Below are 72089 nucleotides of genomic sequence, written 5' to 3'. Positions count from 1 at the left end.
AATTTGGTCTGTGTAGTAAGAGCCCTGTGTAGTAGTGGCTACCTTCTTAAAATATTCCACATTTCTTCAGCGTCCCAAAAAACTACGGTTTTAATCTATCCCACTAATTTTCACTTTGAAAATCTTCACCGTCACTTTGGAAGCTCGCATCCAGGCCATTGATTGTTTCTTGGTTTCAGCATAAACATGGTGAACCCAGGTAACGCCCATGGTCACAAATCGTGACAAAAAATTATCCTGATCTCATTAAAAATTTAGAAATTCACCCTCTTAAAATGTCGAATCGTTGTTTCTTCTTTTCGTCGGGAAACATTCTGGCTCGCACTGTTCACATTAAAATTAATGTTAATACTTGGAAACGTGGCCTGTAGATATAATTTTTTTGTGATAACTTAGTGATTACATGAGCAAGCATAAAACATTTATTTTATATTTTTATGTGCACAGGAAATACCCAATTATCATTACTTTTGGATCAACCTATACATTTAATATGAAAGATTTTAGCTTTTTTTTTTGTTTTTTTGGTTTTCTGCTTTAATTACTTCGCAAATTTGGAGGGAAGTTCATTTAGAAACTGTAAATAGACCTCCTCATTGTATTGCACAATAAGGACGTCACTTCGAAAATCTACTATGAATACAAAATGTATGGGAAATAAATTGTATGGGAGCGTTTAATGTAACATTTTTGGTTATTTCTCGTTTTATTTTTAAAAATTTATTATGGCCATTTTACTCATTAGGTTAAGTACTTTCGATATCAGTTTAAAGTTTTTTGATATCTGCAATAGTTACGGAATAATCGCTTGTGCACACTTAACGATTACACCCTGTATAAGATTACAGACTTCTAGTTCTCAATATTATGTAAGTAGGTATAATCTATGTGACTATAAACTAGGTACCTATATCTGTGCTAAATGTATAGGTAGGTACGTGCAAAAAATAGTTTTTGCAAGTGTTAAATTATAAAATATTAAAGCTTATTGTAATAGTTTATTTATTCATAAAAAACCATAATTAAAAAAACACACTTTCATCAGTGTTCACGAATAAAAATAACAGCAGATATATATTTAACTAGCTTACCTACAGCCCGCGGCTTCGCCCGCTTTGTCTAAAACCTGATAAATTATATACTAAAACCTTCCTCTTGAATCACTTTATCTATGAAAAAAAACCGCATCAAAATACGTTGCGTAGTTTTAAAGATTTAAGCATACAAAATTACAAAGGGACATAGGGACAGAGAAAGCAACTTTGTTTTATACTATGTAGTGATAACTGCTGTGGATAACTGCTTATGATAGTTTCTCTTGGTCTTTATTTTATTTTGCTGAAGCAATCATTCATTATTGGCCAGACGGAAAATCGAGACAAAGAACCATTCTACGAGATATGAAACAGATACTTGTAAAACACTTTATCCAGACATTATCTGTAGGAAATTTTATGAATCATCCAACACAAAATGTAATATTTACTCAAATTAGAGAAGAATAAAAATATGGCTAAGAAAAATGCAATTCCATCAAAATTTACGATAATAATTCGTATGAAATCACAAATACATCTAGATATTTACCTTCTCGATTTCGTAACTGTTTTAGATTTAGAAAATACTAAATATTTTCATTCACTTTTTGAAAAAATGTGAATGGCGCTTACGATTTTTAGTTTCGAGCACGTTGATTCCATACTAAAAGCGGACCCCCTCACGGGCTATGAAATCTGAATTTTCGCTGACCGCCTAACTCCTCTTAAGTAAAAATAAAAGAAAAGAGAAGAAAAACTTATACATAATTATGTGGGTAACGTAAAATAATGCAAATTCAATGCCGAAAAATGATAATCATTAATTGATAAGAATTTTTAAATAATTGAAAGACGCTAATAATATTAATATTCTCTTCTTTTTTATCATATAATTCGGGTCGTCAATTAGCCGAAACATCGTCTCCATCTCACTTGTATTAATTGATCAAAGATAGCGCTAAATTGTGGACACAACTAATAACTTCATCCATGATTCCATGAGACATGAGTCATGTAAGTTGTAGATCAATGGAGTCTTTCCATAGTTCCTAGACTAATAAGGTCTAATAAGTGATGTCTATTTTTAGAAGTGGATTTATTAGAGATTGACTAGACTTCTGCCATTTTAAAATAATTCGATCTTTTACCTCATGCGATGAGAATTATTTTTTCACTTTAGTTTTATGACAACTCCGCTCCTATTGATCTTAGCGTGATGATAGGCCTATATAGCCTATAGCCTTCGTCGATAAATGGGCTATCTAACACCGTAAGAATTTATCAAATTGGACCAGTAGTTCCTGAGATTATCGCGTTCAAACAAACAAACAAACTCTTCAGCTTTATAATATTAGTACCTATAGTATAGAAGTTAATAAATGACACCCCAATTCCTTAAACCCTAAAAATTCAGCTATTTATCTACATCTTTGCTAAAATTCATCTCAGATATTTAATGCAAAAGAGAAGATAATTTACAAACAAACATACACGCACACATTGATTTATAATTAATAGGCAGAGTTATTGATCCACTATCGTAAACAGCTGGCCAACATCAATATTTCTGCATAACATTATCAAACATCCGTTTAGAAATAAGCGAGATATTATAGGTACATAATATTAATTACCATTTACCGTACACATATGATTGAGGTAAATAAACTCGATATTAGTCTATATGTACTCTATACTAAAGCTGAAGAGTTTGTTTGTTTGTTTGAACGCGCTAATCTCAGCAACTACTGGTCCGATTTGAAAAATTCTTTCGATGTTAGATAGCCCATTTATCGAGGAAGACTATAGGCTATATTAATTCATCACGCTAAGACCAACAGGAGCGGAGTAATGCGGGTATAACCGCAGGGCACAGCTGGTTATAAAATAATATTAATTAGTAATTACCATTTACAGATGATTGAGGTAAATAAACTCGATATTAGTCGTTATTTACGATTTTATTCAATACTAGTTGCACGCTTCGGTTCCTCACGAGCAGATACATTTTTTTTTATTAAAAATGTAATTTTATATTGAATTCTCCTAATCTAGTTTGTCTTAACATATCCAACAAAAAAACTTAAGACGACTTTCTTATTGGAAATTTCAAAATAATATTATATTAGGTATGATCTTTCTTCTAAGAACTATATATCTAACTATTTCTATTTCTTTTCTTTCAAGTATTTATTACATCACTACATAGTATAAAACAAAGTCGCTTTCTCTGTCCCTATGTATGCTTAAATCTTTAAAACTACTCAACGGATTTTGATGCGGTTATTTTAATAGATAGAGTGATTCAAGAGGAAGGTTTTAGTATATAATTTATTATGTTTTAGACAAAGCGGGCGAAGCCGCGGGCGGATAGCTAGCTGACAATAAAATTCGCGAATCAAACAATCAACAATATGTGAATCTTAGAATGTGAATCCTCCTAACGCAGCAGTCTTTCATTGTTTTTAGAATATAAAATTAACCACATTCACTTGTTTCGTAATATAGGAAAACCACAAAATATACCTATGTCTATCGCCTCTGTATATGTTCGTAATAAGCACACTATTATAATATTTTTATATTGCTGACTCTAAAATTGTATTTATTTGTTGAAATTGATATTTTTGGTTTTATGGCATTCAAATGCTTTATAAATTTATAAAGAATAGAAAAAATTCGATCGAGTCCCGCCTCGTGATCGAATTTTTTCTATTCTTTATAAATTTATATTTGTATTTATTTTGAATATATATATTGTTCTCGCAGACTCAACTATTGTATTTATTTGTAAATATATTGTTCACATGTTTTTATTTATGGTATCATAACGAGCGGTTCTATTGTAGCTAATTGAAATGGCCTATATTAAATGATTCTGTTATTAGTCTGTTAAAGGCAAACGGATTAATTTTGCTAACGATACTCTTTGATGTTAATCTTTCTAAGAACTCGGAATTGTTAGAGATGTTTATTTTTCATTGAAATCTTAATTATAATTTCGTTCGTGATTAGAATTGTATTATATATTTAGGAATTAGTTACTAGCTGACCGAATCATTGTTCTTCCTTACCGTTAATATTTAGAACTATTTAAAAAATATATGTTTGCCGATTCTCAGAACTATCCGATCACCGATGCTTACAAAAATTTCATAAAAATCCATTTCGGAGTAGTTGGTAACGAACACACAGCACAATAAAATTTATATAAATAGTAGAGATTATGTTTGGAATATATTGTTATGAATTATTAATATTATTTGTCATTCTATTATTTTAACCTACATCTTAGGTCTATCTTTGGCGATTGGCCAATAGCTGCAGTAGTGTTAGAAAAAAAAACTAAGAAGTCCCATTTTTTATCCTAAACATAATATTATAATATTTAGAATTTTATTTTAGACTGAAATGGAACAATTTTTCTATATTATTAATACTTTGTTTCAGATCTTTATGAACAAGAGATACCACGTTAAGAGATAAGCAAAGAATGGTTGGAAATGAATCGTACAAACCCAACGGCGAGGCGCACATCGAAAACGGCAACGATCTAAAACATGATATAGACAAAATTAATTCATTGAAATCAAAAGAGAACAACGAAATCGTAGCCCATTACCTTAATGAAGGTTCACCTCCCGTGGAAAGGGTGAAGTTCGAAGGTTTAGATGATGATAGTATTTATTCACACGAGACTGATGAAAATAAACTGCCGCCAATTCCTGATGGTGGCTGGGGATGGGTCGTGGTATTCGCCGCTTTCCTTGTCTCAGCCTGTGCTGACGGCCTTGCGTATTCCTTTGGTATTCTACACGAGGAATTCACCAACTACTTCGAAGCATCCCAGTCGAAAACCTCATTGATAGGAAGCTTATTTATTTCTATTCCACTTATTTCTGGACCTATTATGAGTGCGTTAGTTGATAGATATGGATGCAGAACGATGACTATGATAGCTGGAGTATTATCAACGATCGGATTCCTACTTGCTGCTATTAGTGATTCAATTGTTATGTTGTGCTTTACATTAGGAACATTGAGCGGTCTTGCCATGGGTATTTTGTATGTCACTTCCGTCGTCTCTGTCGCTTTTTGGTTCGACAAAAGACGGACTCTTGCCGTATCGTTGGCCTCGTGTGGTATCGGTTTTGGTACCCTTATATACTCGCCCCTAACTAATTTCTTCATTGAGTTATATGATTGGAGAAATACTCTAGTACTTTTAGCTGGAACTATATTGAATATGTGCGTTTGTGGCGCTCTAATGAGAGATCCAGATTGGTTAATAATAAAAGAAGCGCGTGAGAGGAAACAAGCTAAGTCACAAAGATCGAGAAGAACTTCAAGTGCTGGGTCTATTTCGTCAAAATCATTAGGAGGAGAATCTGCTTTTTTGAGTGCTGATGAATTGAATGATTTATTGAAAAGTGGTCAAAGCCCGGAATATATTTTAGCAACGCTTACTACTACTTTAGCTGAAGCAGAACAATTGGAAGCTACAACACAAATGAATGCGGAACAATCTCGCAAACGAACGCATTCTGCTATACAACTACCTACATTCATACAAAGGCATGACGAGGTAAACTTTTATTTTCCTACGATTTAATTTCAAATTTTTTACATGTTATTATTATTATTTAATTTCTAACTAGTCAGTGAGTGTTAATAGCTTAATTTAATATTTAAAATTATTTCACAGGTACCAACAGAGGTTATAGAGAAGCTGATGAGCAATAAACGTCTTTACAACATAATTCTACAAAACTATCCGCACTTAATCACCCGTCGCCGTTCTGAAGTAAATCTCCACGTTGATAATGTTGATACATCAAATTTACCTGAACCAGCCACTATGAAAGTCACTGTAATAGCTAAGAGACCGAAACAGCCAGAAGATGCTAGTAAAACTAAGAAATCAACTGACGTCACCGATAGCGCTGATAAGGCTAAACCTCAAGAAGATTCTCATACGCTTAAGCATAATTCTAGATCTGAAACGAAAATGTCATCTACCCATCATGGGAAAGATCATAGTCATTTAAAACCAGAAATTAAACATGCACATCATAAGGAGCAACTGAGACAAGTACCGACTACAGCAAGTTGGTTGTCCAGGCAGATCTATACTGACCATCACTACTTACGAGATATGCCCCTAATGAAAAGTACAATTATGCATCGAGGTGCCATGATGAATATACCTAGGTACAAGCTTAGGGCGTCGTCATTGCCTGATATATATAAAAATTCATCGTGGTCCATATATTCTTATTATTCGGATGATGAAAGGGTAAATATTCAACATTAGTTATCAATGCCAATATATTCAAGATTTTTTTTTTCTATCGAACGAAAATTAAACATGTTTTTTCTTTCAGAAATGGTACGACAGAGTGCTGGATACCATCAAATCGACGTTTGACATGAGAATGTTCGTGGAGTTCCATTTCATAATGTTCAACATTGGCTCTCTCATTTTGTTCGTCTGGGCGATTATTCCTTACTTCTTCTTGAAGTCCTATATGACGACAGTGGACATGGAAGGTGGAGCTATGATGATAAGCATTATTGGGATAGCCAGCGGTGTTGGAATCGTAAGTTTATTAATTACTAGCCGCTCCGCGCGGTTTCACCCCCGTGGCTCCACCCCTGTTGGTCGTAGCGTGATGATATATAGCCTATAACCTTCCTCGATAAATGGGCTATCTAACACCGAAAGAATTTTTCAAATTGGACCAGTAGTTCCCGAGATTAGCGCGTTCAAACAAACAAACAAACAAACAAACTTCAGCTTTATAATATTAGTAATTAGTATAGATTTCCCAACAAAAATTCTGGATTCGTGCAAATTGTCAGAACTAAAGCTAACAGCTTTTAGCATTCAAACAAAAAAGAAATATCAAAATCGGTTCATCCAGTGGAAAGATCTTCCACCTTTTTTGAAGTCGGAGTGAAACTTATTATATTATTTATCTCTTATGATATGTATCCATTTGTTACGATCTATATTATGTGTAATCTCACCGTCTTCGAGAACTACTTAATTTGTTTTTCCATGATGATAACAGCATCTTATAAGATTAAGTTGTATGTGAAAATAAGTACGAAACTTATCTTATCAACATATATTTAGATGAAGGTTTGAAGGCATTGTTTGTGCAGAACTATTGTTATTGTTGTAATAGAACCTTGTATAATTGTATGATTCATATTAATTATATAACATGCATAAATATAAGAAATGTGTGATTATTTTTTAAATTGTTTTCAATAGAAAAGTAGAAAAGAAAAGTAATATTCAATTAGCTAGAGCGCACCGGTTCACTCGTGTGGTATCTGGGTAAAAAAGATATTATTTGCTCATCTACAGGGTGTCCCACTGTTGGTATACTAAGCTCAAAGGAAGTTATAGTTTTGCATATGCTGAGTACGTAAAAAATACTTATAAAATTCCAGACGCATTTTTTTTTCAAATAGATGAATTCTTAAAATTCTATGTGTATACCCATAACAAACAACCCGTCAACTTTGCCACCAGCACGTGAGCTATCGTTTAAGATTATGTTTTCATAGACAAAATGCTCACAATAGAGAAGCGGTATAATATGCCGGCTGCGCAAAGCTAGAGCAGAAAACATGTATTTTCAGGAAAAAAATTAGCAAAAAATTTTTGACGTAATTTTGTCCTTCGCGCTTAGTACCTATACCAATAGTGGGACACCCTGTATACTATAACCTATCTTATATATAAAATTCTCGTGTCACAATGTTAGTCTGCATACTCCTCCGAAACGGGTGGACCGATTCTCATGAAATTTTCTGTGCATATCGGGTAAGTCTGAGAATCGGCCAACATCTATTTTTCATATGTACCACGGGCGAAGCCGGGGCGGACCGCTAGTCTCTATATAAAATTTCTTCTAATCAACTGTTTTTGCGTAAAAGTTTTCCAAACATAATATGTCTACATCCATCCATCACTACATACTTTCACGTTCATAATATTACGTATAGTTATGATACATCTGACGTCATTTTTAATTCAATTATGTAGGTATTATGGACCCAATATACTTATTCAAAATATTTATAACGTCTCATTCAGGTCGGCCTTGGCTGGGCTGGCGACCAACCCTGGATCAACGTCACAAAGACCTACGCCATTTGTCTGATCGTCTGCGGCATCTCCGTGGCTGCTTATCCCCTCTTCATCACGAATTATTGGGGCCTTGTGGTCATCTCCACGATTTTCGGCCTTTCCTACGCAAGCTCGTATTCCTACACTCCTGCTATATTGATGGAACTTATGCCAATAGACTATTTCACTATTGCATATGGTTTTATTTTGTTGAGTCAGGGTGTTGGACATTTGATTGGCCCGCCGCTTGGAGGTAAGATATTTTTGTTATGATTAATTCTATCGGCATATTTTATTATGTAAAGCGTGGTAAAGCGCTATCTATACCTACGAAATTTAGTTCAAATTCTTCCGTTATTATTGTATTTTATGCATATTATACTTGCTATTCTTATTATTTATCGTATCTGAGATATAAACTATCCTATCTTTCAAGTTAGATAGATGTTTTTAATAAAATCAATTCAGTAGCTAAAGATTCCACAGTCACTTTCCACAGATCAACAACATGACATTTTTATCAAGATAGTGCATTTTCCTCTTATTCTTGATATGATAAAATTTGGTTTTATCATCAGATGCATCTTGCTTTATCTAGTAACAAGTTTAATATTTAGTTTTTATAGCATTCAATTCATCATCATCATCAGCCCATTATATTCCCACTGCATGGACGCGGGCCTCCCACAAAGGACTTAGGCATCCAGCAATCAATTTCTTTATACCTATTTAAATAACTTTCATAGATTCTATTTTATTTATATTCTTTAAACTATCTTTCCACCCGTGGCTTCACCCGCTTTGTCTAAAACCTAATAAATTACAGACTGAAACCCTCCTCTTGAACCACTCTATCTCTTATAAAAAACCGCATCAACATCCGTTGCGTGGTTTTAAAGATTTTAGCATACATAGGGACATAGGGACATAGGGACAGAGAAAGCGACTCTCATTAGCAAATTGCTTTATCCAGGGCTCCTCTATGACGTCACTGGAAGCTGGGAGCTAACCTTCTACGCGGGAGGAGTATGGCTTGTCATATCAGGAATCAGTATTGGAATCATCCCCTACACTAAGAACAGGCGGATCTGGGGCTCCGGGGCTCTGTTGAAGGATACGGAGGAAGGAGAGAGTAAACACTCGGTGAAAGTGTAAATAAATGTTTTATGTGGTCTATTTTGTTTTATTTTATACTGTTTACGTTAATGTTATTTATGTAAAAGTGAATATAAAAAAATATTACTTCGTATGAATAAGTCGTAGCAATGAAAAATGAAATGTAGTAAAAGCTATGTGTTAAAAACAGCTTTGATTCTATTAGTGTAATGCCTCCCTCTTTCTCTCACATCTTAAATTTAACTATAGTCTGCACTCGTACCTAAATAGAATTTACATGATTTTTACATCGAGTCGTCATGTCGTTTGTATTTTAGTGTTTCCTTCATCATCATGATACGTAAAATATCGCATTTGATGTTACAATGCAAATTTATTTTTGTTCGTAAAATATATAGGATGTAAATAAGTTATTTAAAAACTCACACCTCTTTGAATCAACAGTTTCCTCATACCTGACGCATTATAATTATATCTACGTATATAGGCATATTATTTATTAAATCTGAATCCCTAAATAAAGAAATTACATAGGTACTCCACAGTTTTCCAAATTTCGACAATAATTCGCCAGTTTCAATTAACCTTTAATTCACATACAGATAAAATTGGTGACATAAAATTGAATATAGGGCAATGTCTGGCGCCTCCCAGTCACAATAAAACCCAACCTACCAAGATTTATTAGCTCTAATGCCTTAATAGACCGGGAGATACTGACACAAAATTTCGAGTCATTTGTAACAGGATGGCGGTTCTACAGGGGTCTTAGTACGCAATGACAAAAAGAAAAACGATAGTGTGAACGCTGGTACCGGCAAATGGTTCGGCGAAAAAAAAATTTGCAGATTTTCGGCGGTATGGCGACCATTTGGAATCGTCCGAAAAGTATGGCATGGCGATTTTCGTAAATGGCTGCACGGCTATGGTTACCTGTGTAAAAGTTAGCCTGGTACAAATGGTTGAATTGTTTTTTTTAAATCAACACATTCGCGTCGGTATGGCGGGCTGTAAGTCACACCGGAAAAGTATGGCATGACACTACCGCCTACTTCTTTTTTATGGGCTATCGGTAAATTCTAAAAGTTTTGTGTTACAAATCGTTTGACTTCGCTATTTTTCCAATGAGTTCGACTAACGCCCACGCGACTAAGCCGCCGGTACCAGTGTTCACACCATCGTTTTTCTTTTTGTCATTGCGTACTAAGACCCCTGTAGAACCGCCATCCTGTTACAAATGACTCGAAATTTTGTGTCAGTATCTCCCGGTCTATAATAAAACATCTGACGTCATTAGGCGTCACGGCGTGACAATATTTATTTTTGTATTAGAAAATAGACGACGCGACGGTGATAATTTTGTTATAAAATCGTCTGTACCGTAATAATCATAATATAGTAGTCGTGAACTATGAATTTTCTATTTTTCCATAAATTCCACGCAAAGCCGCAGGTGGAAATAAGTCTAATAATACTTAATACGTAATAGTAATGGTAAGAAGGTACCTACAAGGAAATATAAAAATAGTTTGGAAAATCCAAAAGTGCACGCCTCATAATTTTTTTTTAATAATTATTTATTAATTATTATTTTTGTTTATTTAATAACAATTAAACCACATCGAATCAGACCCTGAAAAATGAAAGGGTTCTATTCCTGAGCATACTCAAGCGTAAGAGAACAAAATAACCATGAAAATGACACCCATGACGAAAATATGTAAAATTTTCGTCGGCGCCATCTTGGATTTTAGTTTTGACCTCATATTGGTTAATAGCTACCCCAATAACCATGAAAATGACACCCATGACGAAAATGTGTAAAATTTTCGTCGGCCCATCTTGAATTTTAATTTTGACCTCATATTGTTTAATAGCTACCCCAAAAACCATGAAAATGACACCCATGACGAAAAGATTTCAAATTTTCGTCGGCGCCATCTTGGATTTTAGTTTTGACCTCATATTGGTTAATAGCTACCCCAAAAACCACCCACATTTGCAAATGTGTTTGCTACTTAGGAAAAGTTCAGATTTAAAGATATAAGTAGGTAATGTGACGAATTTAATTTATTTCATTCCGACTGTTTCTCGGAATAACATACATTTACTAAGAATTGCATACAATGCCGGTTTTAATATATTGCCGGTAACATAATATTATGTATGATAATAATTCTTAAAAAAGTATTTTATACATTTCTTAAAAAGCTTCGATATTGTATACAATAATACAATAAATTCATATTCAAATTGTTGTAAAATAGTCACACTTTTTTAAGTTGGTTGAATACACTAAAATACTTATAAGGATCGTACCTACTAATAAAAGTAACAAAATGAATTTTTAAAGTTCCCAGTAATCTTCTGGAATCAATTTCAATAAAAATATAAAAATTCACTTCAAAAAAAAAAAAAAACATCCGAGTTTTTTTTTGTTTATTTAATAACAATTAAACCACATCGAATCAGACCCTGAAAAATGAAAGGGTTCTATTCCTGAGCATACTCAAGCGTAAGTGAAAAAAAAAGACTCGATTAGTAAAGTATTTCGGTCGCTATCGTGTTAACAAGAAAAAGGATCCGCACATACAGACACACGGACGTCCAAGACAGAACTTTTTTAAACTGTTTTTTAACTAGTTTAAATAACAAAAATGACATCAAAAATATCATGAACGTTAAAAATAGTGTTTTTTCTTAATATGTGTGTGTATGTATTATCTTACAAGTGCAATGTATGATACATAAAGACATTTTAAGTTTGAAAAATCAGATGTTTTGCGCGAAGCGACAGTAGTACCCACCTCAACGCTTCGCTTATGAGGCGTGCAATACACATTTAATGCCATAAAAGAGAGTATCTAGAATATTTTTGATTTATTTCAAGCACCGTACCTAAATCAGAACTGCCTATTTTATTGGAAATCAGCAGCACATGCTGCTGATTTCCAATAAAAGTTTTTTTGTAGTTAATTAATAGTTACCTTACGTTAAAATAACATTATTTTAACGTAAGGTAACTAACTGGAAACCCTCATAATTCCAATGATATTTTACAATACTTATTGCAAATTAAAAAAAAATGAATAGAAGATAATTTTTTGCAAATGGTTATTGGTATATCAGATATTATTTGGATGTTCTATGTATTATATGGGAAATTTAACACAGAAAATCGAGAAGTAGATAAAGTCATATCATCTCATACTCATAATATATTGTAATTGATCACTATACAAGTGAAAGTGCTTGAATATAAACTGCTTTCAGTTCACGTGCAACATAATAACATGTGCGAAAGGTGCGAATAGACAACAATTAAAAAAAATGTTTGTTGAGCTTCTGTTCTTGCACTAAGGAATTAAATTTTCCTTCGAAAGGAATTTATAAGGTGTTTACGTGTTAGTTACCTTCGGGTTGTTAATAAATAAAACACAAATAACTTTATACAACTTTATTATGAAGAGACAACAATTGATAAGTCAAGTCAACAATTTTAACACAAAATAAAGTATTTATTATAATAGTAGGTAGGTATTGTGACAGCGGCATTAATCCATACTAATATTATAAATGCGAAAGTAACTCTGTCTGTCTGTCTGTTACTCAATCACGCCTTAACTACTGAACCAATTTGCATGAAATTTGGTATAGAGATATTTTGATACCCGAGAAAGGACATAGGATAGGTTTTATCTCGGAAATCCCACGGGAACGGCAACTACCTATGCGGGTTTTTCTTTGACTGCGCGGGCGATGCCGCGGGTGGAAAGCTTGTATTGATATAAAACAGGCTTAAAAACAGGCCACGAATGTTCTAAGGAAATCAAATTTGAAATAAGGAGGATAATTTTGCTTGAATTCACAAGATGTAAATAATGTTCAAGTACTATTAAATATGTAAATTTGTTGGTAAACCATTTTATAATGCCACTTCCACACTAAATATTAAAAATTAGCAACGGTAAATCCTAACAATTTTTCGTTCTTTAACACCAAAAAGTACTTATAAAGTAATACGATACGATATTATCCTTAACTTAGTGATGAATTTACTAAAATAAAAATCTTTCCCGCCAACACACTTCAAATAATTTTCCCGCGTTTTTTAATTACGAAATAGATATGCTGCATTACCGCATCACAGACACTATGATTTCACGGCTAATTTAAAAAGATTCAAATAAGCAATTAAATTGTATTCGACTCTATATTAAATAAAATATTATTTCTTAGAGTTTTTATTAGAGTCGATAGATACTTGAAATTCATACATGTTTGAATCAAGAACAAATTCAAATATTTTATCTTATGCACAATTTTAAGTCAAAATGTTTTAAAGTAATTTTGTTATCTTCAAATCAAATACATATTAAGATATAATATTTTAACAATGATTGAACTTTATTATTTTTTATCAAGCAACACTGGTCTTGAGAATTTTTCTATGAAACCGAATCTAAAAATATCTAAAGTAGGTAAACTCATTATTTAATGAAAGCAAAACAACAATAAACTTATAAGTATAACAGTCGACGAAATTTAACAAATATTTGCGGATTTAACGAAATAATTACTAATAATTACTAAAGTAACCGTCATGAGAAGCTATAAATTTTGTAAACAAGTGTTCAGGAGTTCACAACATTTGGACCAACAAAAAAAATGAATTTGTTTAAGATTTAATAAATTATTAAGTAACAAATATTAATTAACATAAATATTATTTAAGAATAATTATTCGTCAGATTCAGATGTTTCCAAGCTATATCTCCAGGTATACCAATTAACCTAACCAATTACTTCACAATTTAAAACCTACTTCTAATATTAACCTTAAGTTTCCAAAGATTAGCGCGTTTGAACAAACAACTCTTTCTTTTTACTTATTATATATTTTAGATAAATTGTATTACGCACCTTTTGACGTTTTTTTCGTGGCGAATTTATTTCCTTAGATGTACTGGCTACTGGCTCCATTATACGTAATAACAAATAAAATTAACGCAACAATTAAAGTAACAACAATAAAAAAGTGATAACGAAACAATAACAAAATTAACAATAACAACCAGATCCGCGATATATGCAAAGCAATGAAACAAACTCGTACGCATTCGAAACTCGAATGATGCGTTTATTTCAAAATGGCGTCCCGATAGTTCACAATCCCTGCGACGGACGCGTTCCGGTACCAAGAAACACAAACGATAGCGCTTTGCGTCGTTAAAATATGATCCGACTAAATTAAATAGGTTGTTACTTTCATATAACCCGTCTATATTTCATGTCGATTGAATATGGTCAATTTATTATTATCTCGCAGTATAAAATGTTTACTTAGTAAAAGATGTTTGTTTACATAATTTATAGCTTCTCGTGACGGGTACTTTAGTAAACACATCTTATTAGTTATTACTTAAACATATTATTACATTTTACTGAAAACACCATGAATAAAGAAAAAAAATTATCTTACAGTTAATACAAATGTTATTGGCTTGATAGAATTATTGGCACATCAATGTGGACAAAATCAATTACAAATGTATAGTTATGTCGCAGGCAAATTGTATAATTTCCTCCGTTTACAAACAGCGTCTGTCACTTTACACTTTACAATTTCTTTGTAGTTTTAAAAACAAGAACCTAACCTAACCCACCTCCTCATCCAAACCAAAAATTTCTGATTACGAATTCTCGACATATTACAAAATGCCGCGCGTTTGTAAACGGCGAGATTATACAATTTACCTGCGACATATACAACAGGCAAACAAACTCTCTAATTATAATTAATCTGGATATCTTTACAATGTTATACATATAATATAAACATGAAAATCATTTAGGTACCTATTTATTACGATAATTGCATTCCATTAAATTTAATATCACGGAAATATAATATGAGCTTAGGGTAAAATAAAATGCAATACCATGACTTATACTTAATGATTAGTATAGAAAAAACGCACCGAATTCTCGATCGAAAATTTCGATCTAATTTGATAATACCATTCAATCTGAATATAAACGCGAAGTGGTTTAAAATTATTATTAAGAATCTGTGGTTGAAGTACCTACGTCAAGCTTTGATATGGTTTTCGTTCTAAAACTGTTAAGTAATTGATTATATACCACACTATTCAAAATATTTTAAACACAACCAAATTTTATACTTAATTGTTCCTTAATTCAGTACGAATAAGTAAATAAAAATTAACAAAGAAATATTTTTTATTATCATAAATACGACTTGATTTGCGATTAAAAAAAGCTTATAAACAAATGAGAACAGAACTCAAAAACTTTCGCCTTTATCTTAGATGAAGAAAAATACCCATATTAGAGACATATTTTAATGTAGACAATTTCCACTACAATGTAACATAAAAATAAATATTTATCATTCGACTTGAGACAACAATTAAACACTGAGAAAAATATACAATTATATTTTAATAATTACTAATCTCTAAATTACACATTGAACAGTCATCTAACATTTATATAATACTGATAAATTAATATACAAATTATATAATATTAAATACTCATACTGTTAAAGTTTTACGCATTTTGTAGATTTGAAGAGGTAGATAGAGACCATAGAATTAACTTTTATCATTACATAACTATCTATCATAAGAATTTTATAATTTGCAATAAAAGGGAAGACAAACATACATTTAGGCGGGCTACTCACATACCTGCAGCAGGGGCAATATTGGAATTGCAGTTTACACCCTTAATTGGCTCCTTAATTGTGATGAGTATATAGGCAAGCAGGGGAAATTTAGGAACAGATAAAATTGCTCTGACCGGCGTGCAACCGAGATTGCACCTGCGGCAGGTATGTGAGTAACCCGCTTTATTATATACAAATTGAAAAATAAATACATATTAGGGTAAGAGTAATGTTAAAAAATCGTGCACAAATATAATATTGGATCGTGGAAAATATAATTATTTATATTAAATGTAACATTCTTATATTATTATATAACAAGTTTATAGTAATCTGTTTATCCATAAGAACTTTTTACATAAGCGTCTGCAGACACAACATACAACCAAGACGTTGTGTATATCATAAGACGGCCCAGCGTTGGGAGTGTTTAAGTTTTAACGATAGTGGGCCTAGCTTTTTCATCTGTGCTAAATAAATAAGTGAGAATAGAAACATTTCTTTAAGTTTTAATAACTTATTTCTCAAAGTAGGTGGAGTCTTACGATTTATGCATGATTTTAAAAGTTTGGACTGATTTTCAAAGCTTAACAAGAAATATTAAATTAAAATTTATGAATCGGTGGGGCAACAATAATTATAATTATTGATATTTCAATCTATTTTTTTCTGTTTTTATTGCTTTGAAATACTCATATATTAAATAAGTGCTATAATTAAAAAAAAGTTACATTTATACGAAATAATACTTACTATCACAACGCTTGGGAGATATGTAAAGAATCGCTTTCGAAGTAGGTTAAAACTAAACTAAAACACTAGGCCCACGCGAGGTGCCATAAGCCCCTAACAATAACATTAACTATAAACGACATAGAAAAGACGTAGAAAAGACCTAAGACAGCTATTCTCACTTGAAATCACGTTAGGTTCAACATTTCTACACTCATACACAAAGGTGGTTTTTCATTTTAGGCGGCTGAAATGCCGTATTGTTAAGCTAAGTTTTTCATACCGGTAACAATGACAATTTACCTTTATTTGCAAATTTTTATATTTTATTCATTAGCTCAAGGGTCTTTTTATAATTATGTTCATATTAAATTGATAAGGTTAAAAAACAGATATAAAGTTCTCTTTTTAGAATTGAGTTAACAAGTATTAATTATCTGTTTCTTTAAGCTCAATTTAAACTAGCCATTCACGAAGCGACCAATGTGCGCTGTTAGAATATGTTTATTTTCAGAGAAATGTATTGTAAATAACAGGATATTAATTGTATAATCTGTAGGTATAGATGAAACATTTTTAATTCCGATAATGTGTGAACCTAAATAGTTTCAATAAATTCAGTAGAAAAAATAAATTACTTCATTAGTACTGTAATATAGTGTATGGTCGCAACGTGAATAGCACACATTTTTTTAATAAAGCATTTCCATATTTTAAACTCTAGTTAACAAGAGTATAATAACATGTAACAGAGTTAACAAATATGATATTTACGGATTTAGTTATTAAATTTAGAAATTCACATAAGAATAGATTCATTCATAAGTATGTTTTTCTTAGTCTAAAGCGAAACGTTAGAATTTGTTTTGGACTGTTTACTGTAGGTAATAAAGTTTAAAATCATCTGAAATAGTTTAGGTTATATATTGTTAAAGCACCTGTTATAGTCCTTTCCACCTAAGATGAGTTCTGTGACACATCGATTTTTGACACGTGTAGAGATGTCGGTTACTGAAATCGTATCAATTGTTTCCGATAATCGATAATATTCTATATGGAAATGAAATCGATTTGAATAAAGTTACCAAAATTAGTTTTTTCGGCATTTCGCCAACAATTAACTAAGGAAACTTAGCAAACAACAGCAACAAAAAGTCAACAATAAAAATTAGTAAAAATAACAGAATACCACGTAAAGTATCAATATAAAAATGCAACTTGTATACAAGGCTGACGTACTCGTACAGACGATTGACTCGATTGACAAACGATCACAAGATGGGCGCCGATTAAATGATTTTCCAACTCTATGACTTTTCAACGATCCATTTCATGTACACAAATTGCGTAGGTATTATATTTTTGTGTTATTTTATTTTATTTTTCATTATATTAAACTAAACAATACTGTTTTTGACTTATAAGCTTAAGATTGTTCATTTTTATATTTTTGGTAATAATGCCGCCATAAAATAAAAATATTATGCACTAAAATTATTTTGACTTTTTAAACATAAAATACGTAATTCGGAACACGATGAAGTGTCACAGGAATCATCCTAAATGAAAAGGACTATAATAAGTGTTTGGTAGGTAGCTAACATTTAACATACACCTCATATTATTATTTTTTATTAGCTAAGAACTAAAATTATTAAAGTTATGAATTATGAAACTGAAAGAAATATCCGATTGTCAACGCGAAATAAACTGTAGTCTATTAAATTAATTTAGTTTATGGTTAAGGACCTGTGTAAAATCATATATAAAATACTGTGTGTTTGTACTTTTTATATCTATACTTATAACTACTTATAAGATTATTTGATGGTGGTTTTTTCTTTTGGTACCTAGGTAATTGAATTGACTTCAATTTAAACACGCCCATTCAAGGCGCGACAAAACCTCATAAGTTAATCAAAGCGTGAATAGACATGCCAAGAAACTGGTACAGAGTAGAAAAATAAGTATTGGAAAATATTAATATGTACTTAACATTATTTGAATACTTTTAACATTATAATATAATTTAATATCTTTTTACAAGAAATAAGTTAGGTATAGGTAAACCAGAATCTGATGGCAATTAGGGAAATCAAAATTTTGAGTGTGCAACCCTAGGGAAAATGGACTGAACGATCTTGATACTGCTTATTTTTTAGTTTGTTCTCAACATCATTAGTCACATTACATAAGTGGACAATACTGTACTTATTATTGAGATATCCACTTAATATTATGTAGGTACATAGTTACTTACATGACGTGTATTATACATATTACTTTTATACAGGTAATACATATTATTATTTACACATACCTATATTTGTATGTTCATTATCATTATGCCATGTGAAAATATCGATGTTATATCGATAAAAAACTAGACTGCTTATAATTTTTTATAAAATAAAATAAAAATAATTTAAAACTATGTTTATTTTCGTAAGTATTAACAGATACACACATTATAAAATTGACTTGGACAGCTTGGACTTGACGAATAGCCGTATTGGAAACTCCTGTAATAAGTTTTCATAAAATTATATTCCAATCAACAAACAATATAGTTACCTAAGTTCATATAATATTTTTTTATTGAAAGTATCAAAGCGGGTAAATCCAATTTACCAATAAAATCTTCTAAATTGAAAATTGTGATGTGTTTGACCCTTCTTCATCAAATATTTTTCTATACACATTATAAACAACACCTCTTGCTTGTGATCACAGCGGCTTTTTCGACATTTTCGAAGATTTTTTAGACAAAATCCTAAAAATTATTTAGCAACTGCAAAAAAGACAAATAATTTGACAACCAATTTGATAGTTGTCAAATAAGTTGCCACATGAAAATCTTTTATTTCTTAAATATAAATATGCCATCAGATTCTGGTAGACCTATAAGCTACTTAATTCTGAGATTTAACATTGATTTTATTTGAGTTTAACTCAGAATTGAGTGCAATTTAATAACAAACTTTTAAAATTGACATTGAGCAAGTACAGGGGTGACAAAATTCGTGAGCAAAGTTTTTACACTTACTAGAGAAAACTTAAATTAAATATAGGGCAAACACTTATTAGGATTTTTATTTTTTATATATATTTTTATATAGGTATTAGTCCTTTGCGTAGACTAAATAATTAACTGCTAATTAAGAAACAGTCACATTAAGTATTGTAAAGCTAATACGTATTATAATAATAATTAATTTGCATGTAAATAATGTTTATATTACTAGTTTTTGGCGATTTGATATTTATTTTTATACTCGAATGAGCAATGAAGCTAAGATGTTATGATGTGATGTATCATGCTTCCGATACATTTAATTATTTGAAAATATAATTTTTAAGTTTATTTTTAAATTTAATATCTCACAAAATATTAATTAGGGATTTATACAAATGCCATATTTGAGTACAAGGTTCGATACTGACAGCAAGATTGTTCAACATAAATGAATAGTGATAAACAATATGAATACAGTTTGCTGGCTTTACAAACTACGCTAAAAACAAGTTACAAACATAAAAAAATGTCACAGACATGTTTGTTTCATTGTCGTTGCTGGCTGTAGATACATAATGAAAAGAAAAAAATATAGATAAGTTCTGCACAGTATGAAGACAGTCCTGATAAATTAAAAAAAAAAACAGTTCAAAGAAAAGACACCACCCGACCAAAACCACTAACATCTATCGCTCAACAGTTAGTTCTTAAAGGTGCTAAAGCAACAAACAACGCAGCCAGCAGGGGCCGTATCATGACCATGAGGTCATGACTTCTTATTTCCAGACAGATTACGCAGTGAATTGAACTGACTGGCAAATTCATATTATACCATCATTAACCATGGCATATTGCGATCATAATATGATTTTGCCAGTCAGTTCAATTCACGGCATAAACTGTCTGTAAATAAAAGGCCATAATACGGCCTCAGAGAAGCTTACGAAGCTGGCGCAGCTTGCAGCCCGCCGCTCTAGTACAGGGTGGAGGAGAAATACCAAACACAATTTAAATGTATCGCTGAGCCCTTAGTGACACAGACACTAGAACAGCCAGCAAAGACACTAAAGCCAGCTACTCACGTACTTGCAGCAGGGGCAATATTGGAATTGCACCCTTAATTGGCACCTTAATTGCAATGTGTATAAGTTGGGACAATTTAGAGAACAGCTGAAATTGATTTTCCCAATATTACCCCTGCGGCAGATACGTGAGTAGCCGGCTTGAATCAACAAAAAAATTCTATTTTTTAACTAAGATTTTCAGACAACCAACCAATCAAGACGAAAAGTGGTGATAAAAATCAACTAAAAAAAAACCAACAAACACAAAACACACAAGAGTCAATATAATGCGATATTAGCCACAGCCAGCAAAGACAAATAAAAGAAAAATCGAACATCGAACATCGATTTTTGAAAATAAACCCAGCAAACACAATTAAGCGCGTCATACACGGTGAAGATACTATAATATTTTATGTTAATACTATAATATTTTGTTAAATTTTGTGTCAGTGTTTCGGGTCATTTGTAACAGGATGGCGGTTCTACAGGGGTCTTAGTACGCAATGACAAAAAGAAAAATGATGGTCAGAACGCTGATACCGGATACCTTAAGATACTGTAATATTTTATATTAGAGAATCTTAGCATAAAATATTATAGTATGTTCACCGTGTGTGACGCGCTTTAGAATCAGAATAATTTATCGTTCAGCCCGTAATGGAGCTAGAGCAGCCAACGAAGCCCGTCTCCGTCGCTGAGCAGCGGGTGAAGCAGGTGAAGCTGGCGCAGCTTGCAGCCCGCCGGCCGAGCCGCGCGCCGCTCGGGGCTCCTGCTCTAGGGAGAGGGTATACTGTACCTCTTCGGAGTACGCGAGCGCGGGGTCTAGGAGGAAGTCCGTTACCTGGAACGGATTTTTTATATAAATTTATAAAGTATAGAAAAAAAGACGTGTGGCACTCGGAGACTGCCGCGGTAAAACTATTGCATGCTATGCCTTCAAGCCACACCTCCGCGCCCGTCCCCGTGGGGAGCGTGAGGTTTTTTCGTTACGGAATTTCTAGATTCGGTCCCCGCGCTCAAGGCCCGCGATAGAAGCTATGCAATAGCTTAAAAATTGCTTACCTTGGAAATGTGATCAATTTTGTATGGCGTCTGTTGGAAGTTGCGTATCTCCCGTATTACATGGGCAATCTGTAAGAGATAATATGAAATACAATAAACAATTGTTTCAGTTGTATTAAGCTGACTACTCACGTACCTGCAGTAGGGGCAATATTGGAATTGCACCCTTAATTTGCTCTTTAATTGTGATGTGTATAGGCCAGTAGGGGCAATTTAGAAAAAAAAGTGAAGTCCCGTGTCCCCAAGTGGGGTATGGGGCAGATGCATTATACATGTTTCACTGATCGATTTTCTTTAGGGACAAGTAGGTGATTAGCCTTCTGTGTCCTGCCAGACCGAGACTCTTCGTCTCCACCGGGAATCGAACCCAAGACCCCTCGGTGCTACGCTCACGCGTCAACCACTGTACCAAGGAGGCGGTCGGCAATTAAGAGAACAGCTGAAATTGTTACAACCGCCTTACAACTGAGATTATTCCAATATTGCCCATATTGCATCTCGGTTGCATGGCGAGTTGGCCCAGTCATTTAAGGTTGATGTTCCGACCGTCCCTCCATACATTTTTGATTACCTCTAAACACTTAACACAGACACTATTTCTTTAAAACTAATCATTTTATCACTTCTCTATAATGAAATGTGTGCGCGTTCGACCTTTTTAATCAATAATTTACAATATTTACTTAGAAAAACAACAGTAAAATACCGGAAAAATTTGACACTTCTACAGTAGTGTGCGTGACTTTTGCCAAGCGAAACACGACATAAAGCACGACATCTAGCGCATAGACTATATACTTATTACAGATCTAGCGCGTCAATGTCTAAACGAAAGGCGATGTTTAGACATTGACGCGCTAGATGTCGTGCATTCGCGTTCGTTATCTTATGCATAATGAGCATAATTCTAATAAATCAAAGTTCTGTGTAAAAATTGAGTAATTTCATTTCCAATCGTTCAAAGAAAATAACAATAAAATAAAATAAAACTAATGACCTTAGAAACTATGTTTTTTTTTATTTATTACTCATTATTGTTCGTCCGTCGTAGGTCTGTAAACTGTATTGTACACTGAAGGTAAATGGTACTGTAGGTACTTTAGTTCGGCGTCGTTTCTCGTCGGCTTGATATAAAATTACATTCTTGATTTCATTGACACGCGCTATGATTTGCGCGCGGAATTTCTTGTGTTGTGAATTTATTTTTGTATGCTATGCATTTTAATTGATTCAAATTGCAATGTTTCTCTAGTATGCATTTGAGACTATATTGTAAATTGTAATAATTGATCGTGGGTATAGTAATTAATTATTCTAATAACGCAATTAGTAATATATAGACCGGGAGATACTGACACAAAATTTCGAGTCATTTGTAACAGGATGGCGGTTCTACAGGGGTCTTAGTACGCAATGACAAAAAGAAAAACGATGGCGTGAACGCTGGTACCGGCGGCTTAGTCGCGTGGGCGTTAGTCGAACTCGTCGGAAAATAGCGAAAGTCAAACGATTTGTAACAGTATGGCACTTATTTTTCCTGTAAGTTTGAGGATCAACAAATATAAATACAAAATTTCAAAGATCTAAGTGTTGGAAATCCTCACTTATATAAATTAATAATAAATTAAGTTTTCAAGTGTAACAGCACTTTTTCCCCCTACTAGAAGTATGGCAAATATAATAATGGTCACATTTTATCAAATACTCTCCAAAAATCCAAATGCAATACTGGTACAAAAAGTTTGGCGAAATAAAAATTTTTTGCAGATTTTCGGCGGTATGGCGACCATTTGGAATCGTCCGAAAAGTATGGCATGGCGATTTTCGTAAATGGCTGCACGACGATAGTTACCTGTGCTAAAGTTAGCCTGGTACAAATGGTTGAATGATTGTTTTATTTAAATCAACACATTCGCGTCGGTATGGCGGGCTGTAAGTCACACCGGAAAAGTATGGCATGACACTACCGCCTACTACTTTTTTATGGGCTATCGGTAAATTCTAAAATTTTTGTGTTACAAATCGTTTGACTTTCGCTATTTTTCCGACGAGTTCGACAAACGCCCACGCGACTAAGACACCGGTACCAGCGTTCACACCATCATTTTTCTTTTTGTCATTGCGTACTAAGACCCCTGTAGAACCGCCATCCTTGTTACAAATGACTCGAAATTTTGTGTCAGTATCTCCCGGTCTATGGGATTCAAAACAAAAAATTGGCCCGTGATTTTTATGAAATTTCACCACATTGCAAATCACATCAATCATAGTTCATACACATGTATGACGAAAGTGATTAGTATTGTGGCTAACATTGACTCATCAGTTCATCACTGAAACCAGTGATAAATCAGTACCTATATCATATTGTGTTTGAATATTTTTAAACAATGATATAAGTATACAATTATTATAAATCGGTAAACTATCAAAGTAATCACAAACTTGCAAACATTGGTAAAATGTCCAGTAGTTTATGAGCCTATTCATTACAATCAAACAAACAAACAAAGTTTTCCTCTTTATAATATTAGTGTAGACAAACACTATGAATACGATCACGAATGCAAATTCGGGGATTTTCTAATTATTGCTAATTAATAATAATTGAATTCGTTTTGAAATACTCTATAATTTTTAGTGTATAAATAGACATTTATAATGTGGTGCTCATTTTTTTTGTACTGCTAACGCTATTGTAGGTACCTATTTTCGTTGTTTTATTTCAAGTGAACACGGCCATACAATTTTGTCACGAGCCGCCTATGATTGTAGGTACTTTTGTTAGGCTCCTTCGTCGTCCGCGTCGGCTCGAAAGTTCTTGATTTCATTGTCACGCGCTATGATTTGCGCGCGGATTTTCTTGTGTTGTGAATTTATTTTTGTATTATTATTATTTTTTATTTATTTTTTTATTTTATTGATTCAAATAAAATATTTCACTAGTATGCATTTGAGACTATATTGTATTATGTATAATTTATCGTAGGTATAGTTATTCTTATAACGCAGTTATATTTTCGGTGGGACAATTTGACCCGTGATTTTTCTGAAATATCACCACGTTGCAAATCACATCAATCATACACACGTATGACGAAAGTATAGTGGCTATAATTGACTCATCAGTTCATCACTGAAACCAGTGATAAATCAGTACATATATCATATTTTATTGTGTTTGAATATTTTTTAAACAACGATATATACAATTATTATAATATATAAAGCTACACTACCACTCACTCACTGACTGACATCGGTTTTCTCGGAAACTACGGGGAAAGTGGGGGGGATAACGACGTGATCGTGTAGAGGTGCGCCGAGTGAGCAGAGGAAAAATATAGCGATCTCGATCACCTTCGAAAACCAAGTGGACCCCTGGAGGTGCGCAAAAACGGTGGTACCTGGAGGGGGGGTGTCTGAACAAAAAATGCTCGGAACTGGTGGCGATTACCAGGGGTGGTGGAAAAATGGGGATTTTCGCGAAAACAAGATGGCCGCCGTACTTTGCCAAAATCGCCGTTTATGAATCCTTACGTCTCAAATTTGGCACACGTGCTCTGTTCGAGCCGGCGAATCGATCGGTGCCCCGTTCGAGTGGCTCCGGGCCCCCGTTTCCAACTTCCATACAACGTAAAATCCAACGGCCCGCGGAAACGGTGCGAGTTGGGTGGGGGGTCCCGGAACTAAAAATGATCACCACCCTGGGACGCTACCAGGGAGCCATAGTGGGACGCTCGATTTTGGAATTTTTCCATTTTTGGCGCAAACATAAAAACGTAAATTTAGACGAGGTGGCGCAACGGAGAAATACACCAATGATGCATTCGTACTCGCCCAGCTCCCAGGATATCCAGAAAAATACGAAATCTTAAACTTTCCCTCATCTCTCGAAGACGGTCAACGGCCCGCGCAAACGGTAGCAGCTACATCTGGGGTGCTCGAACTAAACTTGGAGTAGACCTCGAGCAATTACCACAGATAGTGAAAAAAATTCAAAATGGCGGAAAAAATGGCTGCCGCCATACAATTTCTAAAACGGCCATCGCTGGGCCGATCGCGCTGAAACTTGGCACAGGGGCTTTAATCGAGCCGCACATTAAGGTGGGATACTCATAATTGAATTTCCACCGCTGGTTTCCGAGTTTCATACAACGCGAAATTCGACGGCTCTCCGAAACGGCGCAAGATAGGTGGGGGGTGTAGAACTAAAAAATGATCAGGAAGATGGGGCGCTACCAGGGCATTGGAGATATTTCAAATTGGACGCCATTTTTTTTTCAAAAATGGCCAATTTTTCAAAGCAAGATGGTGGCGCCGGTTACTTTACGATGGGTCTAAAAATTGACTTTTGTGCTCTTATCGGCCATATTTACAATACTGCATACTCAGAATCTCTCTCCGACCCCTGGTTTCCATTTTCCATACATCACGAAATTCAACGGCTCTCTGAACCGGTGGCAGGTAGGTCGGGGTCGCCGAAGTAAAAAATGCTTCAAAACCTGGTCCGCTTCCAGGCATATAAAAATTTTTGGTAAAAAGCGAAATTTTTTTTTTTCGAAAATTTTGTATGGAAATTTCCATAGTAGGAAGGGTAATTGAATAGCAACGGCAAAAGACGGCGCCACGGGCTGCTTGCTGCCCGCGCACCGCGCAACCTCGAAGGTCAACAGCCTCCCGGAGTAGAAAATATTTATAAACTTTTGAACTATCGCACGAGCCAAGCGAGCGAAGCGAGCGAATCACGGCAGCGGCTGGCGTAAATATTCAAATAGGTAGCGAGGAGCGAAGCGACGAGCGAGTTAGGTTAACTTTTGAACTACCGCACTAGCCAAGCGAGCGAAGCGAGCAAGTCACGTCAGCGGCCGGCGTAAATATTCAAAGAAGTAGCGAGGAGCGAAGCGACGAGCGAGTTAGGTTAACTTTTGAACTACTGCACTAGCCAAGCGAGCGAAGCGAGCAAGTCACGTCAGCGGCCGGCGTAAATATTTAAAGAAGTAGCGAGGAGCGAAGCGACGAGCCAGTTAGGTTACCTTTTGAACTACCGCACTAGCCAAGCGAGCGAAGCGAGCAAGTCACGTCAGCGGCCGGCGTAAATATTGAAAGAAGTAGCGAGGAGCGAAGCGACGAGCGAGTTAGGTTACTTTTGAACTACCGCACTAGCCAAGCGAGCGAAGCGAGCAAGTCACGTCAGCGGCCGGCGTAAATATTCAAATAGGTAGCGAGGAGCGAAGCGACGAGCGTGTTAAGTAAACTCTTGAACAAAGCGACTTTAGGGCGATTCCCACTCAAACAAAAAAACTACGTAGGTTATTATCTACTACGTTAAAAAAACCAACTTCAAAAACGGAAAAGTAGGTTCTTTTTTTGTAGTGCCGAAAGCATTATGAATTTGATTTTAAACGAAGCTACTAAAAAGACTGAAGTTTTCAATACGTAATAATATACACATCTTCACACATTTATTGAGTGAATGAGCCAATCGATCACGCTTTATAAGCGTAGGACTTACACCAAGAGTAGTGTAGTTTTTGTATCGAAAATAGCCAATTTTTATTATTACACGCTTTATATTAGCTTCACCTGTATGTTTGTTTGTTTGTAACCGACTTCTTTGGGCGCGATTTTGATCCACTTTAAACGGCCAGATTTCGTTCAAACTTTGTAGATTTATTGAGGACCGATGACAATACACTAATTTGATAAAATTTTCTATTTTTTAGTTCGGTTTTCTATTTTTTTAGTTTTTTTAAACTATTATTATTTGTATTGCGTATAATGTAATTGAATTGCAAGTAGGTAGTTCTTGTATCGAAATAATCGTAGTTCTTGTATCAAAAAATAGCGTAGTTTAATCAGTGCTTAGTGCTTGGCACCGACTTCAAACCTATATAGTGAATAGCAGTAATTATTTTTTACGTTCGTTTTTGAAGTCGGTTTTTTTAAAGTAGTTATTTTTATAGTGTAACGATATCTTATTCGATACACCCTTTGACTGTAGTCCTATGGCCTTTCACTTAGATATTTTCAGTGCCGAAAGCATAATGAATTTGATTTTAAACGACGCTACAGATAGTGTATTTAAGTTTAGCAATGGATAAAAATTGTTATTTAAAATTAAACGTTATTCAATGGAATTGTCAAAGCTTACAACCTAAGATTGTTCTATTAGAGAGTTTGCTTACCCAAGAAAACATTCATATTGCAGTATTAAATGATCTTAGCTTGTCCGACCTCAAATGAAGCAAGAAAATTACTTAATTAAAATTGTATCCTTAGGTTTAAGTAGACGGTAGATAATTATTATGCTTTACTGTTAGAATAATCTGTTTTGTTATGCTTTGATTTTATTTTTGAGAGTTACATGATCAAGTATGATCAAACTCTCGTATTAAATAAAGATATAAAAAATAAATAAATAAAAAGACTTGAAGTTTTCAATATGTTTATGTTTCATCTTCACACATTTATTGTCTTTCTCTCTTTATTATGAAAAGTCACCGCTATTGATTAGACACCTCAAATAAATGAAATTCGGGATCACGTTTCAAAAATTTAACCAATATTTGAATAAGTAATTTATAAGCAGTTTCGACTGACTGTAGAATCGCTGTTAGCAGATGTAACAAATGGACAAGAAATTCGAATGCATTTTCAAATGACTGAAGATTTCTGCCCCGGGATGAGCCGCGAGCTGCTTGCAGCTCGCGCACCACGCACCCTCGAAGGTGGTCAGCCCCCCGGAATAGAAAATATTTGAATGGGAAATTTATAAGCACTTCCGATTGACTGTGGAATCGCTGTTAGCAGATAATAACAAATTGACGGGGAATTTTAATGCATTTTCAAATGACTGAAGATTTCCGCCCTGGGATGCTTCCGCACCACGCTCCCTCGAAGGTGGACAGCCTCCCGGAGTGGAAAATACTTGAATGGGGAATTTATAAGCATTACCGACTGACTGTAGAATCGCTGTTAGCAAATGTAACAAATGGACAGAAAATTCGAATGCATTTTCAAATGACTGCCCTATTGCTTCAACCCAGGGGCAAAAGGGGCTCGCGGGCTGCTTGCAGCCCGCGCACAACGCACCAGCTAGTATTATTATAAATCGGTAAACTACCAAAGTACTTCCGAATTTTCAGACAGACAAACAAGTAGTTTGAACACGCAGTTTTCTTATACTAGTAGCAAAAATCAAAACCATAATATTATGTTTCCCTACTATATTTTACTAAAAGTCGAGTGCGTCGAAATCGTAAATAATAATATGTTTTTCACCTTCCTGGTTATTTTCCCATAGTAAATAGTGTTTTAGGTTTGTTGTTGTAGGTAGGAATAATAATAATTATTCTTACATGTTGGTTATGAAATGTATATTGAAATAATTTACTTTTACAAATCATTAGTGATATAAGTTTTGAGTGAAAATGCTTGGATCAGCATAATATTATATGGTACTTCAAATACATGTTTTGATAAAAAAAACAATAGTGTAATAAAATAAAACTGCGTTTTATTGTAATCAATGTTGACAATTTTAAATTCCAAAATTATTGATCAATAAAATAGTTTACACCAACAAATATAACTTTTATTTTTATAACAATCGTTCATAATATAAACCGTAGCAGGTGGCGTTTTGAAGTTCTGTCTACTCATACAGAAAAATGGAAAACTTGTTTTTTTTGTAAACAATTTATTACTCATGTTGTTTGGCAACTCGAAGCGTGGTCGTCCGTCGTAGGTACTTTTGTTCGGCGTCGCGTCGTCGTCCGCGTCGGCTTGATATAAAACATTCTTGATTTCATTGACACGCGCTATGATTTGCGCGCGGAATTTCTTGTGTTGTGAATTTATTTTTGTATGCTATGCATTTTAATTGAATCAAATTGCAATATTTCTCTAGTATGCATTTGAGACTATATTGTAATAATTGATCGTGGGTAGGTATAGTAATTAATTATTCTAATAACGCAATTATATTTTCGGTGGGATTCAAAACAAAAAATTGGCCCGTGATTTTTATGAAATTTCACCACATTGCAAATTATATATTATACAATTACAATTACAATTATTATAAATCGGTAAACTATCAAAGTAATTACAAACTTGCAAAATATGCTTTTCCGAATTTTCAGACAGACACACAATTTTATTAGTTTGTTTTAGCAAAGTAGGTACCTATACCTATACGCTTACGTCGCGCGTCGCGTCGTCGAAAACGGTGCGCCCAGAAACAAACATACCTAATTCAGTTACAATCCTTTTTTTGTTCCGTAATTTATTGTATTTATTCTAATACGATTTTTTTTATTCGTCGGCCAGTTCTACTAGGTATAAAAAGATAAAATTGAAATATAATTATTGTAGCGACAGCCATATTATGTTACTATGTTTTCATAAAGGTGAAAAACATACCTTCCTGGTTATTTTCACATAATCTTATCTTATATATAAAAATGAATCGCAAAATGTGTTGGTAAGCGCATAACTCGAGAACGGCTGAACCGATTTCGATCATTCTTTTTTTATTATATTCCTTGAAGTACGAGGATGGTTCTTATGTAGAGAAAACGTAAACATGTACCACGGGCGAAGCCGGGGCGGACCGCTAGTCTTATATATAAAAATGAATCGCAAAATGTGTTGGTAAGCGCATAACTCGAGAACGGCTGAACCGATTTCGATAATTCTTTTTTTATTATATCCCTTGAAGTACGAGGATGGTTCTTATAGCTAGAGAGCTAGTTAGTTTAGTTTTAGTGCAGTGGCAGTGTAAATGTTGTTGTTGAGGTTATGTAAATTTAACACTTTAGTTAACTACCAAGATATAAAGAAATGAGGATAGGACACAATAACTATTGGTTGAGGTATTTATAAACTCATAATATACTTTTAAAAAAATCACGTTTTAATAAATTTCTAGAATTAAATTAGAACAGCTGATTCAAAATAGCCTAAAAAATCTTAATAATAATAATTACGCTTCACAGCAAGAAGAAATGTACCATATGTACCCGCACAAAGTCGATATTGTGTTGCCTACCGTTCGACTCAATGGCTAGGGTTGTAACTACCTTTAATAATTATTACCAAACTAATAAACCGAGTGATGCGAAATAACCATAATTCTTTTAGAGTTTGATAAAATGATCAGGCAGGTATTTTCTTTAATCCTCTGAATTCTCGGTTACTAAATTGTATCGTTGAAATTATTCTTAATCGCGTAATCATATGGAAAACACTTTTCATTTGTTTTTTTACTTTCACGCCCAACTACTATACAATAATTACGTTGTTTCGGTATTTTGACGAGAAAACGCAGGAAACATCCGTTGTATCATTTTAGATAGATTGTATATTTTGTATCTGTAGAATTGAAATCAAAGCTATGTATATGTTGTCTCCATTCTTTTCTTATCGGATTGTTGATCCCAATGCGAATGCGTCACTTAAATTTTATAAAAGACAATTAAGAACATCAAAAATAAAGTGATACGTAAATATTTCACAGTGCAATATATTATGTAATTAATAATAATTATATATTTATGAAAAAATAATTACATCAGATTTAATAATAGCAATTGTTTTGAATGTACATAATATGAATAAATGATTACATCATAATAGTAATAATCACAATTGTTTTATTTCCCATTTGTTGCAACCCTAGCATATTTTCATGTAGCAGCAGAAGTACCTACACTGGCGGCGCGGCGGCATCGTGCGACATCAAAGGCATTGCCTTACTAGGTAAGTTTATAATGACTCATTTCTTTTATTATATAATTTACGTTTTACTTTTACAGAATCCGATTCAATGGATTATGAAGACGAGTCACACAACGCCATACGATAGTGATGATGAATGAACATTTCAATAAATGCATGCGTGTTTTTTTATGTTGTTTTGTAATTGTTAATTGTTTCTTAAATAAAGAAATAAACTAAATATTTAAATGATGATTTGTTATTTGCAACACAACTTTATATTTGAGATTCTTTACAAATGTATATTTAGTTTTGTATCATCAAATTTATAAATTTTATTCCATAGTTTTCAAAATTAAATGTAAATGACCATAAAAACATTAATAAAGTAAATCATTGATGTAAGGTCAGGGAACGTAATACATATATACATCTGACCATGTAGAAGCTAAGTCTTGTTGACTGCTGAAGTCTGTAAAGTTTTGTTGTCTGCTGAAGTCTGTACGCAATGAAAATGTCTGCCGTTTCGAAAATAAGTTTTTAATACCCTAATAAATAAAATATATGAATGGCAGATCTGGTCAAATACTTTCAAAATTGTATTTTTTTCAGCACTTTCATAAGTGTCTGCCAGAATGTTATCCGCGTGATAATGGTCTGCCATTGTTATTTTCCGATAGTAATAATAATCTATTTTCAAATATCAAAATGGCAGACGTGGTCAAATGGTTTCAAAGTTCGCCAAAAATTTCCACCTGTCTTACCTAAGCGCGCGCCCCGTCCACCACTCTGGGCTTAGTGACTCCTCATCTCATGTATAGTAGGTATAGGGGAATCAACACACAAAAATCCAGATCTGGTCAAATACATACAGGTAGCTTTGCGCTAGCTCTCTAGCTATTACTTCTTATGGAGAGAAAACGTAAACATGTACCACGGGCGAAGCCGGGGCGGACCGCTAGTAAATAATAAAATAATAAATAGTGTATTAGATTTGTTATTGTATCTTGTATACCTACGAATAATTATTCTTACGTCTTGTTGGGAAATGTTCAAATACCTACCTATTGAAATAATTTACTGTTACAAATCATTAGTGTTATTAGTTTTGAGTGAATAGGCATGGATCAGAAATTCAGAATATAATATGCTACTAACTACTCAAATACATACATGTTTACACAACAAACACCACTGACCTCTATAACTATAAGTTATAGAGGTCAGTGACCGTCAGTGACAAACACTATGGATACCTACGCTCGCGAATGCAAATTCGGTGATTTACTAATTATTGATACCTAGTCATTGAATTCGTTTTGAAATAGCCTGTACTTTGTAATTTTTAGTGTTATAGACATTTATAAAATGTGGTGCTCATTTTTTTGTAATAAATCATCCCGAACGCTATTGTATTTTCGTTGTTTTATTTCAAGTGAACACCTATACAATTTTGTCACGAGCCGCCTCTGGCCTCTGGGTGAAATAAACAAGTCAAATGATTTTTGTTCTAATTGTATTTTGGTAGTAGTTTGTTTAGAATTTACATTACCATTGTTTAATTTTTATTTTGTATTTGCAGTAAAATAAAAAGATGAAAAACTTCATTAGGTATATTGTACGACACCTCACTCTGAATCGCGCTAGCGAAATTTTTTCGTTACAGAGCACATATACAACTTTCGGACAATCTTCATTGAGGGGAGTGAATGGACACCTTGGAAAATAGGACTCGGGAGAACTGGGTTTTGTTTGGTTGTTTGTTCTTGGTCGTTTGGTCTCTCGTTCTCAGCGTTCTGCTCGCTGATCAATAAATAATTAATTAATTAATTGATTAATCAAAATTAATTAATTAATTAATTAAATAAATAAATTGATAACTCATAAAGAGTTGTTATAATTTTATTGCGGCCAGATGTGAATAAACACATCCTGCGATCATGCCGCCGCCGAGCGTGCCGCTGCTACCGCAGCGACGCGCGACTCGTCCGCGCGCACTGGGCCGCAGGGTCTATAGTCGATCGGTTGCCGCACTTGAAATGGGCCTGGACGCCATTGCCGCTTCCGGCCAGGCTGCAATCGTGGCCCGCTCAACAGCAACCGGCCGGCTTCCCGCGTTGGTACCGGAACCTCTATCAGGTGCCGGCGATGAATCGTTCCTGGCGAGTCCCCTGACGTTGTCGCCGGCCCAATCCACCGAATCCGTATCGTCGATTACTCGCTCGCTCACACCGAGTCGCCGACAGGCCTCGGTAAGCGCCGCCACACCAAATCCGGGCACTTTGAAGCGCCCCGCACAGGCACCACTGCCGCGCACTCCGCGCTTCCCCGCCCCTTTACCGGGTATTCCGGTGGGACGCTTTCCCTCCCCTCCACATAGAGTAGAAGAGAAAGCCATCACAGCATCCTCGTCTCCGCCCACGCTGAATATGCCGATGATGTCACCGGGTTCTCCTATGGAAACCGGGACCACCGGCACCTCATACGCGAACATAGCCGCGTCTCAAAAATCCCCAGCACCTACACCCTCCACCTCCTCCGCCGCCGTTGCGCCCGCCGCGACCAACTCTACCTCGACTGCGACCGACACTACTGCCTATGCCTCCACCTCTGCTGCTGCCGGCGCCACAAGCGCCGCGCCCCCTACCAAACAGCCCAACCGCTACCCCCCGCTTATCGTGGAGACGCTGCCCGACTGGCCCACCCACTTTAGAGAGTTAAAGAAAGTCCTCGGGCATACCCCAAACGGACGTCCATTTGGCAAGGGCGTCCGCTTCATACCAAAGACGGACCAGGAGTTCCGACTCATCCAGCGCTATCTTACGCAGCTGGAGAGCAATACCGGAATCTCCTGGTTTTGCTACTCGCTGCCCGCTGAAAGAAGCGTTAAAGTAGCGATCCGCGGCCTGCCGGCTAACACAGAACCGGCACTAGTAGAGACAGAGCTGCGAGAGCTCGGGTTCATCCCAGAGCACGTCCGCGCAATACCCGCTCGTCCAGGCAGGCCGGGCTGTTTGATGTTCGCGCAATTGCAGCGGACCCCGGATCTCATCCCAGGCATTTATGAGGTGAGCGAACTGCTCTGTATGCCTGGGATCACTATTGAGGCCTGGCGCGGCAGAAAGGGGCCCGCGCAATGCCATCGCTGCCAGCAATTTAGACACTCCTCCCAAAACTGCCACCGGCCAATAGCCTGTGTGCGGTGCGGTGAGAACCACCCGGCGAAGGAGTGTCAACGTTCGCGCGAGGAACCACCAACGTGCGCCAATTGTGGCGGCGCCCACACGGCTAATAATGCGAACTGTCCCATCTTTCGCAAGGAGACGCGCAACCGCCGAGCAGGCACCGTCGCACGCACTGCCACAAATGCCCGTGCGCCCGCAACAGAAGTCGATGCACCTGGCTCGCTCATGGCTGCCGCCAACCAGCCAGGACCGACGGGCAAACGCCGCCGTAAACGTGGCAAACGCACACAAAAGCGGCCACCAGCTACACAGCCTTCCGCGCCACCCACTGCAGCCCCAGTCACTGCACCGCCTAGTGTACCGCCTGCAGCATCCACCTCTAGGCCACGCTCTGCGCCGCCCGCCGCGCCGCAACCTACCCAGCGTAGCAAAACGTCCAAGCCCACCGTGGTCGCCGCCCCTGTACGGGGGACGAAGGCGAAGCGAGTGATGCCGCTGGACCCCCGATTAACCAAAGTAATCAGCACCCTTAACCAGGTGCTGATAGCCATCCAAGAGCAGCGTGACCCAGTACCGCTGATCTTGGGCTGTATCGCGGAGCTTTGCGCCTCTTATGGCTGAGCTCCGTATCGCTTTTTGGAATGCCGACGGGCTCTCAGCTCAAAAAGCCCGTCTCTTTAAAACATTGCTCTCCCAGCGTCAGGTGGACATCGGCCTGGTTAACGAGACACACCTCAGACCAGCAGACAAGTTGAAGGTTTCCGGATACTATGTCTACCGGGAGGACCACACCTCGCCGATCGGGACTGCTTACAGGGGATTAGCAGTCCTGGTCCGTCGGAACCTCATCCACCAACTGCTGCCAGTACCTCAGTTGCAGTCGTCGTACGCCCTCGGCGTAGAAATCTGCATAGACCGCCAGCCCATCCGTGTGTTCGCCTTTTACAAGCCGCCGCAAAATCGACTGGCAGTGGCTGATGTCCGAACCTTGCTGGACTCGCCACTGCCCACGATCCTCGCTGGCGACTTCAACGCGAAACATACGGCATGGAACTCCAACACCGTGAGCCCGGACGGCAGACGCCTACTGGACGATGCAGATCGCCACGGTTACGAAGTGCTAGGACCAGAGGTCCCAACGCACTACCCGTACTGTGCAGCCCACACTCCGGACGTCATCGACATAGCAGTAGCTCGCGGCCTCGCTGCCGCACCGTCACTTGACGTCCTGGATGACCACCTCATCTCCGACCACCAAGCCGTCCTCCTGACGCTGACAATGACTCCATTGACGACATCGCTGCCTTCTCCAAAGCATCGCCAGGACTGGAGAATCTTCGCCAAACACATGGCCGAACACTCGCCGTCCTTTAGAGTAGAGAGCCCTGCAGACGTCGATCGACTCGCAACGGACCTCAGCGCAGTCATGTCCAATGCGCTTCGAGAGTCCAGACTCGATGCTGCAACTACTCGTAGAAAACCCCAGCTCCCTGCCTACATACTAGCGATGTTAGAGGAGAAGAGGAAGCTGCGTAGACTATGGCAAAACCTGCGATGCCCGGCCATGAAGACGCGGCTGAACGCCCTGGCAGCCAAGATATCAGACGCACTGGAAACGGTAGCAGTCGAATCTTGGCACACCGCCATCGAGCGAGCCGGCGATGACTGGTCCGGCATGCACCGCCTTTGCCGCCAGCTCTCCAGGAAGCCCTCTCCGATTAGACCCCTCATGGCCGGTGACGGAACCCCACGTTACCGCGCCGAGGATCGAGCGGAGATTTTCGCAGACTTCCTGGAGAAGCAGTTTACGCCTAATCCGACTGCGAATGTGCAGCACGTAGAGACCATCAAGCGACATGTGATGGACTACTTAGAATTGCCGATACCGCCGACAGAAGATCCCATCGTGTTCTCCCCTGGTCGAGTCCAAAGGATGATTCGCCGAACTAAACTGCGCAAAGCCCCCGGTCCCGACCGAGTCACCAACGAAGCGCTGCGTCACCTACCCCCGCGAGCCATCGCAACGCTGACGCGGCTCTTCAATGGAATCCTCCGTACCGGGCACTTTCCATCCCCGTGGAAGCTCGGCCGAGTCATCCTGATTCCCAAGCAAGGCAAGAACATCATGCTGCCTGAGAGCTATCGCCCCATCACTCTTCTGTCCTCGACCTCGAAAGTTTTCGAGAAACTACTGTTGCTGCACATTACGCCCCACCTTCAGCCACGCGACGAACAGTTCGGGTTCCGCGCCGAACACTCCACCACTTTACAAGTGACGAGAGTACTGCACCACCTCGCCACCGCCTACAACAAGCGAGAACAATCGGTTGCAGTATTTCTTGATATGGAGAAGGCGTTCGATCGCGTCTGGCACACCGGACTCGTCTACAAGCTGTCCACGTCTACTACTCCGCGTCGAGTAGTTAAGACTGTGGCCACCTTCCTGCAAGACAGGCGTTTTCAAGTGGCGGTTGAAGACGCTTTGTCCACAGAGCGCCCCATCCGAGCCGGTGTGCCCCAGGGAAGCTGCCTGTCGCCCGTCTGCTATAGCAGATACACGGACGACATTCCAGTCGCTGGCGGAGCTATTTTAGCGTTGTATGCCGACGACGCTGCGTTTATCACCACCTCGCTGAACGCCAAGCACGCATCGGTAAAGATGCAGCGAGCACTGGATGCGCTTCCCTCATGGCTGGAGGACTGGAGACTCAAGGTCAACGTGGGTAAAACTCAGGCGATTTCCATCGGGCGGGCGCGCCTTCTGCCGCCCCCGGTGTCTCTCATGGGCGAGAGCGTCGAATGGTCACCGACGGCCAAGTACCTTGGTGTGACCATTGACAAGACGCTCTCGATGCGGCCCCATGTGAAGAACGTAGTTGCCCAGACGCGTGCCGTGCGGAACATACTCCGCCCCATGCTAGCATCTCACCTGCCTCTCCGTACGAAGCTGTGCATCTACAAGGCGTACGTTCGCACGCGACTCACCTATGCGGCCCCAGCGTGGTTCGCGTTAACCAAAGAGACAGACCGCAAGTCGCTGCGAGCGCAGCAGTCGCTAGCGCTCCGCACCATCTCCGGAGCACCACGCTTCGTACGGAATCAGGTCATCTCCAGGGACCTGCGCATGGAGAGCCTGGACGACTTCGTTCGTCGCCTGAGTTCCTCCATGTTCGCGCGCGCCGACGGAGCGCGATCCCAGCATTTGCAGGGCATCGCGCCATACCATCGGCGACCGCCGGACATAAGAGGCCTACCACGTGACCTAATCTCCTAGGACACGACCGCTTCCTCGCCGCTGGCTGATGGGCGCCCCCCGGCACCTTGCCGGCGGGCTCGACCTCGCTAAGCGGCGGGTGGCTTCATCCACGGACATTCCTCCCTGCAGCAGCTAGCAGATCGCCCGCGATACCACGCGGGCTCGATCGCACTGCAGCAGGACACTTCCCGGACACGACACCTCGGACCATTAGGTCCCACCCAGTGCCCCGCCTGTAGTTGCAGGCGGCGTTGCCACCACTGAAAGGGGCCGTCGCCCCGAACAGTTACCCCGAGGCCTGTGAAGGCCTGCGTGGAAGACCCCGAGATAAAAAAAAACTTCATTGAGGCCGGCCGGCAAATCGAGTATGTCGAGAAACTTCACTTATTCGATGGAGGTATTCTACCTTCCTTCCTCCACAGTTGTGGGACCCCGACGTGCATTGAACACGCAGCTTTCTGATACTAGTAGCTAAAATCAAAACCACAGATATGTCTGTGATCAAAACCATAATAATATTTTTACCTATTATTTTACTAAAAGTCGAGTGCTTCGAAATCGTAAATATGTTTTTCACCTTCCTGGTTTTTTTTCCATAGTAAATAGTGTTTTTGATTTGTTGTTGTATGAATAATTATTCTTACTTGTTGGTTATGAAATGTATTTTGAAATAATTTACTTTTACAAATCATTAGTGATATTAGTTTTGAGTGAAAATGCTTGGATCAGCATAATATCATATTTGCTACTTCAAATACATGTTTTGATAAAAAAAAAACAATAGTGTAATGTAGGTAATAAAATAAAACTGCGTTTTATTGTAGGTAATCAATTTTGACATTATTTATTTCCCAAAATTACAATAAAATAGTTTACGCCAACAAATATAACTTTTATTTTTATAACAATCCTACTTCCTACTAATGCGAAAGTTCATACATGTTTCAAAAGAAAAACTTTTACTTTTACTATTATTTCAATTTATCCGGTTTAATTAAGACTTAATATTGATACATATGATCATTATAAATACAAATAGGAATTAACAATATAACGAATACGTGGCACAACTAAAATTTTACCGATACCACCCGTGGTCATTCTCCTTTGTGGGTCATTTGTAACAGGATGGCGGTTCTACAGCGAAAAAAGAAAAATGATGGTCAGAACGCTGATACCGGATACCTTAAGATACTGTAATATAAAATATTACTAGATTAGATAAAATATTATAGGTAGTATCTTCACCGTGTGTGACGCGCTTTACATTCACGCCATCTAGAGTTAAATCTTTATCATTTTTGTATACGTCTGTGTGTGTAAACGACCCTGTATGCAATGACAGATGTTAAAACGCATAATTTTACCGAATTGGGTGGATTTTAAGGCAATGATATAACATATTTCAATAAAATATAATATTCAGTAACCGCCATGACTATTCCTAGGTTTGATGACTATTCCAATTACGCAAAAACTCAAATAAACTAGAAATGTAGAATTCAGCGCCATCTAGCGGGATATTGGCTGGGAACAGATCGTTGCAATCACCTTAAGGTTAAATTAGGTATGAATCTCGGAATTCGAGATACCCAGTTGTCTGTAAATACTTGTATATTGACACCCTAAAAGTTGTCTCAAAACCTACATATTGTAGGGTGTAAGCAACTATTAAATTTCAAGGTCAAAGGTCACAAAAATCGGTTGTATGCGCTTTCTTCGGAAATATCTCATTTCCTATGAGTTTTTTTGCTATTTGCATTTATTATCAATATTGTAGAGTACAAAATTCTGTATTAATTTTGATTTACAGACTTTTTAAAGTGAAGCTTTTATTACATTGTCTCAAACTTTTTGGTCTGTGTAGCGCATGTCGCATGACGGTCGGCTGCCGAGTAGGCATAAAGGAGTGTTCGGAAAGTTTCACTTTTACCGTGGTTTCATAAAACCACACAACATTTTTTTCTTTACAGAATTTTGTATTTACAGACTTTAAGCTGGATATCTCGAATTCCGAGGTGAAATTCCTAAAATGACTGCACTAAGTACCATATTTTAACTTTGTACTCACCATCCGCATCTTAGAGAAGTTAAGCAGACTCTCTGGAGTATAATTTGACGTTCCTTCTTCGATAAAAGATAAGTCCGACAAATACATGCCCAGATATGGAATGCATGGCGGATCACATCTGTAAGAATAAATATTATAATGTTAGCTTTTGTATTAGAATTAAGAATTTAGGAATTAGGGATTTTTTCTAGGACATTATTTACTAGGATAGGAATTACTCATCACACGAATAAATTGTTTTTTAGATGCACGAATGTAACAAGTATGTAGTCAACTATGTAACATGAATTCAAGCAATTTTTTTTTTTGTTTTTTTTTACGAATTTTTAACGCCTCTCCACCTTTCTAGTGGTAAGGGGTCATTTTCAAGATTCATCTTTATTTTGTCTATTATTGATTACGAGTAAGTAGTATAATTTAAATGTAATTCTGAAAAATAATAATAGATTGTGTTATAAAGATCTAAATTTATATTTGTTGCAGGTATTAAGATTGTATTGAGATTAGGTTTGTTTTTATCTGGCATAAAGAAATCACGTAAACATACTCATGATAACATAAAATTATGTTATGATAGGTATTTTTAAAATAGATTTAGATCTTTAATATACTCTCTAGATAACTAGATCCACTTGGAATGAAATAGATATTGATCTATTGATAAAATATTGTCAGAAAAGTGATGAAATTGAATTGTGGAAAAGTTTGAAGATTAATTTGAAATGCGTTTTTCCTAAAAAATAATATTATCTACTAGCGGTCCGCCCCGGCTTCACCCGTGGTACATATTTCGCAATAAAAGGTAGCCTATGTTCTTTCTCAGGGTCTAAAGATTGTCTGTGCCAAATTTCATCAAAATCGGTTGAGAGGTTTAAGCGGGAAAGCGTAACAGACAGACAGACAGAGTTACTTTCGCATTTTTAATATTAGTAGGGAAGTAGGGATTATATTAATTAATGAAACGTACTTATATAACATTTATGTATAAGAAAATGTTAATTACCTGTGTAGAGCGTCCCGTAAATTGCGAAAACGACATTCAGACGAAGTTAAATTCTGCAGTTTCTCCAATGTTTGCTTGCTCTGAAAAACAATTTATTTATTTATAGAAATAAAAATGAAATTTACACCTTATTTCGCAGCAGTAATGTTCAAAGTCTATTTTATTTCTCATTCGAACTCTGCCTTATACTCGCGTAGGCAGAGTCGTGCTTAGGATATTTTTCAAGGGTTAGCTATACCTTATTTTGGCTATGCCTGTTCATTTATTAAAGAAGTCGTGGTTATTATTGAGTTTCTAAAACCAGAATTTTTGTATTTTATAAAAACTTCTCATTTAAATCCTGTATAAAAAAAAACTTAAATATCAAAATTTTAAAGATTTTTTTATAAAATCGAATATTAACTCTACATTTCCAAATTCAAATTCAAATTATATTTATTTGCAAGAATGTAGTTACAAATTTTAGATGTTTTGATTACAATATTATGTGGCTAATACATTCTATCCATTGATTGGGTGTGCAAATATTAAAAAATAAAGTTGATTAGTTTAAAACCACAGGACAGTTCTTTGGCATAAGTATCACTATAAATTATGATGTTACATATATGTAATTTGTAAAATTAAATTGTAAAACTGACATGATTAAAAAGAGCAACAATGGAGTTTCTTGCCGATTCTTCTCCGTAGATACTGCTTTCCGAATCGGTGGTAAATGTTAAAAATATGTACCTATGACGTTTCAAAAGTGCTTCTAGAAGAAGTCTAATTGAATAAATAAATGTTTGAGTTTGAGTTTGAGTTTAATTATTTTACACAAGTCAATTTGCACAATTACGCATTATTAATTTTCATATTCCACTCACCGTCTTGGACACTTTCTCCCAAGTCTTCTTCAACCGGAAGATGGAAGTGTTCGAGATGGCGGCGCAGATCTGCAGCACGCCGTTGAAGTTGTGCAAACAGCGCGCTATGTCGGCCACTGCGATCCACTTCTCGATGGACGACACGCGGCACTTTAGCGCGTGTTCCTGCATCTCGTGGATGTCGCGGGCGCCTGAGTTGATAACAATTCAAACTCAGACAAAAAACTAATTTCAAATAAAAAAAGTAATCGTCGAAATCGAAGAATGTAACTAAAAAAAAAGATCCGAATCGAATCTTTAACCCTGGAAAAACAACTGGGTTGAATTACGCACCACCTCCGTAGTTGAACTAAGAACTTCTTTTTTAAAATCAGTTTAAAAAGCCGAAAATATTTACAGTAATATTCACCACTGCTTAAATCACTAACGGCCATACAGCTGCCGCTCACCATGCAGGATTTTAACTCTTGTACAAGCTACCAGCCCGTAAAAAAATATTATTTAGGTACGATTTGCAACAACGCGTTGTCCAATGTTTAATACTGGACACAAATAATGATTTCATTTTATTTTGAGATCTGGATTCTTAACAATAGTTTGCTTGAAATTTCTTAACATTATTATTGAAAATATGGATCGATCTGTACAGCAATTTACATGAACTTTCGAAAAGCTTTCGACAGCGAGGATCATAAATTACTATTAGATAAAATCGCATTTAAAGGAATGAGACAAAAACTTTTTAGTTGGTTCTCTTTGCATATTTTGAATAGGGTCCAAATAATCAGGTCCAAATAAAGGGTCATAATAATTATGTACATCGATCAGTATCTATAATATCATATAATATTGTCGTTTGGTGTTCCACAAGGATCCATACTAGGTACTCTATCGTTCAATCCATTCGTTAATGTTAATATATTTTTTAAAGTGTTTAATATAGACTTCCAGAACTCAAACTTTATACCTTTAAAGTGACACAATTTAAATATTTTAAGTTTATATGTGGATAATGTCGTTAGTTACGCATTTGTGAAATTTTTGCTTACGGATTTTGTTTATTTTGTATGTAAATTTAATGTTTAATGTTTATAGTTTTTTTAAGGAGAAGGAAACCAAATAATGATAGGAATTATAAAATCTTACCTGGGAAAGGCACCCGTTTCAAGATCTCAGATATAACAAGACTGGAGATGTGGTTGAAGTGCGCCGTCATCATCAGGATGTGGGGAGCTCGTTCTGCTTTATCTGCCTTTGTCCAAGCTTGACCCAGGAATTCCCTAAATTAATGTGCCAAAGGTATAGAAAACAGTGACTATGTATTATTTGGTAAAAACTAACACGTGTTCTTTTTGTAATTTTATTTTGTCTTGAAATATTATTCATTTATCTCTACGTTTTATCTATTTATTCTCTTCTTTTCATATAAGCCTTCTTAAGCAGTTTTGAAAAAGGGACCATCTTGCGTGAGTGCTTTTATAATTCCTGTATTTAGATTAACATTCGCACAGAGAAACAATTCATTTTTAGAACTCAGGAAGTAGACTAGTTCTGGGTAATTTATACTCACTCGCTATGAATGGAGCTAAATATCTGATAATCCAAGTACGTCATCTGTTCAGCTATCTCCAATGCTGATAATGTTTCCAGACTCTCTTTTGTTGGTAACTAGAAAGAACATAGTAAATAGTTTGATATTAGACGTTTTGTGCTAAGGTTTTCCAATAAATTGTTTTTACAATTTATTTTTCAGTTATTACCAAAGCTGTAAAGCGACATAAACAAATTTTCTCGTCTTTATTTCATTTTACTTAATTTAATTTCATTTATCTGGCACCAAATTTGCATCCATAACCCACATACAGACAAGACAAAAACTTTATTTTCCATAAGAAACTTACCCGCGGTGGCGCAAACAACGCTTTCAGATCAACATTTCTATCCGGGGACCGTTCGAGCAAGCGCAGTAACTGAGAAGCTGCTTTATGCTCCGCGGGCAATAATCCCGGACTGCTTTCTATCTCCTTGAGGAAATCCATGGTGAGACCACGTAGACGGTCGTCAGACCAGAAGTCTGATGAGTGTTTGGAAATCCAGTGCCTGTAAAATAATTATTTATTAAGATTAACCAAATAATATTAGACAATTAAAAAAAAAGCTACAAGTGTAGGAACAAACCAACACAACAGCTGTCTACCAATAATTACAAAAATACATAAAACAGATTTTATTTTGCAATTGACGAGTTGATGTGAAATTATTAGAATCGGGCAAAAAAAACGAAAAAAGTAAATCAATTTTTCAAGCAAAAGTCATATAATGATGAATGATAAGGATAATAATTGATGTAAACTTACCGTAACACATTAAGAACTCTCATTGTAGCAGCAGTTGAAATAACTGAATCTCGTCTGGCTTGTGTTGGAGAATTCGCTGGTGGTGACCTCGGGTTCGACGACGCAGACGTAGCCACGGCAAAAGCTACTGCAGCCGTTGATGTACTGCTCCTATATTAGTACGCATGTGTAAATATTGATACAGGATGGAAATTAGCTGCAGTCTATCAAAAATTGGTATTAGAATTTGATGAAATTCCATCAGAAAAAGTAGCTATTGCTGCAATATTTTACGCTTTAGATTTAGATGTAGGTAGATCTTAGGAAGCGTTTAATTATAGGCATAACGTAGCTGATAGTTTTATTCGTTTAAAATTTAACACATCTATTTTTTCATTCTTTCAGTCATTATTTTCAGCCTTTATCCATGTTTTTTTTGAACCGCCAATTTATCAATTTCGATGGGTATTATTCTTATTAAATTTATACGAAGAAACGAGATAGACCACAGCTTTTTTATGAATCATAATTATAGGTTTAATTACGATCTGGAAGTCAAGGAGGAAATTACATGCATGTAAATTAAAATTTTTGTGGTAAGATAAGAAAAGGTGTATGTAAAAGGTAAAATACAAGTTGATACATGCATTCAAAAAGTTTGACTGCTAATTTTCCTAAAATGTGAAGTCTATAATATTATTGATGAATAATTCCTAGAAATTGCGTGCGCGTCGCTCTGCAGATCTAACTGAGCATTATTTAAGCCGCTTTTGCCTAATTAATTTTAAATCTTAAAAAAAAATTATTCTAAGCTTTCTCCAATATTGTGTAGTTATTCATAAAATTAAGATCGTTTTATTTTGTAGTGTATCTGTAAGTGTAATTGTTTGTATCTTCATGGAAAGTTAGTAGGTGATCGAAGTCCATAAGTTTATGTAGTATATCCTGAAAATAAAGCCTGTCGGTTGCGCCAATATAATATGTCAAACTTCAATAAAGTCATTTTATTCTGTAGGTAGTATTATTGTGGGTAGTATATACTGGTAATGTTACACTTTATTGTTGTACAGGTTCAAATTTAACATTTCGGAGGAGTACATGGGTAAACTTGTAATAATCCACCAAAGGTATTTAGGTATTGTAAGGGATAACATTCAATGTGTTGTGATTTGGGTGTATCAATGTATTACCAATTTATTGGATGTAGGTGTGCTGGAGTATATCTAATAATATCAAAAAGGTTAATCGCAAAATTTTCTAGACAAAGCGAATATTAAAAGGTCATCTAGACGCTACAAATCGTTTCTACATTTTACCTCGACCAAACTCACCACAATGGATCTTTTCCAAAGCTGTTCAAATAAATATAAAATCTTCATCATTTAAAATAATCTCACTATTTTAATTCTAATTTATATGCAGTCCTGTTCTATAAGTTCTATGACGTTGATAAAAACCCAACACTCGAGCAAAGAAGATAGTTCAGATTCAGTATTGAAATAGATAATGTTGTTAGATGAATTTATGGATCCGTGCAAAGCGTTTATGAAATTCCAACGAAATCTGATAGAAGATAGTCGAGTCATGCCACAACACCGAAATTGAGATCTTCTCTACAGTTAGTAATAGATGAGATTGTCGATGAAGTTAAAGAATTGGGTGAATTTGGAAATAATGGCAAGAGCAGTCCCACCTTCTATGCGATTGTCTGAATGAAGTTATGACCACGCCAGCTTTCGGTTGACCGGTCTCGCGACGGTAATTCTGTAGTGAATGGATTTATGTATTATGATGCATCGGAATCGTCGATAATTTTGTCTCTGCTGTTAAGTATGGATTGAGAATCTTATTTATTTTCACTTTTCACACAAATTTTGTTTTAACGTAATAAAGATGTTTAAGACGATTAAGAAATTCTCGTTTAAAAGCAAAATAATATTTCAATTACCTGCATCTGTGATGCTTGTGACGTTACAGATGTACGTGGCTCTGAGCCACCATAGTGACGACGTCTCTCGCTGTTGATCGAGGAATTTGTGCAACGTCTTTCGCTGGAAAATGTGGATATACTTCTTTAATAATATTTATTTTGACGAGTAAAGGATTTCACGATATTGTATTTTTTTAACTGTATTTGAATATTAGAGCCAAAAACAACATGACGAAATATACATTTTTTTGTCTGAAATACAAAATATTTAGTGTAAAAGTATGCTTATCATAGTGTGATAAGCTTAATAAAGATGATCATTTTAATTTCATAGAGCTTATAGGAGCTAAATATTTTACACCATTGATTTCAAACCTGAAGAGTGACTTAGGGCGGCCGTACACTGACCGCTCCAAGCAGTTGAGACCGACGGCTTGAAGCCATGACCGCGTGGTGGACTATGGACATTCATTCACTGCCGTACACGGCCTGCTGGAGCCGTCGCGACCGCTTCAAGCCGTCAACTGCGCGGTTTGTAGCTACAGCTCGAGCAGTCAACGACCGACCACTCGAGGAGTCGGTGCACGTCGCTCAGCCGTTAAAACTGCTCGAGCCGTCTGTGTACGGCCGCTCTTAGGGTGGCTTAAGGCGCGACTTAACCCATTGAGCCCCGAACGGCCCGATCGGTCCACGGCACAATAGATTTTCTATTGTGTCTGTGGTTCCGAGGCCTGAGTTATTAAGGCCTGTACGCCCCGCCCCCACTCACCTGACGGAGCGTCGCGCGGCGGTGTCGGAGGCGCGGCGCGGCTCGTGCGGCGTGCGCAGCTCGCGGTGCCCGTCCGAGCGCCGCCGCAGCTCCGCCGCCAGCCCAGCCGCGTGACCGCTCTCCGTGGTGCGCACGCGTTGGATGTGCGCCATACTTACCTGGTCGTGCCGGGTTTTAGAAAAAAAAAAGACGTGTGGCACACGGGAACTGCCGCGGTAAAGCTATTGCATGCTATGCCTTCAAGCCACACCTCCGAGCCCGTCGGAGTGGGGAGCGTGAGGTTTTTTCGTTACGGAATTTCTCGATTTGGTCCCCGTGCTCAAGGCCCGCGATAGAAGCTATGCAATAGCTTAATAAATATTCAGGACAATTTTCACACACGACACGATCTGATCCCATACTAAGCTTTCGCTTGTGTTATGGAAACCAGATGACTGATAGGCATATACAGGGTGTCCCAAAAAGTAGTGATGAACGGAAGCTGGGAGGTAGAGGACCTAGAGGGCTATCCGGATCACCCCCATGTATGTTATGCGATTTTTCGTACTTTCGGAGTTATGACGTTTTTTTCAATTTTTCACCTATCGCCGAGTACGATGATATTTTCACTCATAGTGACATCAATTATTGCGCTAGATGCTTGATTTTTTTTTGTTTGCTAAGCTGAAAGATAGGCCAATTCAGTATGACATTTACTATCGTTAGATCTTCGAATGGAATAAAAAAAAGAATTAAATGCCAAGAAAGATAAAATTACCCAGTATGTTCACCACTTCAAGGCCCCTAAAAAAATAAAATCACATAAAAAACGTGCCCGGGTGACGTATCTATACTTTAAAAAAATCATTGCAAGCGTTCCTACAGCTACATGATATTTCATAGCGTTACATCTGGCCATCGTGAAAGGCCATAAGCAGCCTTTCATGATACTTCTGAATGAATTCATATACCTACTTGAGTTTGGACATTATAAATAAGCATATATGTAGTTTAGTAAAATATGACCATCACGTAATTTAACTCTCTGCTACGCACAACTGTAAGCCAAATGTCACTTATTGAAAATCTGTGCCTGTCGCGAGCGCAGTCGCTCGCGACATCGCAGATTTTCACACAGAGATTTTCACACAGAGATTTTCACACAGAGATTTTCACACAGATATTTTCACACAGAGATTTTCACACAGAGATTTTCACACAGAGATTTTCACACAGATATTTTCACACAGAGATTTTCACACAGAGATTTTCACACAGAGATTTTCACACAGAGATTTTCACACAAAGATTTTCACACAGAGATTTTCACACAGATATTTTCACAGAGATTTTCACACAGATTTTCACACGAGAGATTTTCACACAGAGATTTTCACACAGATATTATCACACAGAGATTTTCACAGAGATTTTCACACAGATTTTCACACAAAGATTTTCACACAGAGATTTTCACACAGATATTTTCACACAGATTTTCACACAGAGATTTTCACACAGAGATTTTCACACAGACTTTCACACAGATTTTCACAGAGATTTCCACACAGAGATTTTCACAGAGATTTTCACAGAGATTTTCACACAGATTTTCACACAGAGATTTTCACACAGATATTTTCACACAGATTTTCACACAGATTTTCACACAGAGATTTTCACACAGAGATTTTCACAGACATTTTCACACGAAGATTGTCACACGGAGATTTTCACACGGAGATTTTCACACGGAGATTTTCACATAGAGATTTTCACACAGAGATTTTCACACGGAGATTTTCAGGCAGGTTTGCTAAGCTGAAAGATAGGCCAATTCAGTATGGTAATATTTACTATCGTTAGATCTTCGAATGGAATAAAAAAAAGAATTAAATGCCAAGAAAGATAAACTTACCCAGTGGTGAACATCACCACTTCAAGGGCCCGTAAAAAAATAAAATCACATAAAAAGTTTTCCGTTTGGCACTTAAAAACTTGCTCTATCTATAAGGTAGCTACCCCGCTATTGCTCAGTGCAAGTGCGACATCATCGTAAAAAGTTGTCTTTTAAATGTCTGAATGCCCTTTTATCATTTTTAATGGTTTCTTTTGCTACTATGAATTTCTGGGTTATTTCGTCCAAATTGTGGCAGTCTCTCGTCTTTGTAGTATCCTCACGGAAAAAAATCAATAGGGTTTATGTCCGGGGACTGTGGAGGCCAGGCTAAAAGGCAAAGATACCCTGAAAGATGGATTGGTCGTTGCAGCCTGCGCATGCGCTGGTGACGCCTGCCTTAAAGCCTGGCCTCCACGGTCCCTCGACCTAAACCCCATTGATTTGTTTCAATAGGGATACTAAAAGACCTCGGCTACTTGAGAGAATACCACAATTTGAACGAAATAACCCGAAAATTCATAGTAGCAGAAGAAACCATTAAAAATGATAAAAGGGCATTCAGACATTTAAAAGACAACTTTTTACGGTGATGTCGCACTTGCACTGAGCAACAGCCGGGTCATTTTAAAAATTTCTGGTAATAATTAAACACCTTGTTATTGGTTTTAATTTGTTTTTATTGATCTTGGCATTTAATTCTTTTTTTTATTCCATTAGAAGATCTAACGATAGTAAATGTTACCATACTGAATTGGCCTATCTTTCAGCTTAGCAAACAAAAAAAATCAAGCATCTAGCGCAATAATTGACGTCACCATGAGTGAAAATATTATCGTACTCGGCGATAGGTGAAAAATTGAAAAAAAAAGTCATAACTCCGAAAATACGAAAAATCGCATGACATACATGGGGGTGATTCGGATAGCCCTCTAGGTCCTCTACCTCCCAGATTCCGTTCATCACTACTTTTTAGGACACCCTGTATACATATAGTATAATTTTAAATAAATACTTATATAAATAATTAATACCCAGGCGTCCAGACCTCTGGCTTGGAAAGCAGGGCCACAACCAACCAAGCCAACCGGTCAGTCAAATATATAAAATGTAAATAAATGAAATAAAAATCGTTTATTTGTTACATAACAAGCCTGTAACACAGCTTTGAACTAGCACAGGCTTTAATTTCCACAAAAAAACACAATGTACAATAAGCTTTGAATACAATAAAAAAAATGTGTGCGTGTACTAGTGTACACACATAAGAAGTGAAACTTCTTTATGACTTTATTTTTCAAAAAATAATTTACTATATTATGCAACTTTACAGAAATACATCGAATCACGCGTGGTAACTGGTAGGGATAAGAAAAAGATGGCGCGTAACGGAAAAATGTCACGCGTAACGAATAAATGTTACACTAAATTTTGTTCCAACCCCGATAAAGAAGTTTCACTTCAAAAAAGATATGAGTTTACATGATAATACGACCCGTTTGAAAGCTTCTGTCGGTAAAGCCGATATCGATAGGTACATAAAGTATGAAGCTTACGACAATAGATGTCAAAGAGTTAAGGGCAAGGTAAAGCGATAGAACTAACGCTTAATATTATACAGGATGTCCCACCGTCGATGTACTAAGCAGAATGGAAGTTGTAGTTTAATATGCGCAGAGTACGTAAAAAATACTAATAAAATTCTAGGCGCATTTATTTTTTGTAAAACCACGTAAAAATCTCTATGTAGGTACACTGCTAACTGGCAACCCGCCCACCTTTGCCGCCCGCTTACGCTAAGCGCGATCGTTTAAATATATTATGTTTTCATAAACACAATTTTACACAGCTTAATAATCAGCAAAGCGGTATATGCCGCTGCTCATAGCTCAATGAAAACACAGAATTTTAATAATATAAATGTAGAATTTAAGCAAAAATTAAAAGAAAGAGCGTGTGTGCCGAGCACACATGTCCCGCACGTGAGCTATCGTTTAAGATTATGTTTTCATAGACAAGCGAAGCGGCTGCGCGAAGCTAGAGAAGAAAACATGGATTTTAAGGAAAAATTTAGCAAATAATTTTTGACGTAATTTTGTTGTTTAAATATTTTTGACGTGATCAGTATAGGCAAAACCACAAGTCCCTTCGCGCTTAGTAAGTATACCGATAGTGAGATGCGTCGCCACGGTCTGCTCGTCAGAAATCGGTGTATACATGTAGATGTTTCATATCAAAAGTCATCGGGTTCTAAGCATAATAGTCCCTCGCTAATATTTCTTTTGGTTGAAGTTCTTTATGTTCTTACAAGTGTGAGTGAAACAATGTGCAGAAATGTGGTTGTTATTATTGTTGGTCTACTATTGGTCACTATTGTGATTCTTCCGTATTCGTTGCACAAAGCCGTAAAAATAATATTTTTACGGCTTTGTGTAATATATAATATTATTATCGTTCATAAGTAAATACTGAAAGTAGCATTCTAGATAAGCATCATTTTATTTTTCATAGTATTTAATATACCTAATTATGTACTAAGTATTTTATAATAAAAATTTATTAATAGTATGATAAAAAAATATCAATAAAAGATCACAACGAGCCATTTGAACCCCTATTTATTACCTCCGAGAACCGCTGCGAAATCTTAAACTTCTCTTCGTGTTTGGGTTTATGTTTCTCTTGTTCCTCTTCCTTATATTTAATATCTTCGTCGCTTTGATCGACCAGTTCAATACTTTCATCTTTCATAATGGCGGCTGCTTTATCGTTATCTTTGTTGTTTGTTGGAGATTCTTTGTCTTTATGTTCAGGACTGCCTTTACGACTCCCTACTAGAGTCACTGAACTTATAGCACCGGGGGATGATGGTGAAGTTCCTGTTACATTAAATCATTTTTTTATTAATACCAGGGGTTATACTATGATGTCTTAAAGCAGTAATCCAATGTGAGAAAGGGATGGCGCTAGAGGACCTATATAGATCTATCATTTTTTAACTCTGGAAATAATACTACTTTATCATCATCATCTGCAGTCTTATTTCCAGAGTGTCTGTAGTATTATTTCCATCATCAGACATCATAGTTACTATTTATAATATGAATGGCTCAATTAAAACTGTTTTTATTAGGAAATTATTATTAATTTTAATTATATTACCTGTAGTGACGGTGCCTTTGAGTGTCTCATTGCTTGAGGAAGTTGCCATTATCTTTGGAATCGTGAGATGGCTGTTGTCTTCTTCGGTTTGCTAAATTTTAAATATAATGTAATTCTCAAATGCTGTTTTTAATATTATTGAAATTAAATTAATGTTACAATGCTAAAGAAGGTTCTACGACTACAAATTGTTAATAACTGTCGATAATACTATTTTCTATTTTTAATCATATCTTCCTTATCATTAATAGTTATTTATGTCAATATAAATAGGTACCTTTCCAACAGCTGAAGTACGACGCGATGGTGCCATTAAATATGGAGACAATTTATCTTCCTCCTCGCCTGAAATATAAAATTATGTCAATATTCTTGGCAACCTATATACATATTTATAAACTAGCGGTCCGCCCCGGCTTCGCCCGTGGTACCTACATGTTTAAACTATCCTATCTCTCAAGTTGGATCGAACTGCACATGGTGAGCGAATTTTATTATAATCGGTTAAGTGGTTTAGGAGTCCATTGAGGACAAACATTGTGACACGAGATTTATATACATAATTATACATAATTATGTTATTATACATAGTATATATTATGTATATTAAGATAATAAAAATAAGGAAAATTCTTACTTTTCCCACGTCCAACGCGCCAGAATCTAGACTGCCAATCTCTCTCACTATATTCGGAACCGTAACCTGAATTCGGAATATTTAAGTCAGTATTGTGACAGAATGATTCAAAATATTAAAAAATGCCAATAAAAAGAGAAATTAAAAACAAAAAATATGATTTTTTGTACGTTTTTATTGAATTTATAGCTTACATTATTTACAAGGTAAATTATAAAAATATTTGTGGACATTGACCAATCAATTTGAGCCTCAAAATCTAAAAAAAAAAAATATTTTTGACAGTTTTTATTGAATTTTTAAAACGAAGTTCCATATCACGCGCTGCGAAAGGGGGCTAGACGGAAAAAAATAAGATGAAAAGTTTTACGACACTTTTTGCTATAGTGCCGTGCGCTAATTTTCTGTCAGTCTCTCTCTAACTTAAAACTTCGTTCCATCCGGTTTTCCCTTGACACCTCTCAAGATTTTTTTTGTAAAGTTTTTGATCTTTCAATAAAGCATCCGATATTTATTAATTTACCACCTGAAACAGAGCTGGCAGCGCTAGTTTTCCGCGTGGCATCGGGTGGTGGGGGGAGGTCCATGTCCTGTTGGGACTGTTCGTAGAACACTTGCTTCAGAGCCTCCAGTACTGTGACACCGTCCGTGAACACGCGGTACGTGAGGAGGAACGTGTTCAGGAAGTCCACTGAGAGGAAACGGAGATCTGGAATGTGACTTTAAAGTTAGAAAAGGGTTCTGAAAGAAAAAAATGTGTGCGTGTACTAGTGTACACACGTAAGAAGTGAAACTTCTTTATGACCTTATTTTTCAAAAAATAATTTACTATATGCAACTTTACAGAAATACGTTGAATCACGCGTGGTACGGATAAAAACAAGATGGCGCGTAACGGAAAAATGTTACACTAAATTTTTTTCCAACGCCGATAAAGAAGTTTCACTTCAATAATTTTATGATAAGACTACAGTTTTATCGTGATAGAAGACACTAGCGATGCTCTGCGGTTTCACCCGCATTGCTCCACTCCTGTTGGTATTAGCGTGATGATGCCAATAGCCTTCCTCGATAAATGGGCTATCTAACACCAAAATATTTTTTCTAATCGGACCAGTAGTTAGTGAGATTAGCGCGTTCGAACAAACAAACAAATTATAATATGATAAAAAAACTGTCCATCCATACCAGTCAACCTCTGCAACAATCTCTGCGGAGTGGCCGATCTAATTTGCGGAACTTTACAAGAATTGAGTGTTCTACTAAATCTGATATCCACGTCATCAGTGAACAAGGCTCTATCAGATCGACAAGCGGGGAGACTAGCGGATGCTGTGCCGCAAGATCCACAAGCTCGGAGCAGTTCTGTGAGAGCAGCACTTTCCATACATTGGGCTAGTTCGCTTGTCCAAGCTGCTTTCTCTTCTAGGGTTGCTGCCACTGAGAAAATTCACATTATTTATAAAAAAATCAAAATATTTTTTTTTGAAGTGAAACTTCTTTAACCCATTGAGCCCCGAACGGCCCGATCGGTCCACGACACAATAGATTTTCTTTTGTGTCTGTGATTCCGGGGCCTGAGTTATTAAATGCGTTGATAGTAAAATTTCAAGATCCCGTCGTGGAAATACCGTCACGTCATGGAGTAAGGCGACGATTTTGGTAGCTGAATCGTACCAAAGAAGTTTCACTTCTGACAAGCGTGCTCAGCAAACACGCTTTTTTATATTTCTTTCATTTACATTAAATTTCAAATATAAATTATTTATTTAAAAAAATCAAATCATTTATTTCTTTCATTCACATTAGGTCTTTAAAAAAAATGCTATACCTACAGAATTATATTTAACAAAATTTTACCTAAATGAGCGCAGATCTGTTCTCCCTTCACTTCCACGAGTATCTTAAAATCTTTTCCTTGATAACTTTCTCCTCCGGGCGATGAACATACAGAAGCAGTGTCTAAAAATATAAATTTAGTATTATAATATTCATCATTCTCATGGCAATAAGGGCATTTTCGACATTTTCTTAGATCTTAATGTGAAGGAAAATCATCAGTGAAACATACACACATGCTTGGCACTAATCGAAATTGCCTGAAATATATTTTTATTTGATAACTTATAAAAACGTCATCTGTATTATTCGATAAGTCTTCATAAGTCGCATTAATAGTCTGCCTGAACTACTTGAAAGAAAATTTATCAGAGAATCAAAAGCACCCACGTTATTTTTCTTTGAGTTTAAAATTTAACCATTTTGTTATTGATGTACTAAATTCAATGTAATCAGCTTAATCTTAAAAATATATGATGCCCAGATTACGTATTATGTATAACTAGCGGTCCGCCCCGGCTTCGCCCGTGGTCCATGCAATAAAAGGTAGTCTATGTTCTTTCTCAGGGTCTAAAGAATGTCTGTGCCAAATTTCATAATCGGTCCAGTAGTTTATGCGTGAAAAACATACATACAAACCTTTCCTCTTTATAATATTAGTATAGATAAAATTGTGTGACGACATAATCGTATATGCAAAACCAAGTCCAGAAATAAATTATATTTATTACCATCATCATCATGATTAGAAGGATCTTCGATAAGCAGAGCATCATGTAGCGGCAATCTGCCCGAAGGTGGTAAATGTAGCCTTCCTCCCGGAGCTCGAGTTGTTAACAACAAGTGGTTACTGAAGAGAAACGCTTGACGGGATTGGAGGGTTGCTCTACGGCCTTTGCCCACCACTTGGGATAATGTGCCTGGGTTGGGAAAATAATTTTATAAGTTTATACAAAGATTGAATTATTTTATTTGGGAGAAGATTTTATTATAATTTAAGTTCCAACCAACATTTTGCGAGACATGTTGCACAACTTAATGTCCAATATGTAGAAAGTTAGCGCAGAGCTTTTAAACAATGTTGTCTGTTCTATGCTCTATACTAAGTCAGTACATATCGCCAGAACACATGACACAACATGTACGACAAAGTCACACAACAGCGTGCGACGTTGCCAGCTGGCATACAACATGTATAATGGTGTTGATTACAGCCACGCGTCGTGTTGCGCCCCAGCTGGCAACGTCGCACGCAGTTTTGCGACGTTGTCCTACGGGATGCGACGTACGTTTAGAGCAATGTTGCCTACTGGAACTGGAACCTCCTCATTCATTGTAAATATTTGTTTTGCAGCCAAGTTAAACATCATGCTTAGTGACAACACCATGTGTTGAAAACTCTTGTCAAAAATTCTCGCCCGAAAAGCGTCACAAAATTGCAAACATCATTATTTATCAACTGTTGCTTAACTATTATGGCTAATAAATAAGTAGTTTTTATTATTTGCATTTTGTTTCCTAATCTTCTACTGTTAGCAGTTCTAAATATCTAATTATTCACTCACCTTGTCGTATGAAAACTTGGTTGACATCAAGTAAAATATCGCACCCTTCTATGATCATTCGTTCCACGGCCAAGTTCTTACGAAGGTTTTCGGTTTCGCTGACCTACAGAATGACAAAATATTGCTATTGAATTAAGAAAATACCTTTTTAAGTATTGTTGATATACATAAGGTGTATTTTATTGAGATAGATCATTTTAAATTTTGAAACATTAAAAGATCATTGCCATTTTTTCTGTATCTTGATTTTGATAATTTTTAAATTTAAATCAAGCTCAATTAAATAACCTAACCTTAACAAAAGAAAAATAATAATTGTTCTACTTTTACAGCCTACCTCATCATGCATTTGCCGCGAAAGTTCTTCGAGTTGCGCTCGCGCATGTTGCAAGCTGCGTCTCTCCACGTGGTCGTGTGGAGTGTGGGCTAACAGCTCGTGGAGAGTTATTATGTAGCGTGGTATCTGCGAGAAAAAAATCATTTTAGGCACTAAAGGGTCGTGAAAGTAATAAAACACTGTATTTAAATTAACCTGATACATAGGAAATTTACGAAGCATCTCCATCGACCGTTCCTCTTCAATATCACCTAAATTAACACAAGTAAAGCACAATAGACGGTGAAATATTTTAAACTTTACCTTCATTTGATGCATCAGGAAGGTGAGGAAAGTTATTGTGGAGAACGGAATGTTAAAATTCCTCCATCGAGAAAAAAAGGGATCCTTGACCAGTGTACTCAACTGGCCGGCCGTTAAGGCCCTGATTAATGCTGACGAAATATTTTATATTGCAAACATTTGGTCTGTGCGATTGAGAGCTAGTTGTTGCTACTTACTAATATTAATTACTCCTAAAAGTAGGCACAAATGTAAAATTGTTGTAACAATTTCATCTAGTGAAATGGTCTCCAGCGGCCGTCCCTGGCAAACTAGCAAGCTTTGTTTCCACTCGATAATCACTAAAACTATCAAACAGAAAATTTGTCGTACAATTTAAACAGTTTTATTTATTATCTTTCCTGATGCATCGGAAACGTAAGGAAGGTCTCCATTGACCGTGCAAATAAGCTAGTTTTGCTTTTTCTTCAAAATCATTCCTAAATTCCTAATTATTATAATTATGTATACTTTTCAAGAATTATTTGAATATTTCGAGTCCCAATCACCTGATGCATCGGGAACGTAAGGAATGTCTCCAATGACCGTCCCTGACACGCGGGCTTGCTCTCGAGCCGCGCCAGCAGCTGCGTGAAGGGCGCGGCCTGCTTGCACTCCGTCAGCACTTGCAGCGAGTAGTGGTGGTTGCGCACGTACTCCTGGTAGATTGTGAGCATCGGGAGGAGCATGTCGAATAGATCCCCTGAAGGGAGATTTGAAAGAAAGAAACCATTTATTCCAACACACACAACACACATAAAATAGCATTGTAAGTAAATTTTAAATAATATGCAATATTTAGAAATTAAAGACTTTTTAACGGATTTTAAACGCGATTTATTCATTCTATTATTTTCCCGACGTTTCGAACACTTTACAGCGAGCGTGGTCACGGGGAGACTAATATGTAATAGAAAACATAAATGTATGTGTGGTTGCATGCGCTAAAAAAGGAAGCCACTCAGGATACCTGAGGCGTACCTCAGCACTGATTTTCAGTGACCCCTTCTTGCAGGTGATTTTGGTACAAAATGGTAATAATGGAAGCAAAATACGGTCTGGTAGTTGAGAGATTTGAACGAAGGAAAAAACATTTAATCAAAGACATTATCTATACTAATATTGTAAGGTGGAGAGTTTGATTATACGCGCTAATCTCAGGAACTACTGGTCCGATTTGAAAAATTCGTTCGGTGTTAAATAGCGCATTTATAGAGAAAGGCTATAGGCAACAGAAGCGGAGCCACACGGGTGAAACCGCGAAACGCAGCTAGTTATCTATAAAAACAAAGAAAATCGTATAACATAAAAAAGGAAATATATTTAAATGTCGACTGAAAAAAAAATTGATTCGGTAAATTATTTGCGACCCTAAACCTAAAGATCCGTAAAGTTACAATACACAATTAGTGATATACCAGTTTAATCAAAATCATGCATTAGCGCTATTTTTATTTTAGTAATATGCATACATATAATATTATTTTGTAATCCAATAAAATCATGTTAAAGTTTCCATGAGAAGAAAAAAGAGAGAGAGAGAGAAAGTAAAATTTATATTTTCTAAGTTTTAACTTTTGATTCATTTCGGGTTTTATATAAAACCAAATATTAATAGCACTAGGTATTTATCATATTAGCTAATTACCTAAAACAAGAGTAGGCCACGACTCCATCCTGGAAGTTAATCCCTTGAAGAATATCTGATGCAGGAACAACACCGTCTCGCTGTTCAGGAATATAGAGTTCACATCCTCGTGTGTGCAGGGCGGCTTCTTAGAGCTTGCCGCCATTTTGAATGGCCGGAGGAAACATGTAACCTGGTATTATCGTATTATCAAGTCCTAGTACTGATTTTCCAATACTTGATCAAACATTATAGGGCTTATATTCAATCCTTGGTTGAAACGTAGTCGAATATGAATGTGTCATGGTCCCTCTTCACAATCAAGAGCGTTGGCCCAACAAATGTTCGTCGATGTTTGCCGCCATTACGGCGATTACAAATATACATCTATTATGACGACCTATTAAAGACAAACAAACAAACAAACAAAAATACTTTATTGTGCACCAATAAATAAAAATTACAAAAGTAAATATATAAAATAAATAGACACAGTTGAGCACAACTGGCACAAAGACATTTAGTTCCTCTACACTATCGTGATTGCATCTACTCGCCCAACGCTGCACATTGTGAAGAAGGCCCATAAGAATCGTAACGAAAATTTATCTCGCATTACAATATTGGAAGATTCAAACACAAATATTAATTTGTTTAATTAGACTTCTTCTCGAATGGTTGATCAATTGATGATAATAATCTTAGGTAGAATCAATCAACAATGTTCTCAAGTTCGGCCGTTAAACGACCACTTGAAATATGTGTAACTACCTGTCTTTTAATTAAACCAAGGATTGAAAGAAAATCAGCCCTAACTGTAAAATATAAAGCGTGTTTAAACTCAATTTTCTAGGTCAAGTAAGTGCTTTATCGTGAAAGCGGATATCAAAATTATAGCAATTACTTATTCAAGTATTGATTTTAGTTAATTGCGCCTGAATGTAATAGAAGATTAAATTGATTTCAATTAATGGTCTACATAATTCAATCACTTGATTTAATTTCATCGAGACATTAAACAATACGTACCAAAATTTCCATTTGCTCCAAGTATTCTTCTTCAGCTTCAACCATTTTGAATACGAGGCTAAAATAGAATTATTACGTTTTACAATTTTAAATAAAAGCATTTCGAAGCATCATCATATTATATTGTTTTTTTTAGAAATAAAGAAATAAAACATTGATTTGTCAGTTTTCGTATAAGGAACATAATTTTGAAAATCTATTGAAACTCGAGACAATTATTGTGTGCTATGAGTTGTTACAGCTTTTTATGTTACTTTGTATGTTTGTATGTACGCCTTAATTCTTTAGACTCGAATTTGACCTACTTTAAAGGGACATGATTCAAACGTACATTTTTATCAAGGATTTGTGTCAATAATTTCATGAGTTTGTTGTATTTAAGCGTTCCTTTTGAAGTGAAACTTCTCTAGGCACATTGAGAGGAAATTTTTAGGGTCCCGTCGTGACAATACCATCACGTCATGGAATAAGGCCACGATTTTGGTATCATTGAATCTTACCTAAGAAGTTTCACTTCTGACACGTGTGCACGGCACACACGCTCTTTTTTATAAGTGAATATATGTATATATTATGTTACCTGTTTCTCTTCCTCATGCTCTCGGCATGAGGGCTCTTGATGTACTGTTCGACGATCTGCTTCCATCGCCGACGACACAACCAGCCGCGGAAGAAACTCTGCATAAATAACTAGATATTGTTTACAATTTAGGTTCAACTTAATTGATATGGATAAAAGGTTTAAGCTGAAAAAAAAGTACAAGGAATAGAGGTGGAGTGAAGTGTGAAGGAGGTTAAATTTAACAATAAACATATTTATTTAATACTGTATAAGTAACTGCGAAGAAATTCTCTTTGTGGATTATTAATTATAGTAGGCTAGAAATACTTAACATTTTCTTTTAAAATCTTCATAGGAGAACATAAAATCTCTGAGTTTTTAACCAATATTAATAGTTTTGTCTTTCAAGTAGTATATTCTAAATAGAAGATAATTGCCAAAAATACAAAACAGTTTGAAGCGAAAAGTTTGATGTTTTTTTTTCTACATTTCTCATCAAATGATAAAAATAAGAATATCAAATCAGCTACAAGAATTAAAAACTGAAATCTAGTAAATAATGCCAAATCTAGTAAACTCTTTACTCTCTGCCAAGTCTTGTTAACGACAGCCAAGTCTAGTTAACGACGGCCAAGTCTGATAGTACACTGCTATGTCTACTTAAATACTGCCAAGTCTAACAAATGCTGTTAAGTTTAGTAAAAAAAATGACAATTCTAGTTAACGACTGCCATGTCTAAACACTACCTAGTGTAATAAACACCGCTAAGTCTAATAAATACTGCTAAGTCTAATCACTCAAGTATTAAAAAAAATACCAAGTTGCTAAAAACATTTACAAATCTAGTTAGCTCCTGCTATTTCTAGTCACTGCCAAGTCTAGTCATATTACCAGGTCTTGAAAAACACTACCAAGTATATAATACAAGTCTCCTGTATCACTGCCAAGTCAAATAAAACACAGCCAAGTCTACTAAAACACTGCCAAGTGTAGTTACCTGGACTTTCTTGATCTTCCTCAGCTCGGAAGGGTCGATCTCATCGGACAGTGTTGGCGAGAGACTCGCAGAGGAAGTCGCACGGGTCGACGGTTCGTGCTCTTTCTTGTAAGCGCAGAGCTATGTTAACATCTCGCACTTTAATAGATGATGGAATTGTGTGGTGCTGAATTTTTGTGTGATGGTAAATGTTTAAGACCGCCTCCTTGGTACAGTGGTTGATGCGTGAGCGTAGCATCGAGGGATCCTGGGTTCGATTCCCGGTGGAGACGAAGAAAAAAAATGTCTCGGTCAGGTAGGATACAGAAGGCTGATCACCTACTTGTCCACAAAGAAAGTCGATCGGTGAAACAGATGTAGGTATAATGCATCTGCCCCTTACCCCACTAGGGGACATGGGACTTCACTTTTTAAATGGTTAAGTAGATAGAAAATAAGTTGAGGATGCTTTGTTGTCTGTGGGTGGTTAATGTGGGAAAATAGAAAGATATGAGAGTAAATCGTAAGCGTTTAAAATTGAAATATAATGAATGATGATACATATTGAGATTACGAGTTGATGAGTTTTCATAATATAAAGAGTATGGTAAAAAAAATCTTTGTGTACTTCTTTGTAATATTTTCTTTTTTATACCGATTGTTGGTTAATATTTTTTGTTGTGTATTTGTATGTTTGCTATCGCATTGATGAAATAGGTTTGTTATTGACGCGACAAAAAAAATCATAAAATTAATTCAGAATTCACTTCGAGTCTTACACAATATAAACCACAAATAATACAACTATACTAGTTATATCACTTACCTCTGATCGCAGTTTCTTCACTTCATTGGACAGTTCCTCGCACTGCTGCGCGTACTGCCAGCGTGATGTCCTCTCGCTTTCCACAACTTGTAAGAGATGTAGCTGCTTTTGTTCTAGCTCCTCTTTTTGTAGGAGCAGTTTATTGAAACTGGTAGTTGGAGAGATTGAAGATAGACATAAATTAACAAATAGGAATGAAATTATAACTGATTAATTTGTCTGAATTAAGTCTAATGAAAGTTTGCTAATCCTTGACTTTTGGCACTTGGCTACATTTATGGGTTTACCAATTTGTTGTTCAGCTGTTGTAGACTAACAGTCATTATGAATTTTTCAAAACTTGTTATCTTGCAGACAACTTCAAAAAAAAAAGATATCATTTTTATTTCATAGGGTATTTAATTCATTCATAATAGCATACCCATCACCCAAACATTATCCTTATATGACATACCAGGCAAAGACCAATATTAGTGAAGAACCTATTGCTCTACACTTAAAAATAAATAATAAAAAATCTGTTATTATTTAAAAGAACTTTAATAATATAATAAGTAAACCAAGTCCATAGATTAAAATGGGAATATTATAGTTTTAATATCATATTATCTAAGCTAATGAAATTAACTTTATCGTAGCTGTTGCATACATTTTTAAACTTTATTAAAACTTGTTATTGCCAATTAATAATTTTCTAAGTTTTAACTTTATATAGGAACGCTTTTAATATTTTAAAATTACTTAGTATGTAGTATAAATTATAATACCAATCGTAATGTCTTGTCGTTACGAACATTTATACCTTATAAACATTTCAATGTAAAATATTTCATCTTATTTATATTATTCTAGAAGATAAAAAAGCTTTCGTTTTTTAGAGAATTAAAATTGAAACTTGTGTTTATAAAATGCATGTAGGTACGGTATCATCCCTGAATCATGAAAGCATGCAATAAACGACAATCATCTATAACTGATACACTTTAATACCTACGTATATTATTTCTGGTAAATTCTACAGAGATCATGTAGGTGGTCCTTTGTACTTCGCCATGGTAACGGAGCTCCGAGGTATTGAGCTGTGACCTAATTCCGATCCTTTGAATCTATAGATGTTTATCTAAGAGGTACATTGGTATTGAGAGGATTTTACAAAGTGTTTGAATATAAAACTGGGAGATATATTTTATGCTGTTGAATATAGAATTTTTAAACAGGTCATGTTATTTGTTATGGTATACCTACACATGTTATTCTATCTTAATTAAGATCTTCGAAAACCTTATTCTCAACTATTAACTGAGTACTAGTTGTTGTGCATTTCAATTTTCAAAAAAGCTGTTTAAATAAGTGATACTTAATTAAAAAAGTCAGTAAGTAGTTTGGTAAACTTTTTTTCCAATGAGTATAATGTCAAGAGTTTCCTAATTCTCTATTTAACTTGCCTTCTGAGCGGGTAGTTTCATTAATGTTGTATGATATATATTTTAACCATTCAAATGTGTTTTTGAGCAAAGATTATTTGAATAAGCATAAATATTTGAGTTCAAGTAATGTTATCAATATAGGTAGCATATTGATAAAGTATAAGGATATAAGTATGTATATATTATCATGTTCTATAACATAAATTTTGGAGTGATCTCGATATCATGCATTCGTGTGATTTCGTATTAAAATGCAGATTTCTCAAATATCTGTTTCAACTTATCGCTTTGTCGAGGAATTTCGACCACTGGGCGACAATAACAATTTTATTGAATTTAGTATTATTCTATGATTATTAATATTAAAGTTAGTATTATTCTCGTGTTTATTTTGAAGTCAAATTTCTTTAGGCGCGTTGAGAGTAAAATTTCAGGAGTAAGGTGACGATTTTAGTATCTTTGAATCTTGTCAAAGAAGTTCCACTTCTGACACGTGTGCTCAGCACACACGCTCTTTTTTAATGCGTTTGTTATTAAAATGCCAAATAAATCTGTTACTGATTGTATACTGATTGTCCATAATACGTTCCTTCTTATTACCACATACAGACAACCACGCTATCACTTCTTGTATAATAATTATTTCAATTACCACAGTTCTCCTGTGAACCTAATCCACGTTTCCATGGCAACGGCCGCCAGGTAAATACAACTTATGTTAATTAATATGTAGGTAATTAATATATGTGTGTATGGTTAAAGGGCTGGGAATGTAAGGTCATGGCCAAAAGTTTCATAACAAAATGGTTTATTCAATGTTTATTCATAAGAATTTTTTGTAAATGGTTTATAGTTTTAATGTAGGCTTGTTTCTCTAGTAGGTACAGACTCAATTTTTTTAATATTTTAAGCTATTGCATAGCTTTTATCTCAGACTTTGAGCGCGGCGACCGAATGTTAAAAATTCCGTAACTAAAAAATCTAAAACCCCCTCTCCAACCGGCACAGCGATGCGATGCTGCAATAGCTTTACCGCGGCAGTCCTCGAGTGCCCCACGTATTTTTTTGTATTAAATGCGATGAAATCTCAAATACATTTATCACAAAATGGTATATTCTAAGGGTATATTATAATATGTATTAAACATTGACTTGAATTCCTATGTAAACTCCATACTGCCCCAGGTCAGGGCCGTGACCCTAATCTCGCGTTACCATGGCAACGAGCTCCCCATATAGCATATTTAAAGCGTTCCGTAGGTAGTACCGTGAGAATTGTTGAAAATTTAAAATTACATTTATTCTGAAGGAGTTTTCTCAAGTTACAGAAGACATTGTTATTATAATATTATAAATGTTCCTAAATTTATGTCATTTTTAGCAAAGGGTTATTTAATTATTACGTATAGACAGTAGTAACTCATGTATAAAAACTAATTTATTTATTTATTTAAAAGGTGTACACTACAGTTGACAATTTTGACTATTTATACACAATTTTATATTAATTAAAACACAATATGTTGCGATAAAATGCCAAAAAAATACACACAGCATAGTAATTGAGAAAAAAAATATTACAAACTAGCGGTCCGCCCCGGCTTCGCCCGTGGTACATATTTTCGCAATAAAAAGTAGCCTATGTCCTTTCTCGGGTATCAAAATATCTCCATACCAAATTTCATGCAAATTGGTTCAGTAGTTTAGGCGTGATTGAGTAACAGACAGACAGACAGAGTTACTTTCACATTTATAATATTAGTATGGATTACATTATACTATCCGTCACAATGTAGAACCTCTACGACGTTCTACATTGACTACTACGATGTATTTATAAATTGCTACGAATTTGTAGGTTTTGTGCGTATCAACGTTGTAAAATTTCTACACTATAATAAATATACCTATGTCTTTTTTCAGTCCCCCATATTAATTTGAAGCATTCATAACTTTTAGAACTTGAGTCTCTCAAGTCATTCCGCCCAACTTTGCCACCAGCACGTGAGCTATCGTTTAAGGCGCGGGACATATACAAGCGGCGCGGCGCGCATCGGGCGCACCGCGGGCGCGCCAGCCGGCGCGCCGCGGGCGCGCCAGCCGGCGCGCCTCGGGCGCGCTGTTGGCGTCCGAAAATGATATTTATATAGAGTGGTTAAATGCATTTTCTTCATGCATAATTTAGTAAAATTATGTTTTTTGTGCTAAAAGAGATTTGAAAGTAACGTTAATTTGAAAGTAACGATTTTGTTTTGATAATTCCTTGTAAGTAAATAGCGAGGATAACCCCACGATTGCAAATATATCTTTGTTGGAAATGTTGGAATTTACTTGGAAAATTTTATAGTACTTTTAAAGTACATAATTTTAAAGTAGTACTGGTAAGAAAAGAAGGTTAAAATAACACAAAATTTATATTGTACTAGCGGTCCGCCCCGGCTTCGCCCGTGGTACATATTTCGCAATAAAAGGTAGCCTATGTTCTTTCTCAGGGTCTAAAGATTATCTGTGTCAAATTTCATCAAAATCGGTCCAGTACCTAGTTTATGCGTGAAAACCATACATACATACATACATACATACATACAAACCTTTCCTCTTTATAATATTAGTATAGATAAAATATGGTTTTCAAACACAGGTTTACATTTAAACCATATAAATCTTATCATTAAAATCTCAGTTCAAAAGTATTTACAGTACTGATCATTCCACAATATTATTACAATTACAAATAAATAAAAAACACAATCAAAATCAGGATTATCTTTATTTCTGACATTGTAAATACATGGGAACTTTCATTATGCTCTTCTTCATTTTCACTTTCCCTACTGCCATCACCTGTGTAAATCATTTCATCGATTAATTCAATTCACCTTTAAAAACAAAACGAAGAAGGGTATTTAATAGCAGCTCTATATAATTCCACACAGAGAGAACACATTTTTGACTGACAGGCTACCGTCTCCTATAGACCGGGAGATACTGACACAAAATTTCGAGTCATTTGTAACAGGATGGCGGTTCTACAGGGGTCTTAGTACGCAATGACAAAAAGAAAAACGATGGTGTGAACGCTGGTACCGGTGGCTTAGTCGCGTGGGCGTTAGTCGAACTCGTCGGAAAAATAGCGAAGTCAAACAATTTGTAACACAAAAATTTTAGAATTTACCGATAGCCCATAAAAAAGAAGTAGGCGGTAGTGTCATGCCATACTTTTCCGGTGTGACTTACAGCCCGCCATACATAGACGCGAATGTGTTGATTTAAAAAAAACAATTCAACCATTTGTACCAGGCTAACTTTTGCACAGGTAACCATCGTCGTGCAGCCATTTACGAAAATCGCCATGCCATACTTTTCGGACGATTCCAAATGGTCGCCATACCGCCGAAAATCTGCAAATTTTTTTTTGTAACAATTGTAACAGACAAATGACTCGAAATTTTGTGTCAGTATCTCCCGGTCTACTACCACCCGATTTGTTTTTGATTGTGTATGACCGTGAATTGACCTCTATTTGGGGAAGCGCGCCTGCGGTACGCCTGCGGTACGCCCGCGGCGCAACGGTGGCGTGCCGCCTCGACGCCTGTCCAAAATTCTTTCATACAAAATGTATAAGAAGGATGTGGTGCAAAACAGATTGAAGAGGCGCGCTTATGGCACGCCCGCGCCCGCACCGCTTGTGTTTGACCCGCGCCTTAAATGACTATCATTCCTGAATTTAATACTCTGATTAACTGTGTCAAATATTAGCTATCTCAAAGTATAACTCTGATCATATTCAGTCCGAAAAGAACAGCTAGAGGTGGAAATTTCAATATTAAAAAAATCCTTTTTGTTCAATTACCTTAGCTGATATACCTATTATACTATGTACCTACATACATTTACATCCCACTAAAAGCAAGTTACCAAAACATTTCCTCTAAGGCGCGGGTCAAACACAAGCGGTGCGGGCGCGGGCGTGCCATAAGCGCGCCTCTTCAATCTGTTTTGCACCACATCCTTCTTATACATTTTGTATGAAAGAATTTTGGACAGGCGTCGAGGCGGCACGCCACCGTTGCGCCGCGGGCGTACCGCAGGCGTACCGCAGGCGCGCTTCCCCAAATAGAGGTCAATTCACGGTCATACACAATCAAAAACAAATCGGGTGGTAGTAGACCGGGAGATACTGACACAAAATTTCGAGTCATTTGTCTGTTACAATTGTTACAAAAAAAAATTTGCAGATTTTCGGCGGTATGGCGACCATTTGGAATCGTCCGAAAAGTATGGCATGGCGATTTTCGTAAATGGCTGCACGACGATGGTTACCTGTGCAAAAGTTAGCCTGGTACAAATGGTTGAATTGTTTTTTTTAAATCAACACATTCGCGTCTATGTATGGCGGGCTGTAAGTCACACCGGAAAAGTATGGCATGACACTACCGCCTACTTCTTTTTTATGGGCTATCGGTAAATTCTAAAATTTTTGTGTTACAAATTGTTTGACTTCGCTATTTTTCCGACGAGTTCGACTAACGCCCACGCGACTAAGCCACCGGTACCAGCGTTCACACCATCGTTTTTCTTTTTGTCATTGCGTACTAAGACCCCTGTAGAACCGCCATCCTGTTACAAATGACTCGAAATTTTGTGTCAGTATCTCCCGGTCTATAGGAGACGGTAGCCTGTCAGTCAAAAATGTGTTCTCTCTGTGTGGAATTATATAGAGCTGCTATTAAATACCCTTCTTCGTTTTGTTTTTAAAGGTGAATTGAATTAATCGATGAAATGATTTACACAGGTGATGGCAGTAGGGAAAGTGAAAATGAAGAAGAGCATAATGAAAGTTCCCATGTATTTACAATGTCAGAAATAAAGATAATCCTGATTTTGATTGTGTTTTTTATTTATTTGTAATTGTAATAATATTGTGGAATGATCAGTACTGTAAATACTTTTGAACTGAGATTTTAATGATAAGATTTATATGGTTTAAATGTAAACCTGTGTTTGAAAACCATATTTTATCTATACTAATATTATAAAGAGGAAAGGTTTGTATGTATGTATGTATGTATGTATGTATGGTTTTCACGCATAAACTAGGTACTGGACCGATTTTGATGAAATTTGACACAGATAATCTTTAGACCCTGAGAAAGAACATAGGCTACCTTTTATTGCGAAATATGTACCACGGGCGAAGCCGGGGCGGACCGCTAGTACAATATAAATTTTGTGTTATTTTAACCTTCTTTTCTTACCAGTACTACTTTAAAATTATGTACTTTAAAAGTACTATAAAATTTTCCAAGTAAATTCCAACATTTCCAACAAAGATATATTTGCAATCGTGGGGTTATCCTCGCTATTTACTTACAAGGAATTATCAAAACAAAATCGTTACTTTCAAATTAACGTTACTTTCAAATCTCTTTTAGCACAAAAAACATAATTTTACTAAATTATGCATGAAGAAAATGCATTTAACCACTCTATATAAATATCATTTTCGGACGCCAACAGCGCGCCCGAGGCGCGCCGGCTGGCGCGCCCGCGGCGCGCCGGCTGGCGCGCCCGCGGCGCGCCGGCTGGCGCGCCCGCGGTGCGCCCGATGCGCGCCGCGCCGCTTGTATATGTCCCGCGCCTAAGATTATGTTTTCATAGACGAAATGCTCACATTAGAGAAGCGGTATGCCGGCTGCGCGAAGCTAGAGAAAACATGTTTCAGGAAAAATTTAGCAAACATTATTTGACGTATTTTTTTTGTTTAAGTATTTTTTTCGTTATCTGTGTTTGCAAAACTACAAGTTCCTTTGCGCTTAGTATACCGATAGTGGGACAGCCTGTTTATGTAATAATTATATCGTTGTTATACATATATAATATTATATTCGGTTTTTTTAATAACAAATTGTTTTAACAACTAAAAACTCAGATAATTATTATTTTCCTTACCTGGCTTCCCGAATAGCATCGACCCAGTGCACGCAGTCCACTTCAGAGGCAGCTCGCAGTTCGTACTGACGCTGACTTTCACGACGATATGATATTGTGAAACAGAACTATGGAATATGATTATACGTTAGTCACGTTAAAAAAAAGGTTTGTAAAGTACATTCATCCGTCACATTATATATGGACCGCGTGAGCGTAGCACCGAGAGGTCCTGGGTTCGATACCCGGTGGAGACGAAGAAAAAAAAAGGTCTTGTTCTGGTAGGACACAGAAGGCTGATCACCTACTTGTCCCTAAAGAAAGTCGATGAGTGAAACAAATGTATAATGCATCTGCCCCTTACCCCACTAGGGGACATGGGACTTCACTATAATATATCCGTCACAATTCACATTGTAGAATATGGATGGATCGACATTTTAAAAGTTGTTATTCGGGAGTGTCCCTGTGACCAAGCTCGCTGTAAAGTATTCGATATCGCGTTTAACCTCTCAACCACCGAACGGCCAGATCCGACCGCGAGTCGCGTGTCTGTGATTCCGGGGCCTGATGGATTAAAATCCGTTAAAAACCTAAGTTGTGTGTGAGTAGGTACTCTTTTTTGTTTCTTCTTTTCTTTTTAGAATTAATGGGTATAAAGTTATTAATTATTATTGAATAAGTAAACTGCAAATCAACAGCTAATTCTCTTAATAGTCAAAGCATTTAAAATAATAGCAAATTATTCTGAAAAATATATAACCTCTACTTATACCTACTATCTTTTAAACACAAGTTAAAATAATTCGCTCAATGCATAGTTACTGTGATCGATTTTCTTAGATACTAAAATGATAATAAAATAAAAATCTTTGTTTTTCCAATTCCGTGTCGGGGCTTTAATTAATTAGATCAATGAAATAAAAATTTCACTCTGCTTATGTGTACACAATTCAATGAATAAATTTTATACATAAAAGCTAAACCTAACCTATACATGTTATAATTTCAATATCTCTTTGACCACAAGCAAGTTAGACCTTTTTAAAAGATATAATTATTAGCAATGCTTAAAGTCTCTAGCTCCTTGACTATAAAAAAGTTTGTCAGTAAAATAATATTAATTAATTTATACTTACAGAAGCATTTCTCTCCATAGGCGCTTTGCTAAGCCTCTCGCAGTATGAACCCTCCAGTAAGAGGACTCCGGTCGGACGACTGTTATTTTCCGACTCGTAGTAGAATAACAGGTTCTAATTGTAAAATAATAATAAAAGCTTAAAAAGATAATCATTAGAACTAAAACAAAATAAACACGCAAAATAAAATGTCATATAAATTTGTTCGAATTTCAAAATTACGGTCTTGTGAGCTTGCACCGAAAAACATTTAATATGTTCCACTCATGGACGTATAAAAAAAGACGGACGGTATATCGCCTAAACATTGAGTGAAGCCTAGTAATGGCGGCGAAACATCCATGTGTGTGTGCCATGTTGCCATGGCAACAGCTGTGTTGATGACAATGGCGGCTGTATTTTTTTCTATAAATTTTGCCGTAATAATTTTGTCATTAAAACATAAAAGAAATAACTTGCTTCCCTGTGGAATGCAATCCCTTGTGATTTGTTATTTAAAATTGTACTGTTGCGACACCATTTAACCACGCAAGACGGCATTTTAAATATTTTTTGTGAAACAGTGACGCAGTTAATCAGTCGGTAGTTCACGACGTAATGGCGGCCGACTAGCTTACTATGGTGAGAGTGTGTGCGTGTTTATTGTCTTTACACGATAGCTAGCTTACTATGGTGGCTTCACGTTGTTAGTTCGTAATACGGCGTCCGTCTTTTTTTATACGTCCATGGTTCCACTTTTAAATTTTTCATCAAAACTTCTTGTGTAAAAAGGAATTTATGTGCTAACAATCATTATTTATTACCAATGAAACGGTTTTCAATACCTATCTTAAAATTCGTATCTTTAAAAAACATTTTTGTATGTTAACTACTTATATGAAATGAAAATTATATATAACCTGTTTTTCACTAATTTAATGTAAGTACTTACTTGATAAAGTATAAACCAACGAAGCTGCCATTTGGTGTTGTCTGAACTCCGCTTGTGAAGATAGCCAGCCTGTAAAAAATATATTTTTAGATTCCCAGGTGAGGCATTATTTTCCTAAAGAACTAAATGTCAATAAAAAAAAAGTGTGAGTAACGAATTTTGTTAAAATAATAAAACATTCAAATATCTTAGTAACATTAAATTCATCTATTATCAATTAATTATTATTGGTGAAAAATAATTATATACGAACATAAATAATAGTAATAAAATAAAACCCTTGTTTGTTTGTAAACAAATTAAAATAATCCATAGTTACTAATAATATTATAAATGCGAAAGTAACTATGTCTGTCTGTTACTCAATCACGCCTAAACTACTGAACCAATTTTCATGAAATTTGGTATGGAGATATTTTGATACCCGAGAAAGGACATAGGCTACTTTTTATCCCGGGAAAATGACGCAATCCTGGAAATCCCACGGGAACGGGAACTATGCGGGTTTTTCCTTGATAACGCGGGCGAAGCCGCGGGCGGAATGCTAGTTATCTATAAAGAATTTTATTCTTACCTGCGAATGGTCATACTGCGCGCGCTCAGACAGCGCAATGAGCTGGCCATCATTGACGCGGATCGACCGCTGCATCTTCGGGCTCAACATGATGGTAACCTTTGACAACGAAAACAGTCATTATTATAATTATTGGTAGAACATTAACAAGCTGTAATAAATTATAAGATAAAGTTTCACCGCTCGCGAATTACCTAATGCTGCGGCCTGCGACGAAAAACAACTCCTTTCAACCAAAAGTTATTCTTCATAATAATAAATTAGTGTTAGCGTGAGAAACTATTTTTTTTTAATATAATAGAGATTTAAAAAGTAATTTCTA

The 72089-nt window shown here is 36.2% G+C and overlaps 2 protein-coding genes across 3 annotated transcripts in view; one reads left to right on the top strand and one right to left on the bottom strand.

Moving 5' to 3' along the window:
* LOC149479726 (uncharacterized) overlaps positions 1-9354 on the top strand; it is a 14924-nt gene extending 5570 nt beyond the window's left edge. For both annotated transcript variants that reach the window (XM_089707506.1, XM_089707508.1), the window contains exons 2-6: positions 4488-5622; positions 5743-6333; positions 6422-6637; positions 8149-8434; positions 9155-9354. In XM_089707506.1, coding sequence (XP_089563632.1) covers positions 4531-5622; positions 5743-6333; positions 6422-6637; positions 8149-8434; positions 9155-9336 — 2367 coding nt within the window. In that variant the 5' untranslated portion in view covers positions 4488-4530 and the 3' untranslated portion in view covers positions 9337-9354. The remainder of the gene's footprint in view (positions 1-4487; positions 5623-5742; positions 6334-6421; positions 6638-8148; positions 8435-9154) is intronic.
* A 12092-nt stretch (positions 9355-21446) lies between these two features.
* LOC149479725 (ras-specific guanine nucleotide-releasing factor 1-like) lies at positions 21447-71857 on the bottom strand. Its single transcript, XM_089707502.1, has 33 exons — positions 71768-71857; positions 71194-71262; positions 70263-70376; positions 69145-69251; positions 61766-61913; positions 60961-61080; positions 59981-60078; positions 59401-59458; positions 58393-58564; positions 57254-57447; positions 56424-56549; positions 56087-56189; positions 55253-55441; positions 54543-54644; positions 53871-54122; positions 53209-53391; positions 52683-52748; positions 52323-52390; positions 52042-52136; positions 51509-51773; positions 47008-47165; positions 46257-46359; positions 46002-46072; positions 45640-45660; positions 44330-44479; positions 43874-44072; positions 43543-43640; positions 43119-43252; positions 41973-42163; positions 41107-41186; positions 40104-40221; positions 21869-21937; positions 21447-21647 (listed from the first exon to the last, which is right to left on the bottom strand). The coding sequence occupies exons 1-33, from the start codon at positions 71855-71857 to the stop codon at positions 21447-21449; spliced, it is 4212 nt and encodes a 1403-aa protein (XP_089563628.1).
* Between the last annotated feature and the right edge of the window lie 232 nt (positions 71858-72089).

This window comes from Colias philodice, chromosome 19 (genome assembly GCF_061535455.1).
Source record: "Colias philodice isolate Cphi_HAF_F1 chromosome 19, ilColPhil1 Martin Lab GWU primary, whole genome shotgun sequence".
NCBI classification, from domain to species: Eukaryota; Metazoa; Arthropoda; class Insecta; order Lepidoptera; family Pieridae; genus Colias; species Colias philodice.
This window is presented reverse-complemented; position numbering and strand designations above follow the sequence as displayed.

Excerpts from the sequence above, each read along its gene's own strand:
- LOC149479725 (XM_089707502.1), bottom strand. The coding sequence starts at position 71,857 with ATGTTGAGCCCGAAGATGCAGCGGTCGATCCGCGTCAATGATGGCCAG. Across the intron at positions 61,081-61,765 it reads TGAAGAAACTGCGATCAGAG|CTCTGCGCTTACAAGAAAGA; the intron begins GTAAGTGATATA and ends ATGTTAACATAG. Across the intron at positions 44,073-44,329 it reads AGAGTTCTTAATGTGTTACG|GCACTGGATTTCCAAACACT; the intron begins GTAAGTTTACAT and ends ATTATTTTACAG.